The 72,089-nt window shown below is 35.2% G+C and overlaps 1 protein-coding gene and 1 long non-coding RNA gene across 2 annotated transcripts; one reads left to right on the top strand and one right to left on the bottom strand.

The window, feature by feature from the left end:
- Positions 1–8,247: 8,247 nt before the first annotated feature.
- On the bottom strand, positions 8,248–21,194 carry PTGER4 (prostaglandin E receptor 4). Its single transcript, XM_003759925.4, has 3 exons — positions 20,457–21,194; positions 18,947–19,818; positions 8,248–10,117 (listed from the first exon to the last, which is right to left on the bottom strand). The coding sequence occupies exons 2-3, from the start codon at positions 19,808–19,810 to the stop codon at positions 9,527–9,529; spliced, it is 1,455 nt and encodes a 484-aa protein (XP_003759973.1). The 5' UTR covers positions 19,811–19,818; positions 20,457–21,194; the 3' UTR covers positions 8,248–9,526.
- Positions 21,195–54,293: 33,099 nt separating this feature from the next.
- Positions 54,294–57,222, top strand: LOC111719574. Its single transcript, XR_002769666.2, has 3 exons — positions 54,294–54,433; positions 54,581–54,652; positions 56,846–57,222. It is a non-coding gene; the product is annotated as an uncharacterized LOC111719574 (long non-coding RNA).
- Positions 57,223–72,089: the final 14,867 nt, after the last annotated feature.

The following is a 72,089-nucleotide window of genomic DNA, read 5'->3' as shown; positions in this document are numbered from 1 at the left end:
ATCACATAATCTTGCTCTTACTGTGCTTAATCTTCCTGGTTCTGCTTGTTTTACTCCGCTTCATTTTGGGTCAATATTTCTAGGCATTTCTAAAATCAGCTTGTTCATCATTTTTTAATAGAACAATAATATTCCATTACTTTCATATACCATAACTTCTTTAGCCATTCCCTAATTGATGGGCATTTACTCATTTTCTAATTCTTTGCTACCACAAAAAGAGCAGTTACAAACTTTTTTTTTTTTTTTTTTGCTGACGTGGATCCTTTTCTCTCCTTTACATCATATTACTTTAAATTATTGTTACATAAATTAATCTGCTTCAGCCATAGCAATTTTTGAATTCTGTTTATTGAGTCATGAGGGTTTTCAATCTCCGCTGGTAGAAAGAATAACAGATTCTTGAGATACTGACCACTACTGAAGAAGAATTCACTATCTCAAAGCAACTCATTCCATTTTGAGACAATTCTTAGTGATCAGGAAGATTTTTCTATACATTCATCCCTAAATCTGTTTTGCCCATGGCTTCTAGTTCTGCACTTTGGGGCAAAGCTGAAAAAAATCTGTTATCTCTTCTCAGTGATACTTTTTAAAATATTTGAACACAGTCATTATGTCCTCACCAGTCTCCATTACTTTCAACTGCTCCTTATAGGACATGGTCTCCTGTCCTCTTACCTTGGTAAATTAAGTAGCCTCTGATTGAAGAACTTTAGGAAAGAGCCTACCTAGGGAACCTATTTTACTATTTAATAGCTCTGAATTGTTATGGAGTATTTCTGATAGTATTCAAATTTGCCTCTCTTCACTTTCCAAACTATTATTCCTGGTTGTCCATTAAGGCTAAACAGACAAAGTCTAATTTCTCTTTCTCCTAATAGACTTTCAGATACCTGAAGATATGTTCCTTCTAAGTCTTATCCTCTTTTAACTCTACTTCATACATTCAAATGATTGTTTTATGACTTGAACTCAAGGCTCTCACCATGCTGGTTCCCCTTTTTCTGAAATTCTCCAGCTTATCAGTATCCTTCTAAATGGTGCCAAGAACAAGATTCCAGAAGTGATCTGATTAGGGCTAACTTCTGGAAGGTATGCCTTTCTTAATAAAGCACAAGATCACATTAGAGTAGCTAGATAGGATAGTGGATAGAGTGCTGGGTCTGAAATCAAGAAGACTCAATCTCTGAGTTCAAATGTCACCTCAGACTTTTACTAGCATGTGACCCTGGGCAAATCACTTAACCCTATTTGAAAATTTCTTCATCTGTAAAATGAACTGGAGAAGGAAATGGCAAAAACACTTTAGTATCTTTGATAAGAAACTCCAAATGGTGCCATGAAGAGTGAAACGTAACTGAAATGAAAACAAAGATCATGTTACTTTAAAAAAAAAAAAAATATATATATATATATATATATATATATATTTATTTATTTATTTATTTATTTATTGGCTATTGTCACCTTGTTGACTCATTGTGCTGCACCTGGAGTCTATGAATCCCTCTAAATCTTTTTCAGACAAATTGCTTCAGAACTCAATCTTGATTTGACTAGTTGGGTTTTTTTGAATTCAAGTTTAAGATTTTCCATTTATCTTTATTGTAGTTCATCTTATCAGTTTTGGCTCAGTGTTCTAGTCTATCCGGACCTTTTTGGATTCTGATAGGCATCCAGTATTAGTTCACTCTCCCAACATTGTGTCATCTTCCCATTTGATAAGGAGATCATCTTTGTTTTTATGTAAGTTACTGATAACAATGTTTGAAAAAAGTGAGATACTTTTGGGACACTCCATTGAAGTCCTTACAAGCTGACATCAAACTATTAATGACTGCACTTTGAAGCCTGACCATTCAATGAATTGCACTATCATTTAGTTCACATATTTTTATGGGAATATTATGAAATATTTTATCCTATCCTTTGCTAAAATCTAAGTTAACTATACAATATTTCCCCAGTCTCCATTCTGGTCATTGAACAAAAAGGAAATTCCTAACATCTGTTTTTTTTTTTTTTTTTTTTTTTTTTGATGTCTTATTTTTATATTAGTCACTTCCCATTCTACTAAGGAAAGAATGAATCTTTCCTTTTGATAAATTATGAAAAACAAGCAAAAATATCTAATTCAGACATATATCTAATGATGCATACAAATACTGAGCTATGTCTCATCATTTTTAACTCAAGACCTTTATATTTTTTCCATTCTTCAGAGTTAACTTATTTTGACCAATCTTTTCATTTATATTTATATAAACATATAATTTTTTTATCAGTTAATTAGTATATTATTAGTTACAATTGTTACAACATTTTTCTGAAGTCTTTACATTATCCATTCCTTATTGCACAATAATATTCCTTTACATTCACACAGAGTAACTTTTTTCCCCCTAGTCATTTGATAGGCAATGGATACTTACTTGTTTTCAATTCTTTGCTACTCCGAAGAATACTGCTGTAATGATTTTGACATTTATTGGACTTCTGTTTCTATCTTAAAGTTTATGGCTAGGGATAGCATAATTGTATCAAAGACTATGGACAGCATAATAATTTTTCTTGCATATTTCAAAATTGAAATCCAGAATGGTTAAAATGCTTCACAACTTCATCAATAAGGCATCAGTGTACCTGTCTTCCTATAACCTTTTGAACATCAGTTCTCATTTAAAAAAAATCGTTACTGGTTTTCATGGTGTGAGAAAAAATCTCAGTTGTTTTAAGTTGAATTTTTCATATCGGTGTAGTATATTTTCGTTGTTATTTGTGATTTGTGATTGTGAAAATCATTCATAACTTTTTACCACTTGCATATTAAGAATGGGTATAATCTATTCTTTTTTTAAGTAGGTATTCTTTTTTATAATGCTTTTTATTTTCTCTTTCTATAGATTATTTGTAAAAGATGATTTTTGTTTTAAAGTGATTTTTTAAAATTTTATTTTATTTTATTAAAGCATTTTATTTACAAAGCATATGCACGGGTAATTTTTCAACATTGACCCTTGTAAAGCCTTCTGTTCCAAATTATCCCCTCCTTCCCTCCCACTCTCTCCCCAAGATGGCAGGTAGTCCAATACATGTTAAAAATGTTAAAATATATTAAATCCAATATATGTATACATATTTATACAATTATCTTGCACAAGAAAAATCGGATCAAAAAGGGAAAAAAAAACTGAGAAAGAAAACAAAATGCAAGCAAACAATAACAGAAAGAGTGAGAATGCAATGTTGTGGACCACACTCAGGTCTACTGGTCCTTTCTCTGGGTGTAGATGGCTCTCTTCATCACAGAAAAATTGGAACTGGTTTGAATTATCTCCTTGTTGAAGAGAGCCATGTCCATCAGAATTGATTATCATATAGTATTGCTGTTGAAGTATATAATCATCTCCTGGTTCTGCTCATTTCACTCAGCATCAGTTCCTATAAGTCTCTCCAGGCCTTTCTGAAATCATCCTGCTGGTCATTTCTTACACAACAATAATATTCCATGACATTCATATAGCATAATTTATTCAGCCATTTTCCAATTGATAGGCATTCACTCAGTTTCCAGTTTCTTGCCACTACAAAGAGGGCTGCCACAAACATTTTTGCACATATGAGTTCCTTTCCCTTCTTTAAGATCTCTTTGGGATATAAGCCTAGTAATAACACTGCTGGATCAAAGGATATGCACAGTTTGATAACTTTTTGAGCATAATTCTAAATTGCTCTCCAGAATGGCTGGATCCATTTGAAGTTCCACCAATAGTGTATCAGGGTCCCAGTTTTCTCACATCCCCACCAACATTTGTCATTCTTTTCCTGTCATTTTAGCTAATCTGAGAGGTGTATGGTGGTATCTCAGAGTTGTCTTAATTTGCATTTTTCTGATAGTGATTTGGAGCATCTTTTCATGACTACAAATAGTTTCAATTTCATCATCTGAAAATAGTCTGTTCTTATCTTTTGACCATTTATCAGTTGGAGAATGGCTTGAATTCTTACAAATTTGAGTCAATTCTCTATATATTTTAGAAATGAGGCCTTTATCAGATTCTTTGAATGTAAACATGTTTTCCCAGTTTATTGCTTCCCTTCTAATATTGTCTGCATTAGTTTTGTTTATACAAAACCTTTTTAACTTAATATAATCAAAATTAACTATTTTGTGATCAATAATGATCTCTAATTCTTCTTTGGTCACAAATTCCTTCCTCCACAGATCTGAGAGGTAAACTATCCTATGTTCTTCTAATTTGTTTATAATACTAATCTTTATGTCTAAATCATGAACCCATTTTGACCTTATCTTGGTTTATGGTGTTATGGGTGGGTCAATGCCTAGTTTCTGCCATATTAGTTTCCAATTTTCCCAGTAGTTTTTGTCAAATAATGAATTCTTGTCCCAAAAGCTGGGGTCTTTGGGTTTGTCAAACACTAGATTGCTATAGTTACTGTTTTGCTCTGTGAACCTAACCTATTCCACTGATCAATTGCTCTATTTCTTAGCCAGTACCAAATGGTTTTGATGACCACTACTTTATGATATAGTTTTAGATGTGATACAGATAGGCCACTTTAATTTGTAAAGCTTTTTATTTTCAAAACATATACATATATAGTTTTCAACATTTCCCCCTTGCAAAATCTTGTGCTAAAACCTCTTGAGGCAGCTAGGCTGATTTCTGATTCTTTTTTTTAGCACAGTTGCTGTCCTGGAATTGCCAACCTAAGACCACCAGGCCTTATGACACCAGGTGACAGTTGCTAATCCCTGTTTACTTGTTCTGGAGTTTGCCTTAGCTTCATTGCTCTTGGGTTTTCTTGATTCCCCCATAGGGAATCTAGGCTTCCCAAAACTTCAATTCTACCCTTACTTCAAATTCTTGAGGAACAATTCCATTTTGGACTTTAGTACAAGAGGTCTTCCCCATTGGAATATGTAGAGAGGGAATAAAGAGGTACCCATTGTACAACTATGAATCAGTTATACAAAAGGCAATTTTATTTCCAACTAAGGAATAAAAGAAATGCTAAGCAATAAAGAGTTATAGAATGATTTAGGACTGACTGAGAGATTAGTATTCAAATGTTTTGGGGACGTGTGTGTGTGTGTGTGTGTGTGTGTGTGTGTGTGTGTAGGGGGAAGTAGGAGGTGATTGCCAGCTCTCTTTTGAAATCTTAAAAGCTCCTGTATGAAATGAAAGAATCCATAATAGGAGATGGCCTCTTCCCAAACACAAGCTTGCCTAGAATGTCATGTGTTCCTGTAACTGGGTCACATAGAGTCAAAGGAAGATCCCCTACACCTCAATCCTTACCAGTCCTCTGGAGCTCAAAGAGTTCTTGTATATCTTAAAGCTGTCAAGAAGTTATCAGAGAAGTCTGAGAGATTGCTTCCTTAATATATCCATTGTGTTCTGGCTTGTTGAGTTGTGTCTGACCGTGACCCAATTTTGGATTTTTCTTTAGAGTGGTTTGCCATTTCCTTTTCTAGCTTAGTGTACATGAGGAATTGAGACAAATTGAGACAAATGGGCTCAAGTGACTTGACAATATTATACAGCTAATGAGGTCTCAGGACAGATTTGAACTCAGATCCTCCTAATTCCAGACCTAGCTGCCTTGACTTCTGGCTTAGCTGCCAACTAAAGGTTTCATCATGGCTAATAGGAAACATCCATATCTACTCTAAAGTACATTATGAAAATGCTACACTTTAATAATACATTGTATAATTTTGCCTGAAAAAGACAAGCTGGCCTACAATTTGGAGTCTTCATTTTCTCCTTTTTCTGAAAATCAGGACAACTGCCCTTTTTCAATACTTTTTTTATCTGCCTTTTCTAATGCACTTTTAAATATCACTAATAGTTGAGATAATTCTTTAGGACCTGAGGTTGCAGTTCATGTGGGCGCTATGACTTTCATTAAGTGTACCTGTATGTGTATGTATATATATATATATATATATATATGTATATATATATATATATATTTATCTTTTTATTTTACATATCCTTCTCTATTAACTATTTTTGTTCTAACTTTTCCCGTTTTTAAACCATTTTCCATGGCAGACAAAATGGAAGTAAAATAAAAGTTTTCTACCTTCTCTCTGTTGTCAGATATTGTTTTCCTATCCATTCCAACAGTGATCCTATTTTTTTTTTTTTTTTGTTCTTCCCCATTTTCCTAGCTGGACTAAATCCCCATTCACCTTTTAGTCCTTAGTTTTCCTTGCTAACTTAAGTTCAATCTGAGCTTTAATACATTGGATACAATTCTTATAGGGCTGTTTTTTTTTCTTTTTTAATTCACCAAGTAATGCTAACATTTATTTGAGCATTAAAGCTGAAGGTGGAATTAAAGATAATTTATTAGTTTGAATCAGCTTTCTCAAAGATAGAGAATGGCTTAAACTTCACACCCTATTCTGTCTACTACTCTTTACATAGACCAGGGCTTTGGATTTCTAGTTATTATTTTATTTTCACTTATACATGAGTCACTCCAGGAATAGCTAATTAGAACTATTCTTGGATAGCTAAATTTATTAGTTTGAATTAGCTTTCTCAAAGATAGAGAATGGCTTAAACTTCACACCCTATTCTGTCTACTACTCTTTACATAGACCAGGGCTTTGAATTTCTAGTTATTATTTTATTTTCACTTATACATGAGTCATTCCAGGAATAGCTAATTAGAACTATTCTTGGATAGCTACCATTTTCTGTTATCTGAAAGAAAACACTATATGAAACCAGTTTCAGATGTCAAGGGAAAATACCCACCCCCATATGCACAGGTTTATCAAATTCCAAATGTTAATGTACCTGAGTTAGTACTGGGATATATGAGCAAATGAAACTAGATCCTGATGTAATGTAATGGAAAGAACTCTGAATTTTAGATTAGAAAACTTGTATTCAAGCCCTAGTTCTGAATACTTACAAATTATTTGGCCATTGGGATTTTTGTCTATAAAATAAGGGGTAATTTTTTACTACCGGCTTTGCAGAGATGAAGAAAACATTTTGTAAATGTTGACATACTCTATAAATGAATAATTATTTTAAATATCATGAAGTTTTCTGTCTTAAAATTTTTTTCTAAGTAATATGAAACTGCATGTTTTAGATTTTTCAGTGAATTATTTTTGGATAGAAAAGGATGAAGAATTGGTAGTTTGATGTTTTTCCTCACCATTTGATACGCATATTAGCAGTACTTGTTTGTGATGGATACTGTTTCATTTAAGTACAGATAAGTTACACTTTTCAAAAGTAATTAATATTCATATTCCTTGTTAAGATAGTGCTTGAAAACATATCCTTGCAGGCTTTTATTAGATTGACAAAATGTAAAGTTTTAGGAGTTTAAACTCTCATGATATTATTTTTGACTTGAACAGGATTTCTATAAACCTATTCTCATGTTGGTTAATTATTTCATGTTACATGATTTATAAAATTTGGGGCCATATTTTTCTAAGCTTTTGGTTTCTCATTTATTTATAAAATTAAATCATTCAAAAATATTTTTAGGACCTTAGTTATAGGATATAGCTTTCTAAGAGATTTTGGATTCCTACTCTTTGTTAGAGATGACCAATATTTATACAAGGAATAAAGATCAAGAAACATGTTCAATAAATTTGTCTTATTGTACAGAAAGCCATTTATTTTTTTATATATACCAACTCATATCAAACATGGTTAGAGTCATGTTGCTTTTCATTGCTATAAGAGAATTATAGGATTTCAGAGCTGAAAGAGAACTTAGAGATCATCTATTGTAATCATTCATTTTTTTGAGGAAACTGAGGTTCAGGAATTTGAAGGAATGTGACCAAATCCACATAATTGTTAGTGGCAAAACCAGGAATTGAATCCAGGCCTCCTCTTTTCCAGAGTTTTTCCCACTGCACGGATGCTATTTCCAAAGAAGTGGGTTTGTAAATATTCTTGGCAGTATTTTGAAACAAGGAAAGAGCATCATAGATATTTGTATATCCTGACACTTACTGTATAGGACAAAAAACTTTAATTAAGGATCCAAATGGCTTTGAAAGTTGTGACTTGGAATAAGTTGTGAATTGAATGATTCAATTCTAAAGTTCTACAAGCTTTTCAAAATTGTGGAGCGTTCATATCTCACTGAATGTTTTTTTTTTATTTTATTTTATTGTGATCACCAAAGTAATTTCACTAGGCACAACAACTTTTCAAACAATACCAATAACAGGCTCAGAATTTAATTACAATAAAGCAATTCACAAAACACTTTAGGCAACAGAACATGCTTAATATTTCTTTGAAAAAGGCTCCTCCAAATTTCTGTACAAGATTAATGTGTGATACAATAAACTGTTATAAGGAGATCCTGAAAGAACGTTCTTCTACATTCCTTATATAGGTACACTTTCATTACTGCCCTGTGGAAGACCAAATAGTCCAATTTTTCCAAATCTAGCAAATAAGAACTTTCTTAAATGTTGTGATTGTAGCTTTTCCCTCCTGCAACTACTGAAAATATGTACATTTTATTTTCATGAAAAAAGAAATGCAAAATTTGCATTTTTTTTTTTTTTTTACATTGCACATTTCAGTTTGGGCTTTATTCGCTTAAAGACATCCAAATTCATAGCACACTTCTAAAATTGATGTGCTAGTGGAGATTTAAAAGGAAAATATTTACCAGCATATTTAGCTTTCCTAAAAGAATGATTTCCTTTGAAGGAAGAACATTTCTCTTTCTTTTAATATGTATAGTAATAAATATTTTGGAAAGAATCTTTAGCACTTAAAATTTGAAAAGTATAGCCCAATCATTATTTTTTTTCTTTATCCTTCTGATATTACTAAATGCTCTCATTAAAATTTCAGATCTACTGGTTCCATCATCAACAATCAACCAATCACAGCTTGGCCTGAACATAACTCATGAATAATTAATCATACACCTGTAGCATCTATAACATCAGCAGGTAATATTGGGAGGAAAAATATGCCATTATTCCATCATACTTTGTATTAATAATAAAAACCTTCTCACAGAGAAGAAAATACATTAAATACTTTCAATCATGATATATACAGCAATAAAAATTCACATTTTCATGCTTTAGTGAGACACTGAAATTGTCTACCAAATAGTTCTTGTAGTTTATCTGAATGGAAGCCTCTTAGGATCTGAATTATTGATCAGTGCCAAATATTTCAGTTCCTGATGCCAAGGAAACAACAAAGTGTCTACCACCTTGAGAGAGGCAAAGACTGGATTCTTCCAGACATCAAGTCCTGGAAGCAGTCCTATTCAGACACATCACAACCATGGCATTGAGTGTGTCTGAAGTCCAGGAGGCGTGCCTGATTTGCAATCAGGAAACACTGCTCTGGAGTGGGTGGAAAGACAAAAAGGCCCTTCAGAGCCCGACCAGATCCCTCCTTATGTTTCGAGTGCTCTAGACCTTACCTACAAGGTACTGGAAATAGCATGGTTATCTGTCACATACCCACTATATACACTTTTCTGAATAGTTTAATGTTTCATTAGGGAAAGTGACTTGCAGAGAGCCTCCCTTATGTGCGGGGCCTGTTGCTCTACAGTTCCTGTCAGCTTCATTGACTAATATCACACTCTCTGAGTCCTGCTCCTGGGAGGTGTCTGAAGTCTCTGAGCTTCTCATAGTCCTCAGTGAGGTGGTGTCTGATGGGGGCACCCCGGGCCCAACTCCCGGCAACAAATTACGGCCTCCAGAGGCAGCTTCACTGAGCTCAGGCATGTAAAGGAGAGTCTGGGAGGTACTGCTGACCTCTTTCAGTTCCCGGGAAATGAATGATCTCGAGGGGCTGGACATGGCAGATGTCCGGTGGCCAGTACAGTTGAAGTTGCCCCCTGACTGTTCCCTGTGACCCCCTCCAATGCGGCAAAAGAGACATTTGATTTTCTCTATTGCTTTACTGAGCACCGTCTTTCGGAGAAGGATATAGATCCAAGGGTCCAGAATAGGGTTCACCGAAGCAATTCGAATAGCCTGCAGGTCAGGGTTCATGCTGATATTCTTCTCAGGTTCCGGTTGGTACAATTGGTTCACGAAGACACGCACCTAAAACAGATACACCAAAACTTAAATTTGGTCCAGGAAAAAGCATTTTGGAAAACAAACAAACCAACCTTTGCTAATTCATGGCAGATTGTAGCAAGAGGAAAGTGAAGGGTTTTAGCAAAAACTTCAAGAACACTGTAAAATGAGAATGGACCTCACATTATATCACTTTTGCCTTCTAGCTAATAGATTAAGATTCCATCTTTTTTTAGATCACTGTTCAGTGCATAAAAAATTTTGTTGAATTGTTTTAGATACATTTTATCTTTCACTTCTATCATATTAATATACATGTTCAAGGCTTACTTAAGTGCCATGTTATTACCACTATTGAAAATGAAACTCCTGTTTCATTCAAGTCTTCATAGACAAATCTAGAGTTGCCCTTTTTTATATAGTTTAGAAATGGCTGTTCTGTCAAGGAAACTAATTCTTCCAAATACAGGTTTACTGGAATTAATCAGGTAGGCAGCTGCTTACTGAATGATGAAAATTCATACAGATTTAAAAAAAAACTTCTCACATCGAGGCTATCTAATGATCCCAGAACCTAATTTGATTAGAAAGATTTTATATTTCTTTTCTCTAAAGGTGACTGGGCATATTAGAAACATACAATCTGATTACAAATATTTTAAAGAAATCCTTTAATGGAGATAATTTTTTATTATGCATGTTATTTTTTTTTATTTTGAATCCTTTTAGGAAAAAATATAAAAAAAGAAAAATAAAAACTAACTTTTGATTTTTACAAATCTTTTAAATAGTTCATTTAATAATCAATGTTTCAGAAGCCACAGTATGTCAAATACTTATTCAGAACCTATTTATTCATATGTAAAGAATGATTTCAATATATTTATTTTGCTTTTCCCCCAGGTTAAAACATTATATGCAGCAAAGTAGAAGCTGGAAGAGGAGTTGTTAGAGGAAAGTACACTGAAATAGAGGAGTCAACAGTGGATAATGGAGAAAATGGAAAAATGACAAAAAGCAAACATAGGGGTTCAAAAAACCACAATAGTACATTGTATTATTTAACGTAAGGGCAAACATGCCATTATCTTCAGTAGCCAATGAAGCTATTATTGTCAATTCTATGTCTAGAATTGCACAGTAATTTAGCCTTTACTAATAATGACCCTGAATTATAAGGCAAGCATTAAATGATGTTTTATAGCCTCCACTTAGGAGGAGAGAGAAAAGGGACAAATACATTTCTAAAAGATTTGAACAAAGTTATTAAGATAAAAGCACTTTTGACAAAAATAAAAAAATCACTTATTGTTCAATTATTTCAGTGAATGAGATTACCATACATTTTAAAATTTCTTGTTTTTAAATAGTAAATCAGATATCAATTAACCCAAACTATAGCACTTTAGCTTTGTGACAAAAGGCAAATCATTGAAACTTTCAGAGACTGTGTTCTTATGTGTAAAATGAGGATAATGAAACTTGAATGGCCTATCTTACTAGGCTTTTGTGAAGAAAGAGTTAAATATTTAACTGCTTTATATTATTATTATTACTAAAAATAAAATGGTCATAGTGATTTATATAGAGTTAATCTTTGGAAGAGAGATGAACACATATTTTACATACAATGTCAGCCAGTTTGGCGTAATAATTTTAATTCATTTTCTATGTCATGTAGTAACATTTTAGAAAATACTCAGAAATATGTCAGGAGTCTGATCATCACTTTTCTAGGTCTGGTATAGATATTAAAGAGACAAAGAAGCAAAGAAAATAGAAGGCTAGTCTTGGAGAGAAAAGAATCTGGATTTAGGTTCTACTTCTGATATACTCTGGGTAACCCCTTGCTCTCTCAAAATCCATTGGCAGCTTCTGAAACTAGATATACCAATAATCTTTCAATTTTCGTGAATGGAGGGAATTCTTCAACACTCCCCCGCCCCTCCCATTTTCCTCCAAAGATGAAAATATAGGTCCTTATTTATTTATTTGTTCATTTGTTTGTTTTATTAAAGGATAGATGTTACCACGACTTTCCTACAGTAGAGCTTTTGACAGAATACACTAATATCACTTCCAATTTATATATTTACAGGTATCTTCTTTATTTACCTCTCTACTTATTATCTATAAGTAATATAAATTGTTGTTGTTCAGGTATTTTTCAGTCACACTTGACTCTTTGTAATCCCATTTGCAGTTTTTTGGGAAGAGATAAAGGAATGGTTTGCCATTTCCTGTTCCAACTCATTTTACAGATGAGGAAACTAAGGCAAACAGGGTTAGTTGTGACTGGTCCAGGGTCACACAGCTAGTAAGTGCCTGAGGCTGAATTTGAATTTAGGAAGATGTCTTCCTGACTTTAGACCTCACCTATGGTACTACCCAGGTGCCCAAGTAATGCAAATATTGTATTGAATTTTTTTTTCTTTTTTGGCTGGAGCAATTGGGGCGAAGTGACTTGCTCAGAGTCACACAGCTAGGACATATTGTCTGTGGTAGCATTTGAACTCAGGTCCTCCTAACTTCAGGGTCAGTGCTCTATCCACTGCACCATCTAGTTGCCCTTGTCTTGAATTTTTAAAAAAGTAAATGCCATAAATATTGTAAATACAAGTAATGTAAACAGAGTATCTCAATTAAAAAAAAAAGACAACTTTGTCAGTGTTCGGTGCATAATAGTGCGATAAATTTGTAACATAAATTCATCAAGACTGGAGAATTATGGCCACTAGGTGGCAGGGCCACTCCAATGATCTCACTAGAGATGCTAACTAACTTAGTTTTTCAGTTTCTAAACTGGCAATTAAGGATAATCAACGCAACCTCGCTTAAATGTAAATTCTGTGTCTAGTGAAAAGTGTTGACTTTGAAATAGTCAGATGCTGCCTGCCTCCGCCCCTTAACACCCCAACCTCAAGAGACTAGTGAAAGAAGAGAAATTCTTAGAAAATTCGTGAGAGAGATGAAGTTGTTAAAGAACACAGTTCTTTTTTGAAATCCATTGCAGTATCTTGGAGAACTGAGAATGTCACTGAATGTTTAGCACGTTGGTGGTTAGTACTAACTCACAGAGCACAAGCCTTCTTTCACCACTGACTTGGATGGAGAACTACAAGCAAGGAGAGTAGCATCTCTGTGGTTTTGTTTACCTAGTAGTCAAACTATAGTGGTAATGTCTAGAATGAATGCTTGCCCACACAGTGCTAAAAGGCCATGGATGGATGACAGCCATGTTAAGAAGAACACATTTCTATTTTAATCTCTTGTGGTAAAAATATTTAAACCAGTCAAAGTTGAGGAGGATGGACTATTGTTAAACTTTTTAGGTATTTGTTAATGGAACTCTTTCAAAAGTGTTGGTAAAATCTCATGTCCATTTACTTTCCAAGGAGATTTTACTTTAAGATACAGCTTTTTATGGTGTTTTATATAAATACATTATTGTAGCTATTTGATCTGCTTTTCCCAGAGTGTAAAAAGCCTATATCAGAATGAATACATCTGGAGAAGCAATTCAATTATGTGGGAAAATTGAGAGCATTTAAAAAAAATTCCTGTTCAACATGCTCTAAATGTTACACAAAACAAACATGTCCAGGCAGTTTTCATTATGGGGAAGGTACAGTATTGATAAAACAGTCTGAGTCAGAAAAAAAAAATCTTGATATAATGTAGGTTAAAAAATAGAAGACAAAAAACCATCTAATTTCAAGAAATTAATCTGGTTTAGAGTAACTGCTGACTTATATATGTGGTTTCTTCTTGGCAATGGTTAGGAAGTGACTTTATAACTTCTTGAATCTGTGGAAACTTCAGCCTTGCCTTTCCCTGAACCTTGCTGGGGTAATGTGGGGATAAGGCCAGGATGGTCACAAAATACTTCTACCATAGCTTTGCCTCTTTTCCAGGAACCTCTAGAGGTGCTTTTATAAAAGTCTGAAGTTCAATGAAACACAATTTGAAAGTTATAAGGCAAAAATTACAGATTTAGTCCATAATTATTAGGTACCTAGGCGGCACAGTAGATGAAGTGCTGGATCTTGAGTCAGAAAGACATCTTTCTGTGTTCAAATCTAGCCCCAGACACTAACTGTGTGACCCTAGGCAAGTCACCTAACTCTGCCTTAATTTTCTCATTTGTAAAATGAGCTGGAAAAGGAAATGCCAAAATATTCCAATATCTCTGCCAAGAAAACCTAAATGGGGTCATGGAGAGTCGGATGTGGCTGAAAAAACATCTGAACAACTATAGTCCATAATTAGCATCATTTCAACAGAAAGCAAGGAATAGTTTACTGAGAAAGGATGCTGACATTCTAATTAAAATGATTTAATAACCCAGTAAAGAAATTATGTTTTCAAATGCCTGAAAGTGGCCTCTTACTGAGGCTCTGTGGTACCTATTTAACAGGGTTTGTGTGTACTCAGCTAGTTATTTTGTGAGAAGGCTAACATTGGTGCAACTATTATTAAAGTCCCTAAAAAATACTCCTTTTAAAAAAAAATTCTAAACAAAACCCCTCAATACTGAAAGAATGCAGGTTAACATTCTGTAGGTAGCATGTTTTAGGAAGTATTTGTTCACCAGAAAGTTGACAGAAATGTCCCAGTTAGATACATATAGTGGTATAAAAAGACCTTTGGATTAGGACCCAGAGGATCCAGGTTCAAATATTCTTGTCTGACTCTGTCACTAACTGGTAACATATTGCTTGGCTTTTCTAAACATCAATTTTCTTGGTCTTTAAAATGGAGTTAATAAAGCTATAGTGAGGTTGATATGAAGAAGTATAAAATGAAGTGTAAGGGTGGCAAGTGATTCAAAGAGGATGGGAATACGCCCAAGATCTGAGTATGTGGGGAATAGATACAGAGAGCAAAGCCTTTGATGGTGAAGTGACAAAATATTAAAAAGATAAAGAGATAGTACATGGTAAAATCTCTTAGAAAATTCTTCACATGCAATACAAGATATGGTATCATCTGAAAAAATATCTGCCTCTAAGAGTAAAAAATTACTGGAAAGTTATCAAATCATTAGCAAACATGCAACTGTGATAAAGTAATTACTATCATCAATGGACTTTACCAATATGGAAGAAAGTTAAGATGTGAGGGAGAAGGTTAATGATGTTAACTATAGTTTCTAAAAGGTGAACTAACCTATTTAAAGTAAAGCCTATCTAATGCTTCAAGTTATCTAGTGAGGAGATAAGCTTGAGAAATTAAAAAAAAACAAAAACATTTCAGATTCTGCTCTAACAGCATCAAAATCTGTTCTTGTGTTATTTGTTTACTTAAACCTGAATTGTCTAATCTAGCCTGAATTGCCTCCACGGCATTATACTGCTCTCTTTAACCATAAACAAAGAAGTATTCTTTTACCTGGTTTTCATCTGTCTTTATAAACCTCTCCTAATCACATGCTAGCAAATGCTTTATAGAGACAATTGATTTAATAGTAAACAAAAAACAAAGCAAGACAAAATCCCCTATGGCCAGTCATTTTTTAGACTAATTAGGGACATATTAAGCCAGGGTTGTTACTTTTGACTAATTTGCCAATGAACTGTGCTTAAGTTTGGAATAACAAAAGCAAAAAACCCCAAACTCCCCCCCCCCAAAAAAAAACCAAAACCCCAAACACCTTACATTTGGCTGATTGTGCATGGAGATAAAAAAATATAAATTTATATTTTCCAGATCCTTCAGCAAATTGGCTCACATCCTGAAGCATGATTATTTGATTACAGTGATTATCTTTCCTTGGAGAGCTGCAAACATGAACATTCAGAAATTGATCTAGCTATTGCATTTAAGACCCTTTGGTGGCAGTCTTCTCTGACACTTTCTAGAGTATACATTCCTTTTTTTGTTTATCTCAAGAGTAGAGATATTATTTCTTCCAACCTTCCTGGATTTTGAAACTGGATGAATGGATGAAATAATCATAAGTGTATCATTCCCACTATCTGTTTTCTCTTTATGACATTTGTAGAATTCTGTAGATTCAATTAATTTCAACTTGAATTCCTTCAAGAATGTATAAATGGCTAATTTTCTATCGTCTTCTTAAGAGTGTCTCAAAAGGTAGCATTTTTCTGTTTATGGCTTAGTTCAATAAATTTCAATTTGTTATCCAGATAAAAATTCCTTCAAAGACTCAACTGAATGTGGAATAATTTATAGCCATTCTCTGAACAGGAATAGTTCTTTACTCAAGTTTTAGCAGAAGAGATCACAACTGGTAAAGTATCATCATTTTTTTTCTATTACAACTTTTCAAAATTAATTTCAATTAATTTTATTCAAAATAAATTTGACATTTACTTCATAGCATTTTGTTATCCTGATTATCTTGTCACAAATTTTTGAGAATATAAGTAAACTTTTTTTTTTATGATCTATCACCATTATCTGCTTGACTTAAATGGTCTGAAGGCTTTGAACTTCAGACAGACATGACTGACACGATAGGTCCAGTTAACTCATTTCCCAAAATTGAAGCTTAGGCTTAATGATTATTCACTTTTAAATAATCTCTTATCTCAATACACACATTCATAAACTTGTCAAGCAGTACATAATCTTATGCTATAATTTTAGTGTTCAAGATAGTTAATTTTTATTAAATTTTTTATCACTTTTGTTTCATTTTTTAATCATGAATAAAAAAAAACCTTTTAATTTTCATTATTGCCTTTTTAAAGCTTAAAAAAAAATTCAGCCACAGATTCCTTCCAAAGGTGTTTCAGTGCTTATCTTATTCAAATGTCTCATTCACAGACTGATGATTTCTTACTTTCTCTCCTATATATATCTTACTTTTCTCATCCTATATAGGATGGAGGACACTCAAAGTGTACTTTTAGCTTGCTTGTTATGAGTTATTTTTTTTTTCTTGCTGAATTTGTTTCGAATAAGTAGGAGAACTTGATCAAAAATGATTTTGACTTGTAAATTCATAGGATAAACTTTTCACATCTTGGAAGGAGGCATTTTCCCAAGGAAAACTACTGTTCTTTGTAGATATATCCTTTTTTTTTTTAAAAAAAAATTGAATTACATGTTGTTTAACTTCCTAGTTCTTCTACAAAATAGTTGTTCTATAAGAACTATTCACATTATTATTTACTATACTGTGAAGCCAGGAGAAAAGACCAAAGAATTACAGCTCTAGCAACAAGAAACTTGTTACTTCCAAAATCTCATTTTATTTCTTGCCACTGATAAGGAAAGTAAAACATTTATATAGCAAAAGTGACATAACTCTGCAGATTATATTAGACCCTTTCAGCCATATTTTGTGCTTCTGTTTTTATACTCTGGCAAGATGCTATTGTCAGCTGGCTCCCATTCATCCTTAAATTACTGCATTTATATTCACTTTAATTACACTCTATTTAAACAATCAAGATTCCTGTGTGGTTGGTGACAAATAATATTAGCTTTATTATATATTGTCATATATCCCAAACAGTGCAAGGAAGACTTGATTTGTCCAGTGATTGTGAACTGATGGTGAATTTCCAGCTGAAAATAACACCAGATTAAAATTTAGCTATTTTTTTTAAGTATCAATTTTACAGTTTACAAGAGGCCACAATGAGATGGCTTCAAAGTCAAAAGATCTTGGTTCAAATCCTGCTTCTGACACTAAACAAATCTCTCAGTTCTCTCCAAGGTAACTCAGATTGCAAAATGCAGAGAATCTGTAGAGGGAGCTCCTTCACCTGGGAGAGAGTTCCCTATATGAAAGAAACCATAGGTTTATACTTAATATATATCTATTTAGGTGGGTATGGCAAATAATATATAATAAAACCAAACCTATCAAAAATAAAACTATTTTTTACCAAAGCCCAATGGTATTTATTTGGATGTCAGAATCATACTTGGTCTGTAAAGGAAGATATCTTTATATTTATCTATATGAATTATTATAAATGCATGTGAATGATCAGTTTTGTATTAGTGCAGAAATAGATGATTATGAAAATTTAAGGGAATTTTCTTTGAAAGAAAAATGAGGCGTAGTTGGAATAGCACCAGATTGGCAACTGAGACCCAGAATTGTGTGTTGACTCTGTGTTGGACAGAGGTATCTGAGTCTTCGTTTCTTTCTCTGTTGAACTACAGATGATTTAAAAATCTGGTCCCTTTGGAGCTCAAAATTAGTTTTTTAATGATTTTAATTAAAAAGTTCTTTTAAAACCCCATCTTTGTAGACTATGGTCAACCTCAGGTTCTATTTTAACATTGTGGAAAAAGAAAGGGATAAAAAAATAAATAAAACCTGTCTAAGGAAGAGAGCATTCTACTTTATTCTTCCTACATCTGGCAAATTTCTCAAATGGCAAGAAGACACAGGAGATGGACATCTGGCTAAGATAAGGAAAGAAAAAAAATACTATAAAGGAAAAAAAAAAACCATTAGAAAAGCCTTCTCAAATCCTTGTGGGCAGAGTTTGCCATGAAGAGGTGTGAAACCAGCATGCGACTGATTCAAGAGTAGCCTGGAATATATATAAAAGACCTTGGGAGATGCTGAGATGACAAAACAATGGAAATTAGATATTTGCTAAAGGGAAGGAGCAAACGGGGAAACACTAGCAGAGAAAAGTTCAACAGAAATTGTTCCACCTACAGTAGCTAGGTGATAGGGAAAAAGTCCTAGCCTGAATCAGGAAGCCTGGGTTCTAGGCCTGGATCGTTCCCTAACACTTCAGCTTAGGCAGTTTTCATCTCCGAACCAGCTCTCTGATCTGTAAAAGTGAGTAAGCTAGTCTAATTCATCCCTTCCAGTTCGGCGGTTCCTGGATTCTCATAGGATTTTGGCTAACTCACCACGAGAGGAATGGAGCAGATGAGGACCACCAGAGAGGTTGCAATGAGTAAGATGACCATCTGGATCTCCGCACCGGCGATGCGGCGGAAGCTCCTCCGCCTACGAAAATCACTGAGACGAGGGACGCCGGAGCAGGAGGCCAGGCTGGTGGAGGCGGCGGAGACCACGGCAGCGGCAGCGTGGTGGTGGCTGTCGGTGCCCAGCGAGGTGCGGCGCACAAACTGGCGGTGCATGCGGATGAGCGCCACGCAGACCAGCACGTTACAGAGAACGGTAACCAGGATAAGGAAGGAACTGAAGCCGGCATACATGTAGGAGAAGGCGGCGTGAGTGGTCACATTGGTGCGCCAATCTATGAAACACCAGGTACTGGGGAACTGAAGCTTGGAGCTCCCAAGTCCCATGCTGGGCAGGGCGCAGAAGAGCACATTGGAGACATAAACTGCAAAGAGTGTGAGTCCGGCTAGCTTCTTGTCCACGTAATGGCTATAAAAGTAGGCGTGGTTGATGGCCAGGTAGCGTTCGATACTCATGGCGCAGATGATGCTGAGACCCGAGAGGCCGAAAAAGAGGAGGATAAAGGTGCTGTACTCGCACAGCCCAGCGCCCCCGGGCCATTCTCCCTTCACGTAGGTGGCAATAGTAACCGGGCTGACCAGCGAGGTACCGAGCAGGTCGGTGACTGCCAGTCCGCACACCAATGTGTAAAAGGTCGTCTCCTTTTGTTCCTTTCGCGATTTGCACAAAACCACGATAGCTATCAGGTTGCCCACCACGCCGAAGATGAACATCACCGCTGGAATTGTCGCGGGAGGGAGTTTTAATTCTTCCGTGGCAGAGACATTGGTCTCAATGGAGGACATGGCGATGGCTAAAGGGGATGGAGCCCAGGAGGTGGGGGAGTGGGAGGAAGGGAGAGGGAGACAAAGAGAAAAATGAGAGAGAGAGAGAGAGAGAGAGAGAGAGAGAGAGAGAGAGAGAGAGAGAGAGAGATGAGCATTCAGCAGCAATGAATTTTCTCTGGGGCTCAGCTTTCATACATCATATATAATAAGTCTAAGCATATAATTCATGCGGATGATAATCAAGTTTTATCTACATAAAAATCTACGAGCTTAACCAGCATTTGTAACAGCATGAAGGATGTAGGGTTTTGGTTTGTTTTTAAAATGATTCCCTCCTTTTTTTCTTTCAGCATCTTCTCGCGCCCTCCTTCCACCTGCCTCCAACCCCCCTCTCCCCCCAGAAAATTAGGATCCAGGGCAAGGAGAAAAACTGTCTTGCAAAGGACTTGATTTTTTTATTTAATAATATTCATTTTTTTTTAAGTTAAGGGCGCTCTTTGTGTAAGGGGGGGCGGGAATCTTATTTCCCCTTGCTATGTGACCTTGTACTCTTTTACCTCTCCCAATTTAGGGCAGCATCTCGCCTCCTGTCAAAGCTACCCTCTTCCCTCCTCTGTCCCCCTTCTTCCTCCCACCTTAATCCCCTAAATCCCCCAGTTCTCACCTGCGGCGGCGGCGTCACCAGAGGTTCCTCAGAACACTTAATTCCTTTTGAAACACCTTCACTTTCCTTCACAGCCTTTTGTCCCCTTTCTCGTGGAGCTTTGCCAAGCTTCTCTTTCTTAACGTAGGGTTCGAGTCTGCTCTGCCCTCCTGCTGTTGAGGCTAAAAAGGTAAGCTCAGTCTGCCTTTGTTTTAGGAGAATCAAGAAAATCTGGAGGAGAGTGGGATGTACAGAAGGATGTGGGTGAATTAATTTTTCGGGGACTGGATTTCTGAGGGTTTCCCGCAAATAGAGGGCTGCCCCGCCTTTTTAACTCCGTGGGATAGTGAAGGTCCCCGAGGTCTGGCGCTTACGCAGGTAGGCACTGACACTCAAAGATCTTGCCCCACAGGTGGACACAGGTGGTCCCGGGTCTCGCAACGGTCCGGCCGAGGATGCCTATCGAGGCCGGCTGCTGGGGTTGCAAGAATTTCCTGCGTCCTGAGGACCGTTCGGGATCCGCTTTTGTTGGGGCTCAGATCTAGAGCAGTTCATCTTCCTCTGCTCTCCAGGGTATGTGTTATGTCCAGCTCTCTCCGACTCTGTACAAAGTTTTCTCCTCCTCCAAGTTTCCCTAGCGGGGGCGGAGACCAAAGACGCACCTCCCATCTAACTATTGGTCCGAATGGCGGGGAAAAGGAGGGCTCAGTTCCTCCACCTCCGCAGACAGATACGAGGCTCCCCTTCTGTTGAGGGTTTGGGGGTGGGTGACGAGTAGCCGGGGCTTCTGTGGGCGGGATTACATGCTGGGCGGGAACCTGCCTTAGTCTCCCGCCTGCCTCCTCTTCGCTGTTATCAGCAGGCAGCGCTCGTACCCACAGTGTGGCAGCTTTCTGAACCTTGGCCGCCTTGGAAGAAAGGTAGCTTGCACCGCCCGCAGCAGAATCACTGAGCAGAATCACGGCCCGGGGATGTAACCGCCTGGGAGAATCCGGGGAAGCTCCTTTCTCTCTTCCATTCTGAGCGCCTTCTTTGCTTCTTGCCTCTTTTCTCTTTCCCCGGTCAGGGCAGGAGAGAAAGAGAAGCAACTCTGGTAAATGCCTGCTGCTTCTCTTCTATACTCAGTAGGCTATTTTCCAAATCTTTCTACAGATTAAGAAAGGAAGACAACCTTTAGAAATGTTTCTTCTCCTGTAGCCTCAGGGAGTGCAAATCAGGATAACACAGGAAGGTGTGCCCGGGAGGCTAGGGGTGCCAGACTGCTGATGGCAGGGTGTGCTGGCATCCTTACTCCATAAAAGGAGCTGAAGGTACTCAGGCAGTGGCTGGGTGAAGAAGGAGTCGTGGCTGACAGGATGAAAAAGGATGCACTAGATCGGCATCCGGGACCAACCTGACCTCTCTTTACTCTGTGGGCCTACGAAGATTTTTATCCCCTGGCTTGTTTTTCCCCAAGTATAGTTGTGTCTAACCGCGGAGTTGGCTTCTGCTCAGACTCAGGCACTTCCCCATCACAAATGACACAGAATGACATTATGTGGCTGGATTTGGGTCACTAAACCTAAGAGTAATGATCTTTATGTTACTTATTTCTTGGAAAGGAAGATATGGGGAGGGATAACTTGGTTTAAATAGAGCCCACTTGTTAGTTTCTGGGACTAAATTTTCAAATCTCGCCCCCCCCCCCTTATTATGCCCTTCCATATTTAGTTTCTTTTTAGTTCATTTGACTTCTCGAAGAAGAAAGGGGAAACCCATGCTTTTATTGTGTACTTTATATGATACTTTCCTCAGCTCCATATCTAAAAATCAGAACAACAATTTTGGGGTTCTGACTTAGTTAACAAAAATAAGCTGAGGTGGGGAAAGAAACTTTTCCACTTAAACTCCTATAAATCACCCTTTCCATAAAGACTTTTCTTAGTTCCTGTAATTTGTAATGACCTTTGGTTCTGGCTATTCATAACTAGCTATGAGAAACTACAGAAGATACTTCTAAAGGCAGGGCATGGTCAAGAAAAAAATCAAGTATGGCAATGATAAGATCATAGGCCTAGAGTTGGAACAGACTTAAGAGGTGGCTTCCTCTAGTTCCTTGATTTTCTAGGTTAAACTTGCTGGCTCAGAAGGTTTAAGTTTTGCCCAAAATCATACAGAGAGTAATTAACAAGGATGGGATTTGGACCTAGGTCATTTGACTCAAGAGACCGCTCTCCTACTCTGTAGAAATTAATAAAGGACTTGGGTTGTTATAACTTTTTGAATTGAATTTATCTTTATAGTCTGATTTTTCACAAATGATATTGACCAACCAATATTTATAAACATATGAATGCGGCATAATTATTAAATGCCACATAAATGGCAGCATTCTAGGTTGCAAAGTGCTATTTGTTAAATTATATATTTATATAAATTAATGTCCTTGGATAAATTTCTCATGACCTCAAGACTTCATCTGTACTTATCTGTGAATTTGACCAATCTTTCCCAAGTCAGCATTACAGAAGAATTAGCAATAAACAAGAAACTGCTCATTCTACTTCATGTTAATTGCATTACATCATTCTCACTAATCATATTTTCCTTGTGCTCATGGTAGTGGTTAGTAAAACCTTACAATGTAAGTAGGAAATTTCATGGTCACTCTTGTGGTTTATATATATAAATAAAATTTCTCGGTCTTATAATTTTTATACTAGAAAATAACTAAAGAAAATAATGATCCACTACATGATATTGAACCTCAATGTTCATTTTAGATACTGGATGACAGATTAGAATGAAGAAACTGAGTTAAAAGCAATTAAAATGGTAGATTACAGGCTGCTTACGTAGATCACAGATGTAGCTGGAGAAAGCACTTTAGATGGTACTTCCTATGCCAACTGTCTTTTAAAGAGTCAATGATTTTGAAAGGAAGTGAACTAAATTAAAGATCCATCAAACAAGTGTATAATGAAATGAGTCACTACCCACATTTATGAAGTTTAGATTGATAAAAACAACCATTTTGTTAATTTAACCTTCAGCCACAATCCAACAGTTCAGTTTAGCTAGATGGTACAGCAGATGGGTGGCAGCTAGATGGTGCAGTGGATTGAGTATTGGAAGTATTCAGGAAGGCCTGGGAACAAATCCCATCTCAGACACTTGCTGTAGTTGAGTGGCCCTCGGCAAATCATGGCCTCTTTGAGCCTCAGTTTCCTCATCTGTAAAGTGGAGATAATAATAGCTCCTACTTCCCTGGGTTTTTTGAAGATAATGTTTGCAAAGCATATAAATATTGGCTATTTTAATGCAAGACAATGATTCAAGAAGTCCATTTTTTTTTGTTGTTGTTTTTTAGCAGTCAGAAAGCAAGAGCGGTGACGTTTTCTTTGACTACCAGAGGGATTTTTGTATATTCTGCAGTCAAAAATATACATTTACAAAGTGTGTGTGTGTGTGTGTGTGTGTGTGCGCGCACGCACACAGGCATATGCATACACATACACTAGTAATTGAATTGGGGAATGATTATTTGGAAGATAGTTTCAAATATCAATCTTTGAAACATCTAGTTAATTTTAATATATGCATGTGATTTTTTTCTTCCTCGAAGCCTCAATTATTACATTACATTTTTCTTTCTCTTTGCTAAGTGTTGACACAGCTGCACACATGGAGTCCTGCCTGAAGTCAATATTCCATTATCAAAGGAAAATGACTATGGGGGACATAAGTAGGAGTGCTCTTAATTAGTAGCAGGATCATAGTTCCTTGGCAGTGCCAGTCAGGGAAGTTTAAGTATTATGCCAAAAGACCAGTTTATTTGATGACTTAGTTGATCTTTTTATTACTCTAGGGTAAACAGAAAGGGGAGAATTGCTCTCTCTTTTTGCCTGCAAGCAAAGGCTGCCAGTGTCTATAGATGCACCCAATTCCAACATCCTGGTTCCATCTTCTCTTGGGACCAAAGAAGGATGAATGAGTTTTTTTTTTTTTTTTTTTCAAAAGGGGAGGAATCTGGAAAGAGCCAAGGCAAGAAGGAGAAGAGAGAGTGAGGAGGAAAGAAGAAACATGCTAAGCAATGAGATAAAAGAGCCCTGGGTAAAGTGAATCTGATTTGGTCTGGACCTAAGGCTAGCAACATTCAGAGTGCTCCTGCTAAGATCTGAGTGCTAATCATTTTTGAATTACAACTCGGCCCAAATTGTTCTCACAGTTTCATTATAGCTCATTACTACAACCATAATAATAGGGGAAAGACTTCTTGAGCAGATAGCATATATATATATATATATATATATATATATATATATATATATGTATATATATCTCATACTTGGCCAGTTAGTTCAATAAATGAGATACAATATGATAGTAAGGAAAACAAATGGAATCAAGAGGAAGAGAAAATTTATGGTTATGGACCTGATCTCTTCCTCTCTGTCTCTGTCTATGTCTTTACTTCTGTCTCGCTGTTGCTCTATCTCTGTCTGTCTCTGTCTCTCTTGGATTGCTTTGAATTGTTTTCATTTTCCAGGATTTCTTTTCTGTGCAGAGTCTGGGGAAAAATATAACGCATATTAGAACAGCTATTTTGGACTCATATTTCTTTTTTTTTATTATAGCTTTTTATTTACAGAGCATATGCATAGGTAATTTTTCCAACATTGACCTTTGTATAACCTTTTATTGCAAAATTTCCCCTACTTCTGCCCACTTCCTCCTTTATCTGGCAGGTAGTCCAATGTATGTTAAATATGTTGAAATACATGTTAAGTCCAATATGTGTATACATATTTATATAGTTATCTGGTTGCACAAGAAAAATCAGATCAAGAAGGAAGAAAAAGAAAAACTGAGGGAAAAAAACCAAAATACAAGCAAATAACAACAGAGAGAGTGAGAATGCTACATTGTGTTCCACACTCTGTTCCCATGGTCCTCTCTCTGAATGTAGATGGCTCTCTTCATCACTGCACAAGTGGAACTGGTTTGAATCATCTCAGTGTTGAAGAGAGCCATGTCCATCAGAATTGATCATCATATAGTCTTGTTGTTGCCATATATAATCTTCTGGTTCTGCTCCTTTCACTTAGCAAAAGTTCATGTAAGTCTCTCCAGGCCTCTCTGAAATCATCCTGCTGATCATTTCTTACAGAGCAATAATATTCCATAATATAGATATATGAATTTATTTATTTACATTTATTTTTATAAATATATTTATATTTATATATTTATAAATATATGTGTATATATTTATAAATATAATTTATTCAGCTATTCTCCAATTGATGGGCATTCACTCAGTTTCCAGTTTCTTGCCACTACAAAAAGGGCTTCACAAACATTTTGGCACATGTGGATCCCTTTTCCTCTTTTAAGATCTCTTTGGAATATAATCCCAGTAGTAACACTGCTGGATCAAAGGGTATGCACAGTTTGAAACTCTTTAAGCATGTTTCCAACTTGCTCTCCAGAATGGTTGGATTTGTTCACAGCTCCACCAACAATGTATTAGTTGAACTCATATTTCTTTGAAAATAACTAAGAAATCCCTATTGCTTCAGAAATAAATAAATAAAAAAAACATTGTCTTGTTATTTTAAAGCCCTCAATAATCTGGCCTCTACTAACCTTTTGAGTCTTATTTCCTCTTAATCCTCTTTATGAACTATTTTAGTCAAATGGTCCTACTAGTTGTTATTTGCCTGTTATATGTGACATGTCTCTGTGCCTTTGCCTAAATGACTTCCCCTTTCTAGAACAAACTCCCACTGCATTCACCAAATAGTAGTCTTAGTTTCCTCAAAGTACAGTTCTGAGAACACTTTTTTATTTCCCTCGTCACCTTTCTATTTTGTGACCTCCTAGTCACTAGTCAAAAATTTCTTTGTTTTAACTTTGTGTGTTCTTTGTATATACTTATTTGTGAATGTGAATGTCTCCTTCTTAGGAGAGTGTAGATTCATTGAGGGCAGGCATAGTTCTATTTTGGCTTTTATATTTCTAACTCTTAGGACAAGTCCTTGTCCATGGTAAGCTCTTAATGTTTGTTGAATTAAATTTAGTTCAATAATAATTACCATGGAGTTTTATGTAGAATTATCCCAGAAAGTGATGTTTACCCAATAATGAATGATTTTTATAAAGGAAATAGGCAAGAATAGGAAGACCTGAACTCAAATCCAGCTTTAGACACTTAGTAGTTGTGTAATTCTGGGCAAGTTACTTAATTTCAGTTAAATATTTATTCCAGGGTTGTGAGAATAAAATGAGATGATTTGGTAAAGCACTTTAAATCCATATATATGCTAGCTTTTATTATTGAGCACTAGTGTGCCAGTTGCTGAGGGATTAGATGGGCAGTTACTTCAGTGTCAACTGTAAGTAGGGGGAGAGGTTTAAGAATGAAAGTGAGAAAAATGTTCTCTTAAATTTACTTATATAGGTACAGATAGTTTTTCTGTAGTACAATATAGTAACCCTGAGGGCAGGGACTTTTATTTTTATGTCTTCTCTACCTAGAACTGTGTCTTTTCACATAGTAGGCAAGCTTAACATGTTCACCAAATTAGAATAGGCTTAAAATATTGACTTTTCCTCTTCTGATTGAAGTAAGGGAGAGAAAGAAGGTGACTGTAATTCTGTTATCACAGCTATAGCCTCCCTCTTCCTACTTCTTTAGGTTGCCCCAACAAATATGGCTTTGCTAATAGCTTTCTCAAGATATTGTAACTGATCCTTGCCAGTGACTGATTCACAGAGATAAAAAACCTGCAGCCTCTGATTGATAGGAAGTACAACATAGGTTATTCAGGAACCTTAGCCCCGGACAAGTTAGAAAGCAGTCAATCTACTGATAATGTGGTTGTCTAAAATGGCGTCTGGTTCAACTTTTACTTATTTATTTTAATAAAATTCTCATCAGGTTGAATAATGATCAAAAGAACCAATGAGAATATGAGTGGGGGCAGCTAGGTGGTGCAGTGGTTAGAGCAAAAGATCTGAAGTTAGGAGGACCTGAATTCAAATCTGACCTCAAACACTTAACACTTCCTAGCTGTGGGAGTGACCGTGCAAGTCACTTAACCCCAATTACCTCAGTAGAAAGAGAGAGAGAGAGAGAGAGAGACAAAGAGAGAAAGAGAGAGAGAGACAAAGAGAGAAAGAGAGAGAGAGAGAGAGAGAAAGAGAGAGAGAGAGAGAGAGAGAGAGAGAAAGAGAGAGAGAGAAAGACAAAGAGAGGAAGAGAGAGAGAGACAAAGAGAGAAAGAGAGAGAGAGAGAGAGAGAGAGAGAGAGAGAGAGAGAGAGAGAATATAAGAATGAACAATAACAGCAAATTCCTGCTTTTACCTCAGAACTGCGAAAAGTCTGCTTGGGCCAGGAAGGGAAGCGACAGTTCAAGGTAACCTCCAAAACCAACCAGAGCCTGTCAAGGACACCCATAGCCTGTAAAAACTCTTTGTCCTGAGGGACTGAGTAGATGACTCCCTTGAGAAAGTCCAGGGTTGGTGGAAAGCCCCAAGTTGGAGATTGTGGAAGTGTTCAGATAGGAACACCCCAGAACTTCTGAGATATTAGGTAGAACTTTGAGCCTCAAAAATCCAGAAAAGCTGAATTCTTAGGAAGTAGGGTTCAGTGTGGGAGAGAATCAGAGCAAGAACAAGCAAACTGCTCTGGGAAGTTTGACCCTTTCCCACTCCCCCAATCCCAATACAGGAACAGTGGCCTCTCAAAGCACCAAATCCCTTCAGATAACACCTACCACAAGGGCCCCATCTGTCTTCATGGATCATCTTTCTTCACTCCTATTAGTATTAATCAATAGCATCCCCTTCTACCACTAAAAAGTTTCCCTCTTACCCCTTCTAATCCCTACACCCCTCCCCTTTAACGAGCATTCATTAACTATCTGTGTCTGACAATGTGCTAAATTCTAGGATAAAAACCCAGAGAATGAAGAAGTTCTTACTCTCAATATTTTTCCTATATGTCTCTATATAAACATATAAAGAATATGGAGTGCAGTGTCCTTGTATTAGTGCTTCTCTCCAGTTTCTTATTTTCAAAGAATCTATTCATGGTATTGATGTCTATACTTGATATGCTGAAGAAAAATGGGGCAATTAGGGACAAGATCCTGAGGGAACATAGACACTAGGTAAATCTATGTAGGTAAAGTAGAGAAAAATGACCGTTTAATAAGAGATCTCTGACTTAAGGAAACCAGCAGGGTGAAGAATGTGGTCACCCCTGGAATAAGAGTTTAAAGAACATACAGGGTGTGAAAGGGAAGAGAACTGTTTCTCTTAAATGCAACCACTATAATCACTCATTTGAAATCAAAGCAAGGATTTAGCCTTAGGCCTGGTCCCTATAGTGGAATATATCATCTTTTTCTTCTAGCTTAATGGATATTGATCCCAAACTCAAGCTTTAAAGTTTATGTGGTTAGATTTCACTGCAATTGAAGGAGAGTTGAAGATCTAAAGGTCTTTTAGAGGTTAATTCCTTCAAAATAAACCATCAAATGAGCTGCTTTGGTTTATGGGAAGGGAATTCTACCATCATTTAAAAAAAATTCCTGAAGGGTTTAATCTCCAAAAGAACTAAGATTTGTTTCATCTTAAATCAACAAATAGCTTTGTTATAATTTTTTTTTGGGGGGAGACTAACTTATTCCATCTGAATTTAATTTTTTTTATAGTCTTTGTTTGAGTACACAAAAAGAACTATAAAATTCTGCTTAAACAGATTTGCAAAGATATTTCTCTGAGTTATTTATGCATTGGGAAATTAAGTCCAATTACGACTTTTCTAAGGTGATAGATCTCAAATTGATCCTTTTTTCCTGAGCACTGCCTGCATACAAAAAAACCCATTAATTTTAGTCACATAATAAACAATTCTGGAAGACTTATTAGATGAAACAGCAACTTGCATATTATAGAATTATCAGAGAATCATGAGCTTAGAGTTAGAAGGTGTTGTAGAGATCATCTCATTTATAGATGGGAAAACTGTAACTCAGGGAAACCCAATGTTACATAGAGTAATAAGGGGCAGAATCAGGATTTCTTAGCAATTCGCATTAATATCCAATTTACTATTCCCACTACTTTAGTAATTTTAAAATATGTGCATTGCATTTTAGCTAATATTTTATTGATCTACTTTTAAAAAATATCAGTCATTTTCTAATGGTTTTTTCCAGTAATACATTTCTATGAATGTGAATTAATTAAAATTAATTAATTATGATGCTAGTTGAGTTAATACTTTAATAGCAATGAATTCTCACATAAGTATAACCTGTGGTCCAGAACCAAAGCTATGGATTTACATAATAGGTTTAATCTTAGGGACTTCTCCTCAAGTAATTCTCTAGGGTTTCATCTGAAATATCAGAATTTATCTTGTTTTGTCTTTCTTCAGTACATTTAGTTTATCCTACCTCCTAATGGAAACCCTAAGTCAGCTGTTTCAGAGGTGCTAATAGGACTAGGATGCCAATGGGAATTCCAAAATCCTTTAAGTTTCTGAGGCTTTACAAGGTTCTCTTCTTGGCTGGGGGTTATGGTGGAGAAGTCAAGATGTTATCTCTCAAAGCATTTTCTCTTCAAGAGGTTGGCTGGTGTAACTTTCTTATCTATACTGCCAGATGCCCAATTGCCCAGTTTCAAATTCTCTTTATGGTTTTTAAAAGCTCCACAGAACATGATCAAGTTTCTCAATAATCTGAGCAGACATCCTGTGCAGTTTAAATGACTTTGATTGATTGATTTAAAGGAAAAATCCAGTCCATATTCATACCTCTCATTGATATATTCAAGTTGAGATGTGTTCTCACTTGATAAAAGTAATTTCAATGATGGTTTGACAACCTTTCGTTCCCACATAAGCACTTGATCTAATAGAACATTCTTTATCTAGCCCAACAAAAATATAAAGGATGCACACATTCTATTAAAGTCCATAAAACCATATAAAAGTCAAAATAACCCTCTTCCATTAATCCTGCCTCCACTTGTTCAGTCCAGTCAATTCTTTATGATCCTACTTGGGGTCTTCTTGGAAGAGATATTAGAGTGGTTTGCTATTTCCTTCTCCAACTTATTTTATAGATGAGAAAATCAAGGCAAACAGGGCTATAAGTGACTTGGCCAGGGTCATACATCAAGTGTCTGTGGTCAAAATTGAACTCAGGTCTTCCTGATTCTAGGTTTGGCATTCCATCCATTGTGCCAGCTAGTTGCTATAGAAAATCTTACGGTCTTTTTTTCCCCCTGAGGCAATTGGGGTTAAGTGACTTGCCCAGGGTTACATAGCTAGGAAGTGTCAAGTGTCTGAGGTCACATTTGAACTCAGGTCCTCCTGACTTCAGAGCTGGTGCTCTATCTACTGTGCCACTTAGCTGCCCCCCCAAAGTCTTTTGAACATAGCATTCTCCCTATGTGATCCGCCCATCCTCTTTAGCCCCCATTGGAGGAAAGAGTTCAGGTATTAGAAAATCAATTATGACACTCATCTGATGAACTATTTATTTCTCCAAATTTATAGGATTATTTTATATAGGACTTCTATTGGAAAAAAAGAGAACTTTTCATTGCTAGAGAATTAAATAACTAGTTTTTCTGTTGAACCTCATTTCTTGGGGACCTATATATTTCCCCCAAATTAGGTGATCTCCTTTCCTGAAAAGGGTAAATGACTTGGAGTCAATGTAGAGTTGATTCCCATTCCTTCTGACTTAAAGTCTAAATTCTCACAATACTAGTGAAAGATGAAGTTCAGGTTTGTTCTTACACATTATAGTCCTGTCTCTTGCTCTTCCTTGTGTCTGGCCTTTACTTGGTTTAAGAACTTTTCCTCTGTGTCTAAGCTAGTCATCCAGGTAATATGTGAAAACAAGTGGTTACCCAGAGTATAGGGGAGCACATGACTTTCAAAGAACTGAGTTTGGGTATTTCAAGAACATTTCCTCTGTTTTCTTTCCTAGCTCTTGTCCTTTTTCACTTGTATTCTTTTTTTTTTTAGTAAACAAGACCCATGGTTAAGCTCAGCTGTATAAAATGCCTTGGAATCAACAAATATCTGTTAATGTGTTCTTCAATGTAATACTTTTGCATTGAAGTGACCAGAAAGGACAAAGCAAGAAACTTACACCTTACCATAGAGTTAACTTCAAGGTAATTACAGGAAGAATTTTCCTGCTTTCTCTTTTTATATTTTTTTCTTTCTTGAGGTATTGGAAATATTGTCTTGTCTAAGAGGGATTAGGTTCATGTTGTGGAAATATTACTAATGAATGGAAGTTATTGCTAGAAGGCATATATGGATCTGTGTTGGGAAAATATTCTTACCAAATAGTGATTTGTATCGTAGCTTAGAATGTAGTAAGTTCTTCGCAAATGATATTGAAACAAAAGCTAAAATTAGTTACTTTGGAGGGCTATTATAGAAAGAGTTCATGTTTCAGGTATAGCGGGGCCAAGAGGATCCCTAGGTTCCCCTTAAACTTAAGTTTTTCTGAATTACCAAAGTTTATAAAGAGTCATGTTTAAAAGCCCATTGCATGCAGGAATACATATAAACACAAATGCATACACATATGTTTGTTCTCTTTCTATTTGGAGGAAAAGTATATGACATCTAGCACATATTGTGTCTTTAGATGATTTGTATTTAAATGGTGAGTTCCCAATTTTAATGGACATTATGAGTCAGTATACTTCTACAGACTTGGGAATGGGCATTTTCTTAAAAACATGGAAATTTTGAAATCAGTAATTCTGATGCAGGAAATCCAAGTTAATAATTCTCTCTTGGAGTGTATGCTATATATGCATTAGAGGTGAGAATTACCTAATTTCTTGAGTCCCTTTCAACCCTTTAGTTTATATAAAGTAGCAAAATTTATAGAAAAGACAAAAAGAAAACTACCTTTCAGAATCTGGAAACAATTACAAAAGGAAAAAAAAATCTAGGTCATGGGGCGTGATCATTCTAAAAACTTTCTAAGAATAAAGTATCAAGCAATGTATACTGAACTCTGGCAAGACAATTCAGGAGCATCTGGAATGCATTTTAACAGCATAATAAATATCTTCCTGTTGTATGCTTGCCATGGAGAGAAAAGAATCACACATACTATAGAAACCAGCATTTCTGTTGAACTGGACATGAACTCTGAAATAAAGTAAAAACATTTTAATTCCTGCTTTCAAGGATCTCGTGGTCTAATGGGGAATACATGCCAACAACTATATGCAAACAGGATATATACAACTTAAAATGAAAATAATCAGCAGAGGAAAGGCATTAAGATTTTTTCATTATTTTTTTTATTAAAGCTTTTTATTTTATCTATCTATCTATATAAAATTTCTCAACAATGACCCTTGCAAAACCTTGTGTTCCAAATTTTTTCCCCTTCCCTCCAATCCCTCCCCCAGATGGCAAGTAATTCAATACTTGGACTTTGTTAAGTCCAATATATGTATACATATTTTATGCGATTATTGTGCTGCACAAGAAAAATCAGATCACAAAGGAAAAAAATGAGAAAGAAAACAAAATGCAAGCAAATTATGTTGTGATCCATACTTAGTTCCCACAGTTTTCTCTCTTTAGGTGTAAATGGCTCTCTCTATCACAAAATCATTGGAACTGGCCTAAATCATTTAATTGTTGAAAAGAGTCATGTCCATTAGAACTGATCTTTATGTAATCTTCTTGTTGCCATGTACAATGATCTCCTGGTTCTGCTCACTTTGCTTAGTACCAGTTTGTGTAAGTCTCTCCAGGACTCTCTGAAATCATCCTGTTGATTGTTTGTTTGTTTCTTTTTTTCCCCCCCCCCGAGGCAATTGGGGTTAAGTGACTTGTCCAGGGTCCCACAGCTAGGAAGTGTTAAGTATCTGAGGTCAGATTTGAACTCAGATCCTCCTGACTTCAGGGCTGGTGCTCTATCCACTATACCAACTAGCTGCCCCGATTGTTTCTTATAGAATAATAATACATAACATTCATATACCATAACTTATTCAGCCATTCCTCAACTGATGGGCATCCACTCAGTTTCCAGTTTCTTGCCATTGCAAAAAGGGCTGCCACAAACATTTTTGCACATGTGGGTTCCTTTTCCTCCTTTAAGATTTTTTTGGGATGCAAGCCCAGTAGAAACACTGCTGAGTCAAAGGGTATGCACAGTTTGATAACTCTTTGGGTGTAGTTCCAAATTGCTCTCCAAAATGGTTGTCAGTCACAACTCCACCAATAATGTGTTAGTGTCCCAGTTCCCTCCAACATTCATCATTATCTTTTCCTGTCATTTTAGCCAATCTGACAGGTGTGTAGTGATATCTCAGAGTTGTCTTAATTTGCATTTCTCTGATCAAGAGTGATTTGGAGCACCTTTTCATATGACTAGAAATGGTTTCAATTTCTTCATCTGAAAATTGTCTATTCATATCCTTTGAGATATTTATCAATTGGAGAATGGCTTGAATTCTTATAAATCTGAGTCACTTCTCTATATATTTTAGAAATGAGGCCTTTATCAGAACCCTTAAATGTAAAAATTTTCCCCAGCTTATTGCTTCCCTTCTAATCTTGTCTGCCTTGGTTTTGTTTGTACAATTTTTTAAAAACTTAATATAATCAAAATTGTGTTCAAGAATGTACTCCGGTTCTTCTTTGGTCACAAATTTGGAAGGCACTAAGATTAAGGAAGAATAGGAAAGATTTCCTACAACAGGTAAGACTTTTAGCTATGACTTAAAGAAGCCAAGGAAGCTAGATAGCAGAGATGAAAAGAGAGGAGAGAAAAAGTTAATTTTTGAAGAAACCAATCCTGTGTATGGGAATTTTTTTTTTTTTGCATAAGGCCTGAAAATAAAATATAGATTAAAGGAGAGTTTTAATTACCATCCCATTGCCAATATAATTGTACCTCAAATTTTGCACGTACATTTTACTTTTTTTTCTAGGGTGAAACTTTTAAAAATGTTTTAGGGACTCCACATTAAAGAAAAATTTGCTGATAACTTTTGTTTTTGTTTTCTGAATATATCCTTTTCTCCTCTAACTCAGTGCAACATTTCTTGTAATAAAAAATGATAAAAATTGAAAGAAAAAAGGTAATTCAGCAGAACTATCCAACTGATTCTGATAGTATGGGGCATAATGGGTGAAAATGTCATACAGTTATAATCCTGCACATCGGCAAAGAAGGGAGAGATGGATTTTCTTATCTGTACAAGTTGTTTATTGTAAATACACATCATTCAGACTTTTGTTGTTACTGTTGTAGCTGACATATCATTACATATAGCATAATTACTTTCACCATTCCACAAATGATGGACAGTGAGTGAATCAACTTTTTCTAGAACAACCCTGGGAGGTAAGTACTATTTTTACTCCTATTTTACATTTGAGGAGAATAAAATAGAAGATACTAAGTATCTGAGGCCTGATGCTAAGTTTTTCAGGTCTTCCTGACTCTAGGCCCAGCACTTTAGGACACGATATCAAACTCAAAAAGAAGTGGGGATCACTAATCCGTACACAAAGAGCAACTAGGTGGTACATGAAGAGAGTGCCAGATCTGGTCAAGAAACTCAACTTTCTGTGTTCAACTTTGGCCTCAGAACAGCTGGATGATCCTAGGAAAATCACTTAATCCTGCTGAACCTTCATAAATAAAATGAGCTGGAGAAGGAAATGGTGAACTGCTCAAGTATCTTTGCCAAGAAAACCCCAAATATGGTCACAGAGTCAGACACAACTGAAAACAGTCGAACAAAACTGTACATAAGGAAGGAGTCATTCTATAGACCAGATATAGACTTAGTTTTAAAATGTAATATTACCTATATTTTATTTTGTTAAATATTTCCCAATTACATTTTGATTTGATTCAGGCTGTACTCAAGGGTGTTGGATGCTGCATGGTGGCCCATAACCTGTGTATGCAACAATTCCAGGACTTTCTTTAAACATCTAATTTCCCCTCAAAACCCCCTTAATTTATATAAGTGTGTTAAAACCCACTGATATTTTCAGGCTTATTAACAGAAATCTATTATTTCTTTGTTGTATCAAGTTTCTAGTTCTAGTGAAATTTGAGGCACAGTAATGTCCATCAGGATTATATAGCATTAGAGCAAGTCTTGTTGGCGTCAGTTTTTCTTGAATGAGTAATTATTTCAGTTTAATTCAATTCAACAACATTTAATATTAACAGTTGACTTGCATGTATCCCTTTGAGATTTTCAAAATGCTTTATTTATATTACCCTTGTGTCAGAATCATTGTGCTAGGTATCAAGGATGATAAGAAATTTAGATCAGACAAGAATCTTATTCTTGTGATATTTACACTTAAATACAAATCTTGTAAGTCTGAGTTTATATAGCATTTCTTATATACAGTAGGTAGGCAAGCAGGCAGGGTATTATATAGGAAGGAATCAGAAAATTTGGATTGCCTTCAATTTTTTAGATAATTTAAGCATGCATAGAAGATGAGTGGGCAAGTATTATCATTTGTACTTCTTCTCTTCATGAACAAATCTCTTTTTGGAGGACTAATGGTAGTGTTCAGTACTGGGATATGTTGAGGTACCTGACCTTATACTCTTTGCACATCTGTGCTAGTCTTGGGTTGTTAGGTTAGGCACTTTACCTCTTTAAGATTCAATTTCTTCATATGTCAAATGAATCAGATAATATTTGTGTTACCAATCTCAGGGTTGTTGTGAAGACATAATGGTATGTCTATATAGTACTTTGTAAATATTAAATGTCACAGGAATATGTATTATTGTTATTATTCCTCATATATGTTGATCTTAAATTTTAAAAAATAACAAAACTTATATATTCTCCCTTTTACCTTTCCTGAAAACAAACAGAACCCCCCCAAAAAACTTTATGAATATGACTTGATTATGCACAGTCAAGAAAAACATTCCTACACTGGACATGTTCAAATCGCAAATCTTATTCTAATGTGCCCTGAGTCCATCACTTCTCTATAAGGAGGTAGATAGTATTTCATCCCAGATCATCTGGAATCATGGTTCTCATATATTTTGAATTGTTTCAGTAGTCTTCCAGCTCTTCTATGTCTTTCTTAAATGGTGGCAGCATGAACTCTTTACATTTCTAAGTTTTGTTCAAAGCTGGTCCAATGATTTCAGTTTCATTGATTTACTTTTTTTCCAGTACCATTTTTTATAACCCTCAATAGTTTAGTTGGCTTTTCTGGTTACAATCTCATGTTGAACTATTTCCCCCAAGGAATGAAAAACCTGGTGTCTACCCTGTATCAGTTGTATTATTCTTTGAATCTAAGTCATTTATTTCCCTTTGATATGACTGGGTATGGTTGATCAAAAATGAAATTCTTTAAGAGTAAGGATTCTTTTGCTTCAATCTTTATTCAGACTATCAGTTCTTCTTCTGGAGATGAATAACAATTTTTTTTAAAATCATGAGTTCTTTTGGGACTGTCTTGTATCATTGTGTTGCTGAAAAAGAGCTAAATCTATTATGTTGTCCTGGGTTTTCTCACTTCACTTTGCAGCAGTTCATATATCTTTCCTGTTTTTTCAGGTTTTTCTGAAATGTCTGCTCATTATTTCTTATAGCACAATAATACTGTTACAATCATTATACCGCAACTTGTTCAGTCATTTCCCAACTGAAGGCCACCCCCTAATTTCTAATTCTTTGCCACTACCAAAAAAACCTGCTATAAATATTTGTGTACAAATAGATCCTTTTCTTTCTTTAAAAAAAAAATCTCTTCATGATTCAGACCTGTAGTGGTATTGATGGATCAAAGAGTATGTGTACAATTTTATAGTCCCTTGAGTATAGTTTCAAATTGTTTTCCAGAATGGATGATCAATTTATAATTCTACCCAATTATCTCACATTCCCTCCAACACTTGTTATTTTCTTTTTCTGTCATTTTAGATAACCTGATAGGTAGTGCCTCAGAGTTTTTTTAATTTGCATTATAGAATAAGGATTCTCAATCTTTTTTGGTGTCATGGACCCCTTTGACGGTCTAATGAAGCCTATGAACCCATTTCCAGAATTGTTTTTTAAATGTACAAAATCAAATACATAGAATTACAAGGGAAATCAATTATATTGTAATATGGTTAACAAAATAAATAGGGGGAAGAGGAGAAAGCAAGCATTTATATAGTATTTACTATGTGTTAGGCTTTATATCAAGAGCCTTTATTTTTCTTTTGCAAATATCTCATTTGATCCTCACAACATCATTTGAGATCGGTGTTATTATTAACCTCATTTTATCATTGAGAAAACTGAGATAAAAAGAAGTTAAATGGCTTGCCCAAATTCACATAGCTAGTGAATGAGTAAAGCTAAATTTGAACTCAAGTCATTTTGACTCTAGGACCAGTATTCTATCTACTGTATCACTAACTAGTTCTCTTTCTCTCCTCTCTGTCCTTCCCTATCCTCCCTTTTTCTCCCCCTTCCTTTATATATTTCAGACAAGAATAATGTTCATTTGATATCTCCTCTCTCCCCAATCTGTTCCTCTATGCTTTTCTCACACTCCAGTCATGAGAAATAACAAACTTCACTTCATCTCTTCCTTTTTACATTAGAATATTCCTTTAATACTTGCTTCAATTTCTTTTCTTAAAACTCTCAGAACCAAATCATTTTCCCTTCCTCAAAATCTTATCTTTTTCTTAACTCCCAAATTGCCATTTGGAGACATTAATGATCTGAAGAGATACTTGTTTTTACTTCCCCTATTTGAATGTTAGCCTGTCATCATCATACAGCGCTTTTTAATTGTCCAAATATATTTATCTTTTCATGTTTTCCTTGAGTGTTATGTTTGCATTTTCAAGTTACTACTCAGCTCTGGTCTTTTCATCAGGAATGATCAGAAGTCTTCTTTTCCGTTAAAGATCCAATTTTTCCCTATGAGATTATACTCACCTTTTCAGGATAGATTATTCTTGATTATAAGCCTTTACCAAACTCTCCTCTCATTTGGAGAGGTTTCATGTAATTCTGACTTTAGTTCCTTGGTAATTGGAATCTGATTTCTGGCTCTAAATTTTTTTTTCTTTGATATGGAAATTCTGGATTTTGGCTGTGACATTCTGGGGAACAAAAGTAAAAAGACTGAAAAACAGGAATAAAATGTAGAATATTTGATATCTAAAATAGTCAATTTTCAAAACAAATCAAGAAGTAATGATTTAAGAAGAGCATCATGGGGGTTAAGTAGATTGCTGGATCTGGAGTCAGGAAGAACTGAGTTCAAATCTAGCCTCAGATATTTACTTTCTGTATGACCTTGATCAGATGAATCCTTAAACCTCATTTCCTCCACTGTAAAATATAATACTAGAATCTACTTCCTACTCATTGTGAGGATCAAATGAAATAAGATTTGTTAAAGTGTTTACCACAATGCCTGGCACTTTAGTAGGTTCTATATAAATGTTAACTGCTATTAATTATTATTATCATTAGATTCCCTGAGTTTTTAAAAAGCTTAGATAACATATTTGAAGGAATCATAAATTCCTTCATCCAGGAATTTATTAACTGTCCAGATGTATAAGAACTAAAAGAAAAAAAATAAAATCAAAAGATCTACCCATCATCTCCCCAAATGAAACAAATTTCCCAAGGAAAAGTTCCCTGAATATCCTTTATTTTTTTTTATTTTTTATTTTTTTATTTTTTTCTTTTTTTATATAACTTTTTATTGACAGGACATATTCCTGGGTAATTTTTTTACAACATTATCCCTTGCACTCACTTCTGTTCTGACTTTTCCCTTCCTTCCCTCTACCTCCTCCCCTAAATGGCAAGCAGTCTTTTTTTTTTTTTTTTTTTAATTTAATAGCCTTTAATTTACAGGATATATACATGGGTAACTTTACAGCATTAACAATTGCCAAACCTCTTGTTCCAATTTTTCACCTCTTACCCCCCCCCCCCCCCCCCCTAAATGGCAGGATGACCAGTAGATGTTAAATATATTAAAATATAACTTAGATACACAATAAGTATACATGACCAAAACATTATTTTGCTGTACAAAAAGAATCAGACTCTGAATTATTGTACAATTAGCTTGTGAAGGAAATCAAAGATGCAGGTGTGCATAAATATAGGGACTGGGAATTCAATGTAATGGTTTTAGTCATCTCCCAGAGTTCTTTTTCTGGGTATAGCTAGTTCAGTTCATTACTGCTCCATTAGAAATGATTTGGTTGATCTCGTTGCTGAGGATGGCCTGATCCATCAGGACTGGTCATCATCTAGTATTGTTGTTGAAGTATATAATGATCTCCTGGTCCTGCTCATTTCACTTAGCATCAGTTCGTGTAAGTCTCTCCAGGCCTTTCTGAAATCATCCTGTTGGTCATTTCTTACAGAACAGTAATATTCCATAATTTTCATATACCACAATTTATTCAGCCATTCTCCAACTGATGGACATCCATTCAGTTTCAGTTTCTAGCCACTACAAAAGGGCTGCCACAAACATTCGTGCACATACAGGTCCCTTTCCCTTCTTTATAATCTCTTTGGGATATAATCCCAGTAGTAACACTGCTGGATCAAAGGGTATGCACAGTTTGATAACTTTTTGAGCATAGTTCCAAACTACTCTCCAAAATGGTTGGATTCGTTCACAACTCCACCAACAATGAATCAATGTCCCAGTTTTCCCACATCCCTCCAACAATCATCATTATTTTTTCCTGTCATCTTAGCCAATCTGACAGGTGTGTAGTGGTATCTTAGAGTTGTCTTAATTTGCATTTCTCTGATTAATAATGACTTGGAGCATCTTTTCATATGACTAGAAATAGTTTCAATCTGAATATCCTTTATATAGTTTTCTTTGGGTACATTTGCTATGTCTTTAGATTGTAAGCTCCTTGAGGGCAAGGACTATCTTTTGCCTCTTTTTGTATCCCTAGCACTTAGCACAATAGGTTTTTAAATAAATGTTTATTTATTGATTGAGACAATCTTTCACTTTTCCAGCTATCATTATTGAGAAGGGAGTCCTGATGACAGCAAGATGGTATAGGGAAAAAACCTAAAACTAGAGTTAGAAAGACCTGAATCTGAATTCTATTTCAGACACTTCTATATTGTGTGATCTGGTCAAGTTACTTAACTTTCTTCATTCATAGTTTTCTCATGTATAGCATGAAGGGTTATCCTTTAAAGGGTTTTAAGGTCCCTTCCAGCTCTGAACATATGGTTCTTATGCAGTTGGTTTCTTGTTGGCTTTATCAAACACTCAGCTACTATGTTCAATTACTTCTAGATCTTGTTTTACTTGATTCATCTGTTCCATTGATCAAAGATTCTGGTTGTTTTTTTTTTTTTTTTTTTACAAGTACCAGTGTTGATGACTGTTCCTTTGTAGTGACGTTTGAAATCTGGCAATGCTAGCCACCCATCCTCTTTTTTCATCATTCTCTTTGTGATTCTTGACCTTTTGTTCTTCCAGATGAATTTTGTTATTATTTTGTCTGGTTCTATAAAATAATCCATTGGTAGTTTGACTGCTTTGGCACTAAATTTGTAAATTAGCTAGGTAGTTTTGTCATTTTTATTATTTTAGCACAGCCCAACCATGAGTCATGAATATCTCTCCACATGAATATCATGTGACAGTTCCAAATAAAACTGTAATAAAATTAGCACTTAACATTTGGTGGCTATCACTGACCATAAGGATCATAGGTCTGTGACATCAGGTCATAGAAGTACATAAGATATAGAGCTGAAAAATGACAGGATCATAGATCTACATCTGGAAGACACTGTAGAGGTCAGCTAGTTTGACCTCTTCATTTGCAAATGAGCAAACTCAGACCCAGAGAGGTCAAGTTAGTCATCCCTTGTCACAAAGCCAGTAATTAGTGGACAGCCGGAATTATTTTGGGGTCCCATCTGGAAATCCTAAAAATAATAAAACAAATCTGTACAGAAAGCTGGTGAGTTGCAAACAACTTAGTAAAAAAAAGAGATTTCTGATGACTAGTTAAAAATTATTTATATTCCCTCAGAATTCTCAATATTTTTTATAATGTATTTTATTGGCAAGTGTCTGTCACCTTTCTTTAGGTGACTGGCCTCTTAAGAATCACAGGAATGAATAACATTCTCCCAATCTTACTCTTGACTCACTGCAAAAAATATTCTAAGTATCAGAATGAGGACACAATGAGGTTATTGTATTCAATGTCTGCACTTGTATTTGTAGGTTTTACAAGAACATTTTTGTGCTGATGATATTTTCCCCCTGAAATGTAAAGTATAGAATCATGTCTAAATCAAAAATATTCATTTGTTCTCAACAGTAGGTGTACTTAAAAATAAGTGTCCTTAAACAATAAGTATAATTTTTTGCTCCATAGTTTTTTTTTTAAAACTTTGCTTTGTGCTAGAAGTATTCTATCAATTAATCAATTATCAAGTATTCACAAAGCACCTACTATGTGCCGGGCACTGTGCTAGACACTGAAGGTCTAGCGATAGTTTCATTAAAAACCTTCATTTTAATAAGCAAGACAATAAATCCCTATCAAAATACATATAACATAAATATAAAATAAATAAATATGAATATTCATTCAGTGAACACTTATCAAGAACTCACTATGTGCTAAGCACATAGTGCTAAATGCTACAGAGTAGTTTGATACAAGTAATTTGGGCAAGAGGGCATGGACACTTGGGAGAACCAGGAATGATTTCATGCAGAAGATGGTGTTTGAGTTGTATCTTCAAGAAAGAGAAAGACTGACTCTGTGTGTGCTAGGTATGGCCAATGCATAGACATGGAGACTGGACATGGAATGCCATGAATGGGGAGCTTCTGAGAAGGGGCTAGTTTGGCTGGATTAAAAAACACACTCTTTTATGTCCAATTAAACGATATAAAGGGGTAATGTCCAATGACATCAGAACAAGAGGCTGAAACCTGTTTTGTGTTGAGTTTTAAAAAACAAAATAGAGGAATTTTTATTTGATCCTTGAAGTCATAACAAGATACTGGAGCTCACTGAGTAAGGGGTTAGATATGTATTTAAGGAATATGTCTAGACTCCTTGGACTAATAATAACTCACTTTCTTTGATGTACTGAAAGCCAAAAAGGTGCTGTGTGAACAAATTGGTTTGGACAACTTTGTCCTACACAGTTCCTCCAGTATCTGCAGAAGATAGTTTATTTTTATCAGTATTAAATATAGTATACTGACATATTTTAGATATTTAAAGCTCAAGTATTTAGTGGTATTATTTATATTTATCCAGTTTTGCTATTCATTTGCAATGTGACCTTTGCAAAAATACTTAACATCTCTGAGCCTCAGATTGAATGATTTCTGAAGTCATTTGCACCTTTGAAATCCTCCTAAAACCCACATATTTCCAAGCATACTATATTTGGGAATTAAAGAGATGAGACCCCAGATCAAATTCTTTTTTCTGAAAATAAATAACATTAATTGTAAACAGTTTATGTAGGAGGCCATGACTCCATTATCATGAAGTATGATGAGTCTATACTGTGAGAGCCATGGCATCAGGGTAACTTTCTGATCAATACTTGACTTCCACTTGATTGCCACCAGCTAGGATACCTTGAAAACCTATTCTGTTCCTCAAACAATAATTCTGTTACCTTACAACTGATGAGATCCTTTTCAATGAAACGGTGTTGCTCAAGCCCTTTCTTCAATCCCTCAATCAACAAGTAAGTTTTAAATGCTGAACAAGAGTTTGTATTTAAGTCTTGAGGCATTAGGGAGCCACTGAAGTTTATGGAGAGATGAGTGACTGTCAGATCTTTGTTTTAGTAATATCATTTTGGCCACTGCATGGAGGACTGTACCTAGATAAGAGATCTTGCCCTGGAGATCTGAACTCTTTCATTTCTGGAATTTCACCCTAGGAATCCACTGTTCTAATTGGTGAGTACCTCATGTGACCCAATATATTTAGATTTTTTCCAGTCTTGTTTCACTTTACTCCTCACTTATCTTGAAAGCTGAGGTCCCTCTAGGCCCTTTCAATCTCTGCTTTCCAGTTCTTGAACCAAAATAAAAAGAACACAGTCATTTGCTTTTGGAAATAATGTGTCAATCTAGTCCATATTGCCATCTACTCACCATCTCTATATCTTCCCAAACCAAAATACCCCTTACTGGCCACTACTTCCTTTATGTGTTTTCTTTCTGCTGCTCCTCCCTCCTTCTCCCAATTAGAACATAATATTCTTTAGTTCAGGGACTGTCTTCACTTTTGAATTTGTATACACACCATTTGGTACATTTCTTGGCATATTATAAATATTTTATAACTGCTTTTTCTTTCATTTGTTCATTCATTCATTCATTCAAGACTTGAGGTAGGATGACTAATTAAAAGTCATTTAATTAATTAAAATTACAACCTAATTAAAAGGTTTTTACAATTGTCCAGGTGCAAAGTGATCAAAGGTCATTTCTAATTGTTAGAAAATGTTACCAGTCTGAAAGAAAGACGTCCTAAAGTCATGGATAGATACCTAGAACTAAGAACTGAGCCATTAACCAGGTGAACCAGGTTAAAAACGACAAATCAATCCCTACCATAGCCTCCATTATCTGGACATGGCAGACATACGTCAAAAAATATTATTTTTACATTTATACATTTTATTGCCCTTTACCCTTTTCCTTTTTAGGCTTGACCTCATGATATTTGATATAGGGGTGGTATTGTTTGCCTAATAAAACAGGAAATTTCAGGTTCAAAATTGATTTATTGATTGCAACAGTTTGAAACTGGGTCTAGTTTTTGAAAAGCATACCTGTGACTTATTTGTTTTGGCAGTCTCAAAAGTATTTTATCTGTATTGTTTAGGTAATTAGGTAAAACATTAAAACTTGGGCAGATATTACATGATCATATATGTTTCAAATGAACCAGATGAAATTATGCTAAATGATCTCTGCTCAACTTGTGAATTTATAATTAGGCAATTGCAACACTTCTAAAAGTTGAGAATTTAATTTTCTAGTCAAAGAAAGAACTGAATATATCCTCTCTTGGGCTATTTTCTCCAATAGTGAACACCAGGGATGGTAGAATTCACTGAGCTGGGGAAAACAAGTTTTCTAGGGACAGTGATTAAGAAATAAATAATATTTTAATGATAATAACCCAATGTCTGGCTGTAGGGAATGAATGCTTTTAAATAGGTCCAGAATTACTGTCCAATCTCCTTATTTTCTAGTTTTAATTTTTTAGAAGGTATTCTATAATTTGGCTTCTAGCCTGGGTACTCATTCAAGGGGACAACACTGTGGAGAGGGGACCTGTCATCTTTTCCACTAAAAAATGTCAATTGTAGACCATTTACTATCGCTGAGGTGGTCAAACCAGCTTGGCTGAAATAACATGGAACTCTGAGGGACAGACAGACGGTAGCAAATACCAACCTGGTCAATCCGTTGTCACCTTATTGATACCCACTTCTCCTTAGATCTTGAGGAAGATAACCTTTATACATTATATCCAAAGTCTCCCAAACTACTGATTCTGCTTCCAGACCAGAACCGTTAGACACGATTCAAGGGAGCCAGCTGTATGGAGAAAGGTCCTGCCATGACCTCCATCACCAAAACCAACCTCTGACCAACTGCTCTGATGGACCAGGAAGCTGGTGAACCCTTCAGACCACTAGCCTAGCTTCAGACAATCCTTGTAGATTTTTGACTTCATTAACTGTCTCTTCTGGAAGTGAGTTTCTGCCACTAAGAAGTCATTTCTACTATAGAGCCAGAAAAGAATGCTCTCATCAAAGTCCTTTGCATTGTCAAGCAGTTCAGCATTAGATATGGATGTGATTTCATCAGAGGAAATGACTTTGAAAAGATGCATCATCTCTCTTGTCATCATTCTCTAAGGACCCTTCCATCTGCCTTGAATTTTTTTTTTAAACCTCTTCTCTTCCCTACTTATTTAGTCTATCATTTTTTTTAAAAATGGAGGCAATAAACTCTTTTATTCCATACAGTTTCATTTATGATTTCTTGAAATAGAGCTCTAGACAAACAGACTTTGATAAAGCTCATTGGGATTCTGATAGAGTTACTAGACCATGCTTTAAACCCAAAGCACTTTGGCTCTCACTGATTAGCCAATAATAAATCCAACTCAAGCTCTACTTGGACATTGTTTAGGTTTTTATGGCTTAGAGTGAATGTAAATAGCAATTGTTTTGATTCTGCTCAGAAATCCTGAGGGTCTTCCCCTTCCAGATTTCTTTTTTTTTTTTTGAGTATTCAGAGAAAGTAATTTCCCCTCCCTCATTTCTTATCTAGCCTTAAATCACTAAATGGGTATTGCCTCAGACAAACTGAAATCTGGGAAAGACTTTAGCTTAAAAAGGTCTAGGTCACTGCATCTGGAGTCATCTCCTCTCATCCTGACCTATGTCTTGCCACTGGATTCAGATGACTCTGGGGGAGAAATTGAGGCTGATGATTTTGCATGGTCCTGCTTCTTTTAAATCCAATTCACTTGCAAATGAAAATATCATCTTCTGGATGTCATTGGTCTTCTTCAAGAAAGAAGGGCAAACAACAAAATGACACCTCCTAAATATATTCTTTCCCTTTTTTATAATGTGAAGTCCTTGAAAATTGAGAGTGTCTTTTTGTTCCCCATTTATATCTCCATCTCTCAGCAGTGCTTCCTGGTACACAGTAAGCATTTAATAAATGGCTTTACTTCCTTCCCTCCTTCTTCATATATTCATTCATTCATTTTGATCATTGTGAAGCTACATTAGATTTAAGACATCAAAGTGAAATTTTCCATTGTTCCATTGACTTGTCAGCAAATAGATAGCTACCCACATTGATTAAATTCATCATTTCATTGCTGGATCTATATTTCACTTTGTACTGTGCTGATGAAATTGAGTTTCTATATGGATAGATGAAAACAGTAATTTGGGTAATTTAAGGGAAAACAAAACCCTTAAAACTGTGGCATGGTGTTATTTTCTATCTTATTTTTCATTTTACTTTATTGTCACTATAACTGGAGCTTATATATGTGAATATTGCCCATAGAAATTTTTAGCTAGTCACAACATTTACATTCAATTTCTTCAATATCTTTCTTACAATTTCCCGTATTTCTGGGCTCAGAGAGTAAATGCATTTTTATGAAAATGTTCTCAGAGTTCCTCATAAATAAAAATTCCCATGAAAATTATAATAGCAAAGCAATTTAGTAAATTTTCTTAAGACTTATTAGTCAAAGCCAGACCTAATTTATTTTATTCGGGGGAGGGGAAGAGCAAGTCGCTTATTTGCATGGTTTTGTAAAGACATTGGCTCAGTGAGCACACATCAGATCTATTATTTGGAAACAATCAAATTATAGTACAACGATTCTGAAAGAACATGATTTTTGTTCTAATAAACTGATTAATGTAATACATATTGCTTCCTGTATATTTTCTCCTGAACTCAGCTTCTACTGCAGATTTCAGGGGAAGACCCAGACTTCGCCTTTTATTGTTAGGATTCAGGAATAAGGCTTACTACCTTTGCACTAATTAAACACGTACAATACAGAACTAGCGATAATTTCATGCCCCTTTACCTTCTGCAATCATTTCATTTATCCTTTATGATAAATTGCCCAGCCTTTGGCCTATGATTAACCCCCTGTAGAAGGCAGATTATTGCTTTATGAAAGAGAGGGAGAAAGATAACAATATTTAATTTTAAACTGGCAGAGTTGCCACATTATGTCTGCTACCAGCACATTCAGAAGACTTATCCATATAATGCTTAAGTAATTCTGGGCTTCTTTATTTTGATTTTATTGGAAACAGCCTCAACAAATGCTGATGTACTATGCCATGCTGCCAGATGCCCAGGTTATAAAATTGGACCCAGGACTCTGACTCCGGAAATGAAGGCAGCAGACCTTATTTTTATTTTTTATAAAGGGAATGATTCTTTTGGAACATCACTAGCAAAATAAAATGTCTTCTATTGAGCCAGATAATTCAGAGTAATGCTATCAGGAATGTCTCCTCAAATTTTTTCCACCTAGAATACCTCCCTTCCTGTGACTCATCTAATGTTTCTATTTTCCAATCTCTTTTCTCACCCTTATCACCTTTTAAAAAGTCTTAAAATGTCTATGCTGTTGTACATATATGTATTCATTTTTGAAATGATTAGTTTCTTAGCTGATGAGTCTTTTAAAATTGGTCCCTAAATAATCAAACATGGAATTAACATACATATATTAAGCAGCCAATTAATCAGTTAAAGAGTATTTAAGTACTTACTTTGTACTAGGCAGTGTGCTAAATTTTGGGGATATATATGTATATATATATCCATAGATATTTAATAGGGGATATAAAAGTTAATAATTAGATAATCACAGGAATGTAATGAGTAGATAAAGAGTAAAGAGAGGAAGGTAATTATATCTGGGAATATGTGTGTATATCACAAAGGCATCCTGAGAAGGTAAAAATTTGAATTGAATCTTGAAGGAAATCAAAGAAACTAAGAGGAGGAAAGACATTTTAAGTATGAGGAAACCCAGTGCAAATGTACAGATGAAAAATGAAGTGTCAAGCGTGAGGAACAGCAAGTACTTCAGTGTAGCTAAATTATAGTGTAGGGGGATGGCAAGTGTAAGTTAAGAATGGAAAGATAAGAAGGGCTGGGTTGTGAAGAGATTTCAACACCAGCCAGAGGAGTCTATTGGTATTAGGGATCCTCTATCTTTTATAGATGGGCAGTTAGGTGGTACAGTGGATAAGGTGCTGGATCTAGAGGCTTGAACTAATTTGCCTCAGTCCAAAGCTGACTTCAGATAATTAGTAGCTGTGTAACTCTGGGTAAGTCACTTAAACCTGTTTGCCTCAGTTTCCTCATCTGTAAAGTGAGCTGGAGAAGGAAAAAGTAAACCACTCCAGTATCTTTGTCAAGAAAAACCAAATGGAGTCACAAAGAGTTAGACACAACTAAAAATCACTGAAATAACATTTTATAGAGCTGGGAGTTGACGTGGCCAGATTTATGTTTTAGAAAAAATACTATGGAAGTTAAATAAAAGATGGATTGAAGTAGGGAGTCTCGAGACAGGGAATTTATTGCAATAGTTCAGATGAGAGATGATAAAGGTCTGAACTTGGATATTGTTTGTGTGAGTGGAGAGAAAGGAACATAAAAGTGATGTCTGAAGAGAGGAATGACATGGTTTTGTCTCGGAAAATATATAAATGTTTGAATCATACAGAATTAAAACATACATCATTCTTATTGGAAAAATGTTAGCTCAAGGAGAAATAGATGAATCATTCACCAAAATGAGAATTAGCTCAAGTAAATAGCAACTCCTCATTAATAATTTAGATTTAACATACATCACAGTTACGAGTAGCTAAATAGAATAAGACGTAAGGTTTGGGCCTGTAGTCAGGAAGACCTGAATTCAATTCTGACCTCAGACACTATTTGTGTGAACCTGGGCAAGTTACTTAACTGTGTATTAGGGACCCGCTATAGTTTATAGATGAGCAGCTAGGTGATGCATGAATTGGGCTTGAAGTCAGGAAGCCTCCTTTTCCTCAGTTTAAAGGTGGCCTCAGACACTACTTGTGTGATTCTGGGAAAGTCACTTAAGCTTATTTGTCCCAGTTTCCTCATCTGTAAAATGAGTTGGAGAAGGAAATGGCAAACTACTTTAGTACCTTTGCCACGAAAACCCCAAATGGGCTTATGGAGAGTGAGACCTAAATGAAAACAAGTGAACAATATCACAGGCAGAGAAAATTCATGCATAACAAGGAGGTTCTGAGAGGGAGATTACACATAGACACATTTATATACAGACTATTGGGAGCAAATATGGAAACTGCAACCTGCAATAAATATCTCATTAGGAGTTTCCTGTCCTATGTGTGTTTTAAGAGAAAACTGCAAAGAGGACAACAAACAGATGAAAAAGGAACCTATTTCTTTACATATTTTCATCATGCATGATAGTCACCATATTCAGATTCTAATATCACAGTACTCCATATGTTGAATTGGAAAGTAGAGCTATTACTAAAAAAAAAATAAAATTACAAAGACTTGCTGCAACTAAACAGGCAGGCGAAAAGCACATTTGTGCCCAGTGGTAGAACAGTTTTGAAGATATTGAGTGATCCATCCTCAAGACATCTGAAGGCAGAGAAGATACTGAACTTTTGAGAAGCATGAATGCTATTAATATCCACCAAATAGTGAATGAGAAAGAGGAAGGACATAAATAACTCCTATCCTGTAGACCTACTTTCTCATCTCTATAAAACTTTGATGAAAATATTTATAAATGCTTGATGAAAATATGAGAAAGCTTATTGCTTTTTACCTATACAAAGGCATTTGATTCTATGGGGCCAAATAGAGCTTTAAGGTCTCTTTTCCAACAGGCTATCTTTCATTTATCTATTAGAGATACTTTTTTGTTCTATGTTCCTTTGATTGTGAAGATGAAGTGATGCATTAAACAAGGAGACAATATGCTCGTCCAGAAGGTGTTTGTTATTGTCAGTCATGAAAGATGTCTAATGCAGAATATCTATGAAAGAATGAATCCTTATAGATGGAGAGGTCCCATAGATGCACCTTTTTACAGATGATATTGTACTCATTGCATCAAGTCCTGGAACACTGCAGAACCTTTAAATGAGATCCATAACAATTCAAAAAGACGTGAAAAGCAAGTTAATAAAGAGCTCTTATTTTTTCAGGCTCAGATATGTGGTTGAATGAACAAACCAGAGAACAGATCCTTTATTATGTTTTTCTTAAAAGGATCCAATGGTTGTTTAGTCAATTGCACCCAGTTTTGAATAGGAGAAAAAGAGCAAGTTCAATTCATTTATGAAATTGTATAGTACTTTCAATTATCCAAAACTTCTCTTAGGAACAAAAATCAATATTTTTTTAAGACCAGTAGTATGCCGAATCATTTAATACCATAATCACTAAAGAATACAATCTACAGAGCAAATGGAGAGACAAATAATGGAGGTAAATTGGTTGTATTTCTATCAATGAATTTTGTATGATAAGTGATATAAACTATAATATCAAAGAAATGTTTGAACTAAAAATAAGGAAAACCAACAATAAGAAAGAGGGTCAACAGAGGCATAACTCGTATGCTGAATTGATATCATCTAATATTAAAAAGTCTCAACACACTAAGTGTTCATCCTTTGTGCAAGATTTACAAGCACAAATAGGAAAAAGTCTCATGGGATGAGAAGATGTGAATTTACCTATCTGTATCTTAAGAGGCAGTAATGGCATTAAGGGAATTATTGATCCAATAAGGTACTGATGCACTTTAGATATGTTAATTCGTTAATAAAGCAATAAAGATACATTACCTTTTCAACTATATCTCAGAAACAAGGAATAGATGCTTTTGTATTTTCACAGGATTGAGTCCAGAGGAGATATATAATAAGATGTTTTTGATTTGTAGAAGGCAAAGAACATAAGAAATTGAAGTATAAGAAGTGACTTTTTTGTGAAACTGGAAAATGGAAAACAAATTGTGTGGGAAATATTTTGGCAACATACAAACATCTCTTTAGATGCTTAATAAATACCTGTTTATTTATTGTCTCTACAGTTGTAAAGTGAGGTGAAAAACTGAGATAATTCTCCACAGAACTCAGTCCCCAAATAATTTTGCTTGAATAAAATGTCTACAAAATCAAGGTCAGAATTATTTCAGTTTATTTTCTCAAACTAATTAGATAATTAACTCAGATTCTTCATTTCCTTTTGACTGTGTAGAAGCCCATTTCAGAAAATATATAAGCAATATCCCTCATCATTTCTCAGTTTTGTAATTAAAACCCTCTCTATCTCCCTCAGGATGGAAATACAGTGGCTATTGTGGACCAGTTATACTCTGAAAGGGAATAGAAGCTTTGACCTCCTTTGTCTCTAATCTGTGCTTGTTTGCTTCTCCTTAGGCAGCCTGAAAATACCTAGCTTTTAGAGCATCACCATCTTGGTGTCTAGAGTTCTAAACATGCTTAGGCCTCCTAAAGCTCAACACTTCCTAACTCAAGTGATCCACTAGCCTTAGCCTTCCCAGGAATCTGTAATTTGTCACTGTAGTATTTCCTCCAATGATAAAGATCATAATCTTTCTATAATTTAGTAAATGTTTTAAGATAGTTGCTGTGGCTAAAGATAATCTTTCCTTGAAGTAATATGGAGAATAGCCTCTAAAATTAGTGAAGCAAGTTCTTACAGTTCTATCACTGGACCTAAAGTCTTCCTAGTCTTGTAGAACCTGCATGCTACCTGAACACTATGATGAGACATTGGAGTAGGACTTTATGGGAGGAAATATGCATTTAAATAATATCTATTACATATCAGGTCCTGTACTGAGTGCTTTAGAAATATTATCTTGTTTGATTTAGAGGAGGGAAACAAACAAAAAAAAAAGATAACTCTTCCTACTTTAAAAAAGAAGTTCAATTAAGAGGGACTATAAGTAAGTGTACTTAATTATTATTCTACAGATATTTCATTAAAATGATGTGAAGTATAGTGGGACTAGAATACTATGGATGCTCCAATAGTCTCTATCACTTTATGGCAATTCATTCAGTTTCCCGACCTTATTATGTTCCTGGATCTGAAAGATCACAATTGTTCTGAATTATTTAGTTGTGTTCCTTAATTAGAAATCTAGCTGTCATGACTGGCCAATTCCCCCATTACAAAAGGAAGCTGATTTCTAAAGGGTTTGATAATACTCTTATTCCCTTAAAGAGCCTCTCTGAGGAAGAGAAGGTACAGCACAATCTTCAAAATTACATTTAATTCTATTCAGTTAAACAAACTTTCATTATTTGTATATTGTTCTCAAGGTACTATCTTATACTAGTTCATTAGGCATATAAAAATACAAATATACAAAGAAAAAAGGCTCTCAAAGAGCTGACATTTTACTGGGAGGAATGAGAAGAGGAAGGTCAGTCAGGCAACTAGAATTTAATTAAGCTCCTACTATCTGCTGGGCATTGGGTTAAGAGCTGGGAATACAAAGAAAAGCAAAAGATTCCTGTGCTTCAGTAGTTCACAGGGTAAGAAGGGAGACAATATGCCATTAGCTATGTACAAACAAGATAAGATAGGACAAATTAGAGCTGGTTTTAGAGAAGACACTGAGATTAAGTAGATTTTTTTCCCTAAAGATGGGACTTTAGCTGTTACTTGAAGGAAGCTAGGGAAGCTAGGAGGTGGGCTGAGGTAGGAGAGTGCTCTAGGCTGCAGGTATGAAGATAAGTAAATAATAGGTCATTTGAGGAAAGAGAAAGACCTATCAAGGAGGAGAGGGGAAATTAAAGAAAGCCTTCACAGAAATAATTACTGAACTGAATCTTGAGGAAGGATAAGGATTTTTAAAAGGCAGGCTAAGGAGGAATATATTCCAAGCATAGGAAATGGTTTGTGCCAATGTAAAGAGAGATGGAAAATTAACTGTCCAGGATTCTGTGTTAGATGGACTATGAAGTGTGTGTTGGGGAATAATGTGAAATGATGCAAAAAAGGAGTTTAGAACTAGATTGCAGAAGGCCTTTAATGTCTGGTGGAAGAGTTTGTATTTTTATCTTACTGAAAACAAGGAGTCATGGAAGTATTTTTGTTTTGTATCAGAGGACAGTTTTAAATCTGTTTTAAGAGTTTAATTTTGACAGCAGTGTGGATAATGGATTAAAGAGGAGGGAGATTGGAAAAAAGATTGACCAATTAGGAAGCTATTAAGATAATTTAGGCAGGAGGTGGTAGGTGGCTATATGAATAGAATGAAGGGGGACAGATTTGTGGTCTCATTTTTACAGATGAAAGAAATTAAATCTTGCTTCCATTCAGCATGTTGTTTAACTGAGATAGCATGCACTATAGTTCAGAAAATTTCTTTTGTTGTTTAGTCATTTCTGGTGTGTCCAGTTCTTTTTTTAAATAACAGCTTTTTATTTTCAAAATGTATGCAAAGATAGTTTTCAACATTCATTCTTGAAAAATCTTGTGTTTCAAATTTTTCTCCTTCTCTTCCCCCCATTCCGTCCCCTAGAAAGCAAGTAATCTAATATATGACAAACACGTACAATTCTTCTATACATATTTCCACAATTATCATGCTGCAGAAGAAAAATCAAATCAAAAAGGGAAAAATGAGAAAGAAAAGAAATGTAAGCAAACAACAATAAAAAAGGCAAAAACACTATGTTGTGATCCATATTTCAGTCCTCACTGTCCTCTCTCAGGCTGCAGATGGCTCTCTCCATCACAAGTCTATTGGAATTGCCCTGAAATCATCTCATTGAAAAGAATCATGTCCATCAGAATTAATCATCATATAATCTTGTTGCTGTGTACAATGTTCTCTTGGTTCTACTCATTTCACTTAGCATCAATCCATGTAAGTCTCTTACGATCTTTCTGAACTCATTCTGCTGATCATTTCTTACAGAACAATAATATTATATAATATTCATATATCATAACTTATCCAGTCCTTCTCTAACTGATGGGCATCTACTCAGTTTCCCGTTTCTTGCCACTACAAAAGGACTGCTACCAACATTTTTTTGTGCTAAACTTTTTAACATATCTGAGAGGTACTAGCTATTATTATTTCCCTTTTATAGTTGATGCACAAAGATGTCAAGTAATTTACTAGAATCCCTCAACTATCCGAGACTGGAGTTTGATTTTTAGGTCTTTCTGTCTCCAGGCCAGATGCTCTATGCAGCTGCCTTAAAGAAAGCAGGAAAGTGGCTGGATGTTAAAGCAAGAGTCGAAAGCAGAAAGTCTTTCAAGGGAATGCAGGTGGGAAGCAACTGTCTCATTTTTGTTTTTTTATCCCTAGTATTTAGCAATTTAACATGTCTATCATATGGTATGTGCTTAATAAATGTTTGTTTGATTAAATTAAATAATATACCCCCCCTACCCTTTTACTGTATTTGGAAGCAGGATATCTGAATTTCAATTTTGGCTCAGCTACTGTCTCATTGGATGAACATGGATACCTTTCAAGATTTCAAGGTGATTAAGTAATTCTCCCACAACCAGTTAATATCAGTGCAGTAAAATCTTGATAATCAAAATGACTGTGAATGGGCTATTCTGGTGAATTTAATTTCCTGGTTCAGAGGATCATAGTATTTTTGAATTGAAAGATCATACAGGCCAACCTTCCTCCTTATTTCACACTTGAGAGAGCTGAGTTCCAGAGAATATGAGTGACAGAGTTTACATCTGTCAAATGCAAAGGCTAGACCAGATTATCACTGAAGTGCTAAATGTCACTAAATATATTCTATTCCTCCAAGACATGCTGACATCCTTGAAGATAGCACCTATACATTTCTTCCTATAACATTCAGGCAGATTTTTTCATTCATCCTTCTTCAGATTTCTGACAAAATACTTTGGTAGTAATCTGTCCCTTTCTATATTCTAGGATGATTTCTTACAGGATGTCATTGGTATTAGTTTGTTGAGAAAATACTTTCTTGTTTTGTAGCTATAGGAACTAGGTTCATTAGTGAATTTTTAGACAAATAGAAGGGTTAATATTTTTAATTATCTACTGGAAAAGAGACATTAAGAAAAGCAGATTAGATTTGAAGGTCAAATTTAGGTACTTTACATGCAGTTAGAAAACATTATAACCCTTTGGGCAGATTTCAAAACTATTAAGTATGTATTGAATATTTCTAGGCAAGTCACATTTTTCCAGGAGCTGTGGCAGACAGAATATATAAGACATTGTCCCTAACCCTGAGGTGTTTATAATTTGTAGAGGGCTGCATATAGTGGGGGGACTCTGGGTAAGATATAAGACCCTTCAGCCCAGAGGGAACCTGCTGACAATGTCTGGTTTGACTCCTCATCTCCCTTTGCTACTCTCACCCTTCCTGAGAAGTCAAGGAGGGCGTGACCACCTATGTTCTACTTGAAGTAAGGGATACTTACAGTAAAGAAAGGTCAGAGAATGCAACTGCCTCTGTCAGTCTCCTTGTATCATCATCATCCTCTCACGTGAAGAGCTCCATTCTACAGGTCTGAGTTAGACCTCCAATAGCCACTGGTAGGTGACTCCTGTATCACAATAATAATCTAATCTAGATAAGGTGATAGAAGTGGCATTCATGAAAATGTTTACTGGCAAACTGTGTAATACAACTATTTTGATATAAGAATTTGAAGAAGGAATTATATATATAGGAATAATTGGGAGGTTTCATGGAGGAGTCAGGGTTTGATCTGAGCCTTAAGAGATGAAAAGGATTTAATAAGTTTAAGGCAGGGAGGAATGAACAAAGTCATGGAGATGGAAAATATGTATAGACTATATGGAGAATGCAGAGCGTAGGCTTACCTGATAGAAACAATGGTACGTACTGAGGAATTAGTGAGAAATAAGACTGGGTGGGTAGAATAGGGCCAGAAATGAAACGTATTTGAAAGTCAAGTAGAAGTGTTCACATTGGATGCAGTGAAAGTTGTACCAACAAATGAAAGTAGTAATCTAGATAGGGAACCAGAAAGAATATTGAATCTGGAATGAAAAGATCTAAGTTCAAACACTAGCTTTCTATTTACTGGGTGATCCTAGGAGAGTTGTTTTTACCTTTCTGACCCTCAGCTTCTCTATCTGTATAGTTTGGGTTTGGTCAGAGAAATCCCTCCCTTTTCTCATTAGCTATGTATGAATTCACTCTGTGGAACATGCCTAGAATTGGAGTCCCACTCCTGGTCAGCACATAGAGAACTAGCTCTAGACCCAGCTTTAAGTATGTTCCATGACAAATACTCAACCAGAATTAATGACAGAGTCTTCCCATTGCCCTAACAGTTTTGTCAAAATTAGCTAATTCACAGCTAGTTTTATTTTCTTTAAGGAAGATAAATATTATTTTCTAAGATATTAAGGAAACAATTTGGTAGCATAAAGCACAATTGAAATATTCTAACTTAACTGAATACTTAAATGAAATCTTGGTGGAAGACTTGGGGTTAATGATAAATTGCTGAAGACTCTATAAATGATCTTGAAATGAACAAAATCAGCAAGCTAAAATAGGTACATGCAATGAAGCATTATTGCTACTACCTATCAGAAATTGGGAGTTAAGTACTTAAGCTTCTCTAGTCTCATGCATAAATGATAAACCATATGATATGTTTTCTTAAGTGCAGCTGTCATTGTTGCTGATTCATTTTCCCTCCAAGTTTTCCAGATATTTTTAAGAGGAAGAGAGTAAAAACCACAATCAACAAAGGCATCCCTGACCGATATAAATATGTGGCAACAATTACTGTCAACGTGGAAGTAGCTGGAGCTTGGTTGCTGTAATTCTTCCAGAAAAGAGGACTTCTGTGAGTGGAATACAAATAGATTTATTTTAGATGTCTACCCACAAACTTTACAATTAAAAAATGTTTACAAATGAGGCAAATGAATTCTGTAGTTATAACTGATATATACTGAGCTGGGTTGCTTGTTGACTTCAGACTGAGATATGTCAAATAGAGTGACAGATTACACATTTGTATGTCAAGGTTTCAATAGGTTTATTGGACTTACTAGTGGTATTCTTGAAAATTTTAGTTGCCCCCCCCCAATTCAGAAATTTCAGAAAAGTTCCTGAACCTTGAGAGTTGAAAAAAACTATTTGTTGTTAAATGGGTCCCTCCTTTCTTTCTTCTCTTTCTTCCCCTCTTTCTCCTTTGTGGCCACTGAGCTTATAGTTGAAGGAAGGGAAAATGAGAAGGAACAAAGAGCACTGGCAAAATGTACATTTCTTCCCTTAGTTTTGGCAGATAGCCAGCTCTGAGGAAGGGAAAGAAGACAAGATGAAGTGGGGAGATATTAATTGGTAATTATGTGCCAGCTTTCTAGTGTAATGTAGAGGCTAGTGATATTACATTTTACTGAGAAGGAGAAAGGAGGTCTACATCAGAGGTTATCTATTTGCTGAGTACTCAACATTTTCCCCTTTCAGGCTGAAGCCACACACACAATTAATGATCAATAAGTTATGAAATTGAGTTAGAAAATAGCTACCTCAAAGCTCAAGCACTTACTACTCTGAAGTAGGAATCTTTTTCTTATTATTGCAATATCAAAAATAGTTATAGGATATAGGAAGATTTAATTAATGGAATGAGTGACTTAACTGAGCCTGGGCATCTGAATTTCTTAATGTAATTATGCTCCTTCTCTCCTTCCCCTCACAATAAGACATATAGGGAAAATTGGTGCATTTTTTTTTTTTGCAGATGATTGTGCATTCAATGCAGCTTCTGAAACTGATATTCAGCAAAGCATGTATCTATTGTCTGCTGCTTATGCTAATTTTGACTTTACAATTAACATCAAGAAAATACAGATCATCAACCAGCTAGTGATCCATTCAAATGTGGAACCATTGGTTTTAGCAAATGGAGAAAATTTGAACACTGTGGATAAATTCTTTTACCTTGGAAGGAAACTTTCCAGGGATGTACAAATTGGCAATGAGGCTGATAAATGCATTGCCAGAGCTAGCTCAGTGTTTGGGAGGCTCCACAGGAAAGGATGGAAGAAAAGAGGAATTAGATTGATTACCAAACTGAAGGTCTACAGAGCTGCTGTGCTGTACCGTGTACCTGAATTGCTTCCCTTTGAACTGTTTTAGGAATATTCTGAAAATCCCTTGGCAGGTGTTCTCATGGACCATTTGTGCTTGACCTGTGGTAGAGCATTCCAAGCTCCTATTGTTCTGATCAGTCACAATCGGGCCATAGTGAAATCATTTTGGTCCTATTCGAGAACAAAAGACAATAACAATTCATAGGAAATATATAGTCACATCCTGAAGCCTCATTCAGAGTCTATTCCTAAGTATCGTAAGTCCAATAAAGTTACTGATTTAATAACAATGATGACTGATTTCAGATTAGAAAGAGGATGCTATTAGAGTCAGGATGCCTGATAGTAGTGAGAAAAATCACCTAATAATTAAAGAAAACAGAACAATTAAAAGCAGTCAAAAAACTCAAAAAGCACAGTGTTCTAAGGCCTTTTAATATAGGGACAAACCATTTTTTTCATCTTAATAACTCAGGAGGAATCTGTTTTTAGATTTTTTACTCATGGTGTTCCAGCCTAGTATTATTGTCTAGCACTTTACAGCATGTACAAAGGTTGATGCTCATAATGATCTAGTAATTGATAAAAGTTATTAATAATGTTTCATGTCATTGGTTTGAATGTAATATAATTTAGAAAGAATTATATAAATAGTTGTGGCTATTTAGTTAAATGACTTGCCCAGGATCACATATTTAGTAAGTGTCTGAGCCAGAATTTGAACTCAGGAAAATTATTTCTGGCTTTAGGTCTGGCACTCTATTTACTCCACCACCTTGCTAGTTATATAATAAAGTAAAACTCTTACTTTGTCATATAAAGAGGTGGCTTTAATTATTTGTAAAATGTGTATAAATTGAATGTTTCCTTTTTTGACAATCCCAGAGTGTTACTGAACATTGCTGTGTTTACTGAGTAGTTTCCTATCCATTTAAGGAGTATTCAAAACAGTGACAGATTTTATGAAAAGCAGCTAAAATATAAAAAAACACCAAAGTCTGTAATTTGCATAGATAAATATAATATATAAACATGTTTAACATATATTAGATTATTTGCTGTTTAGAGAAGGAGGGTGGAGGGAAGGGAGGTAGAAAAATTTGAAAAATAGGGTTTTGCAAGAATGAATGTTGAAACTATCTTTGCATGTATTTTGAAAATTAAAAAAAGATTATTTTTTTAAAAAGAGATAATATATAATCAGGGATTAGTTGCATAGTAACATAAGACTACACAGGCAGGTGTTTGCTGTTTTATGCCTGGTTAACTACATTTCTCTTTTGGTCTTCTCTGTTCTCTCTCTTTTCCTCAGAACAGGTTATCTACTAAAGATAAGGGGAGGCATGTGCACTTTGGCAATGCTTTTTCTAATTTCTGTCTTTTCTGTTTGTTAAACTTTTAACTAAAGGGCCACAAGGGGAGAGAGAAGAGCAAAGAGGAGAGGAGAGGAGAAGAGAGGAGAAGGGAAGGGAGGAAATGCTAATTTAATAGTCTTCAATCAACTAATCACCAGATATTTGTTAAATACCTACTTTGTGCCAGGTATTATGCTGGGTGCTATGAGGAATATAAAAATAAAATAATTTATGTTCTTAAGGAATATGAATAGAATAGATATAAGTTTAATATGAGATAAGCATGAGAAATTTAAGCAATGATAATAGAGCTCTTCTACATCATCCCTAAAGTTCTTACAATTCCCAAAATCCTTAATCCTTTCCTTTTTAAAATTTTAATCTTATTTTTTAAATGAATAGAAATCTACCTTCCCTTTTGCCATCCTTCCCTCCAGTCCTCAAAAAAAGAAAAGAATCTTTGTTTTTTTTTTTTTTTAATTTAATAGCCTTTTATTTACAGGATATATGCATGGGTAACTTTACAGCATTAACAATTGCCAAACCTCTTGTTCCAATTTTTCACCTCTTACCCTCTCCCTCCCTCCCCTACATGGCAGGATGACCAGTAGATGTTAAATACATTAGAATATAAATTAGATACACAATAAGTATACATGACCAAACCGTTATTTTGCTGTACAAAAAGAATCAGACTCTGAAATATTGTACAATTAGCTTGTGAAGGAAATCAAAAATGCAGGTGTGCATAAATATAGGGATTGGGAATTCAATGTAATGGTTTTTAGTCATCTCCCAGAGTTCTTTTTCTGGGCATAGCTAGTTCAGTTCATTACTGCTCCATTAGAAATGATTTGGTTGATCTCGTTGCTGAGGATGGCCTGGTCCATCAGAACTGGTCATCATATAGTATTGTTGTTGAAGTATATAATGATCTCCTGGTCCTGCTCATTTCACTCAGCATCAGTTCGTGTAAGTCTCTCCAGGCCTTTCTGAAATCATCCTGTTGGTCATTTCTTACAGAACAGTAATATTCCATAATTTTCATATACCACAATTTATTCAGCCATTCTCCAACTGATGGACATCCATTCAGTTTCCAGTTTCTAGCCACTACAAAAAGGGCTGCCACAAACATTCGTGCACATACAGGTCCCTTTCCCTTTTATAATCTCTTTGGGATATAATCCCAGTAGTAACACTGCTGGATCAAAGGGTATGCACAGTTTGATAACTTTTTGAGCATAGTTCCAAACTACTCTCCAAAATGGTTGGATTCGTTCACAACTCCACTAACAATGCATCAATGTCCCAGTTTTCCCGCATCCCCTCCAACAATCATCATTATTTTTTCCTGTCATTTTAGCCAATCTGACAGGTGTGTAGTGGTATCTTAGAGTTGTCTTAATTTGCATTTCTCTGATTATTAATGACTTGGAGCATCTAGAAAAGAATCTTTGTAAAAAATATATTTTCAAGTAAATATACAATCCATTCATTGGATACGTCCAAAAACATGTCTTATTTTGCAATTTGAATCCCCCTCTCTGTCAGGAGATTATCTGCTTCATCAGTGATCCCCTGGAGTCATGGATGATCATTGAGTTGATTATAGATTTCTTCCCAGAGTTTCCAAAATAATTGCATCCATCTACAACTCCATCAACAATGCATCAATGTACCTGTTTTTGCAAAGGCCCTTCAACATTTGTCATTTTTCTTTTCTTTAATTTTTGCCAATCTGACAGGTATGAGGTAGAACCTCAGAACTGCTTTAATTTTAATTTCTCCAGTTATTATTGATTTGGTAGCTCACTAGAAGCAAACATAGGGGAGAGAATAAATAATCTAGAGGACACGGGGTTAGATCCTGGTAGTATGATAGTACTACCAATTATCCACATGATTCTAGGCAAGCCATAACTTCTGGGCCTCAGTGTTTCTCCCCCTCACCCTCTCCTATGATATAAAGGGAATGAATTTGATAACTTCTTAGATCATTTCTGGTTCTGAATCCTAAGATATTTGTGTATTCCTGGCATTCTAAGCTGAAGTTCTGAATGCATTTTCCCACAAAAACATTATTATAACTGGCAGTCAGATGCTATAATTCTTTGAGTTCCCTTTTTCAGATACAAATAAGATATAATTATTTTATATTTACATTTTAGTTCTGGGAATTTTCTCTGGCTTAAACCAATGCTTCCAATATTCTCCCTTTTCAACTCCACCTATTATTTCTTGACTTCTTTTAAATCTCAATTAAAACCCCATCTTTCATATATACATATATAAATACATACATATATATATATATAAACACATTATACACCATGTATACATACATATATAATTTTATTTCCCCCAATTACATGTTAAAACAATTTTTATACTTTTTTAAAGTTTTGAATTCCAAATTCTATTCCTTCTTCCTTCCTTCATCTGAGATGGTAAACAATTAGATATAGGTTATACATGTGCATTTGTGTAAAGAATTTCCATATTAACAATTTTTTACAAGAAGACTCAAATTACAAAAAAAAAGGAATGAAAGTTATAAGTAGCAGGCTTCAATCTATATTCAGATGATATCAGTTCTTTCACTGGAGTTGGATGGTATACTTAATCATTAACCCTTTAGGATTGTTTTGAATCATTGTATTGCTGAGAATAGCTAAGTCATTCACAGTTCTTCATTATACAATATTGATGTTACTGAGTGTGACATTCTCCTGGTTCTGCTCACTTCACTTTGAGTCTGTCCATGTAGGTCTTTCCAGGTTTTTGTGAAATCAACCTGCTTGTCCTTTCTTATAGCTCAATAATACTCCATCACAATCATATACCACAGCTTGTTTAGCCATTCCCCACTTGATTAATATCCCTTTGCTTTCTAATTCTTAGCCACCATAAAAAAGCTGCTAGATGGACATTTTTGTACAAATAGATCCTTTTTTTGGATGTCTTTGGAGAGGACCTAGATAAAGCAGTGATATTGTTGGATCAAAGAGTATGCATCATTTTGTAATCCTTTGGGCATAGTTCCAAATTGCTCTCCAAAATGGTTGGATCAGTTCATAATTCCATCAGCAGTGCTTTAATGTCCCAGTTTTCCCACATTCCTTCCAACATTTATAATTTTCCTTTTTTTTGGTAATAGCCAGTCTGATAGATGTGAGGGGTAGTTCAAAATTGTAAAATTCAATTTTTTTAAAGGAAGTCTGTCCCAACCCTTTTTATTCTAGTACCTTTCCTTTGTTAATAATTTCCTACTTATCCTATTTATTTATTTAGTATTTGTTTGTATTTGTTCGCATGTTGTTTCTCCCGTTAGGCCAGATTCTTGAGGGTAGGGATTATTTTATTTATTATTTATTTTTTGATTTTTTTTCATTTTCCTTTTTTTTTTTGGCTTTATATCCCTGTCTGGCACATAGTAAGTGCTTAATAAAGTACTTATTAGTTAGATGGATTTTTAAATTTTGTTTTGTTTGGTTTGGTTTGGGAGTTGAACCATAATTTGTAAAGTCTACCACTTGATAACATTTTTTAACTTGGACTGCTTTAACTGCTTTTTTCCCCCTGATAATTTCAGAGAATATCAGGAGAATGAGTTGGAGTTAGAGTTTGCTCATAGGAGAGTTTTATGAATTTGTCAGTTCCAGAGTTCCTGAGTTCCAAAGCTCATTTTCTGTCTTGGAAGTACCTGGGCAGGCAAGGGTTGAGCAGTACCCTTCTTGGTCTCTGATTGCTCACTCTCTTTTTTCCTGACACTTTGAGAAGTTACAAAACATGTTATTGTTGCTATTCTGCTGGGCAGTTGGAATCAGGGCTCAAGAGATTTCTGGGAGCTATAATTGATGAAAAAAGCAATTATTAACCTCCCTCTTCCTTTTCCCTCTTCCCCCTTTTGGGGAAGGAAACTTTAACTGCCTAACTCCTCAGAGATTTGCCTCTTTCTCCTTCAAATAAGGGGGAAGAAACTGAAATCAGGAGAAGCTGATTTATGTTCTGCAGTTGGCAGCATGAGTCATTGGCTGCCAATGAATTATTCCTCTCTTCTTTTATTGCTTTTTTATTCCTTTTTTGTGAAAGGAAGTCTATTGGCCGCAAATCTTTGTTGGCCATGAATTCTTGTTGTGTTATTAACACTATCATGATTTAGATCTGGATAGAGAGAAGAAAAAAAAAATTCCAATTCATTCTAAGTCACAGGAGATTGTAACTATGTGTAGAAGTCACAAGCCTAATGGTGTTTTGTTGAGATAATACTCTTTAGTTAACTTAAATTCTAGAAGTACAGAGTGAGATTAATAATATAAATGTAAATTGACCATTACATGTAATATAGATAAGCTCTTAAGGTAAAAGCACTTAACCCTGAAGGAAAAGAAGAAGATTCTGTTTTATTTTTTTTATTTTTTATTTTTTTTGTTTGTTTGTTTTAACATTTCTTAACCCCTTTGGTTTTATCTGAATGGGAATCAAGTCTTACCCGAGAACCAACTTAAACATGCCCAAATAGATTTACATGGTGGATAACTCTATTCTAGTCCTCCATATGGTATCTTCTATTAAATTTTATACATGGGTGGGATTCATGAGATGTAATAGTAGAACTACAGGATTAGAACCTGTGGTAATAGCCATCCTTTTGGAGGCTCAATCTGTGAATTATTGTGCAGATTGGAGGAAGTAGCCTAGAGGGTGTGTTGAATGAATGCAAAAATTTTTTTCTTTTTAAATGATCAACATTACCATGATTTAGCCTCACTGATTTTTTCTCTCCCAGCTAGTAAACTTGAATTTAGAATCAGCTATGTAAATGGCCTTAGATAAATCTGAGTTCTATATGATTTCTATATTGATCTCTTGAGGCTTCCTCAACTTCTGTTCTTGTTACTTGCTTTTTTGGGGAATAGCAACACTCAGAGGTTTAGATATGTATATGAGGAGGAGGTAGAAATGACATGATTATATGTGTTTAGGATATTTGGTGTGCAAAAAGGCTTTTGTGAGGAATTTTCTTGATTTAGCTCCAGAATTGTTATCAACATCCAACTTGAGTTTCCTGTTGAGTGGGTTGAGGGCGATCATGAGTATGTTAGAGAAGATTCTCTCTCATTCTTCGCAGTGGTTCTCAAAGTATGGTCTAGAGAATCCTGGAGATCTCTGAAACCCTTTTAGAGGGTCTACAAATTCAAAAATAGTTTTTATTTCCAATATGGTAAATGTCTATAAATATAATCCAGATAAAAATGCTTTGGAGAGATCCTCAATAATTTTTAATAGGATAAAGATACTGAAAACAAAAGTTTTGAGAATCACTGTTCTAGGGAGACCATAAGTTCCTGGGTCTGCTTTAACATCAAATCCATTCCATTGGGAGCCTTGCTGTTACATTCAGTAATTCTCCATCCACCTGGATATCTTTCATTGAATGGTGGTTGGTTTGCCCTGGGGGACTAAGGAAATGGTGTATCTTTTGCTATTACATATTACCATACATGACATTTTAATGAAAAATTATTTTTGAAAACAAAAAATAGAAGCATGACTTTTTTCATATTTTTGCAAATCTCTAACGTCTGGCTTAACAGAAGACAGCTGGATTTTCCTATCTGCTTTTGCACATACTCCATTGTGATATGTTGTTTTGGTTAAAGTACATAGAAAAAAAATCTGGCCTCACACAGATTCATAGTTGGAAAATGGAGTATCTTAATAGGCAAATAGTACCTTAATATTGTTCTGAAAACATATTTGACTTTGTGAACTCCCTGAAAAGGTTTGGGGGATCTCCATGGGTCTGTAAAAAACACTTTGAGAATTGCTGCTTTAGGCTGGCATCTCTGGAGTTACGTGGGATGAAAAACTTTTTAAAAATCTTACCATTTGTAACTTTCTTAAAACAATGCTTGGAATTTCCCTAGCATCTGTTTCTGATAAACTTAAAGGGATTAATGGATATAATCTAATTATCCTTATACTATACTTTGAAATTCAGCCAGGCATACTGGATAGAGAACTCTGTTCGGCTCTTGTCTATGTATGACACATACTAGCTGTTTGACCATAAATGAATCACTTAACCTCTTAAGGCCCCAGGCAGCTTTCTGAGACCATAAATTATAGGTCAAAGGCATTGGTAAAGAAAGTTTCCATATCCTTGAAGTTTTCTCACGTTGACAAAATCACAGGCTTAGATTTCTTCTCTCTCCCTGCCCCCCAATTCTCATGGTAGATAAAGTGAAACTATTATTCTATTAATAATGAAGAATGTTTGATTGAGGTGAGATATTTCTTCTGTCACACCTTGAATTTGTGGCTAAAACCTAGGGCTTCCTCCTTTCCATTCAATTACTCATTTACTGATTCAGTTATACTTATGGTCAGAATTTTCTGAGGCAAGACTGATCAAGCACTTTGGGTTAGTTGGCCCAAGGCATCTTTCCCACTACTCTTGAATGTCAACATTGGCTATATTATACAAGAACAGTTTTCAAGAGTCTATACTTATATTTATAAGGGTTAGAATTCATCATTTTCATGGTTTTCCATCCTTTCTAACTTTCTAAATAACCACAATATGGTTGCAATCTAGGAAAGTGATGTTCTATAATGGCTAGCACATTTAATCCGTTCAAAAATATTTGTGAATAAGGCACATTTAATCTGTTCAAAAGTATTTATGAATGACGAGGAAGGTAAAGAGGTGGTTTTGTGTTTATTCATGTCGAACTCTTTGGGACTCCACTTTCTTAGCAAAGATGCTGCCATTTCCTTGTCCAGCTCATTTTATAGATGAGGAAACTGAGGCAAAGATAAGTGACTTGCCCAGGTTATTTGCCCAGCTAGTAAGTGTCTGAGGCTGAATTTGAATTTAGGTTTTTTAGACTTTAGGCCTGATTCTTTATCAATTGTGCCACCTAGCTGCCCCTAGAGGGATGGAGAGGATGCCAGTAAATGTAAGATGTAGTCTCTTTCCAGAAGCATATAATCTAGTAGAAAATACTAATGATAAGAAATAGGCATTATTCAGTTCTGATAGCAGATTTTTCTTGGTACATGCTATCAATTATCAAGTATTAGTCTAGTTTAGAAGGAAATAATTACAACCACAGCTCTTATTTATCTAGAGCTTCAAGTTTTGCATTCTCTTACAATAATCCTATAAAATCTTATCCTTTTATAATCCCTATTTTACAGATCAAGAAACCGAACCTCACACACTGAGATTAAATCGACTTAACCAGAGTCACATAGTGTCTGGGGATAGACATGAACTCAGTTTTTCTTGACTCAAGGACCTCTTTGGGAAAACTGAATTATATATACAAAAATTTTTATAACAGGTCTTTTTGTGGTGGCAGAGAATTAGAAACTGGGAAGATGTTTATCAATTGGGAAATAGTTGAACAAATTGTGATATATGATTGTGATTAAATACTGTGGTACTAGAAGAGATGACAAGCAGAATAACTTCAGAAAAACCTGGGAAGAGTTACAGAAACTGTTACAAAGTGATACAAAGATAAGAACCAGAAGAACATTGTACATAGTAATAGCAGTTTTGTAATGATAATCAACTGTGAATGATTATACACTCTGATCAATATAATGATCCAAGAAAGGCTCATGATGAAAAAACACACTTCTAAGCAGAGAACTGATGAGCTCAGTGCAGATTAAAGTACAATTTATTTCACTTTATTTTTTATTTATTTATTTTTTTTGCAACATGACTAATATGGAAATGTCTTCATGATTTTACATGTATAATTGATATCATATTGCTTGCTTTCTAAATGGATTGAAGTAGAGAGGAGGGAGGGAGAGAATTCAAAACTCAAAATCTTAAAAAAGCAAATATTAATAAATAATAAACTTTTAAAAAGGAAATTAAAAAACTGAGCCCTAGAGATGTTAAGTGATCTAGGATCACATAGCAAGTGAGCATCAGAGTTGGGATTTGAAGGCAGTAATGTTGTACTCTATTAAATGGCAGGATTTCTTTTCTAGCTTGCTAAATAAATACTTCTTTGTATTCCAAACTGTTTCCTTCTCTTGAAACCCTTCCCCAATTCTTGAGTTTGTAAGAACCTGTCTTGTTTGGATCTCACAGTAATATTTTGCTTTCCTCTAATTTATTTGTCTTGTGATACTGTGTATTCTAGCTTATTTGTGTAGATGACTTATTCCTTTGCTAGACTGTAAGCTTCTTGAAAGCAGAAACAATCTCTTATCCAAAATTTTTGGCTCCCCCAGCGCCTAGCACTGCTTATCTAAATGTTTTTTTAAAATATTAAATTATATTTTATTTATATTCATTTGTTTATTTTATTGTTTATTATTTAAATATTATATTATTATATTTATTTTGTTACTATTGTTCAGTTGTTTTTCACTTGTGTCCAACTCTACGTGACTCCATTTGGGATTTTCTTGGTTGACTCCATTTGGGATTTTCTTGGGAAAGATATTGGAGTGGTTTGCCATTTCCTTCTCCAGTTCATTTTCAGAGGAGGAAATTGAGGCAAACAGAGTTAAATGATATGCCCAGAGGCATACATCGAGTAAGTGTTTGAAGCCATAGTAGAACTCAGAATAATGAGTCTTCCTGATTTCAGACTCAACTTCTATCTCCTGTGCCATCTATCTGTCTCTTATGTTCAGTTTAGTAGCCTTCATTTCTATCTGAGTTTGATACCACTATCCTAGAGAGCTGGGCCTGGTATCAGGAAACCCTGAGTTCAAATTAGATCTCAGATACTTAGTAGTATGTGATTCCAAGTAAATCATGTAACCTTTCCTCAAATGTAAAATGGGAGCTATAATAGCACCTACTTCCCAGGGTTGTTTTGAGGATCAAATGAGATAATATTTGTAAAATGTTTAATATTTTGCTTAGCCCATAATAGACAGATAGTGATAATATGAATAAGCTGTGCTGGTATAGGCTATATGAAACAGAACTTTTGGTCAAATTTATTACTTCCTTATTTTATTTATAAATTATATAACAGACTGTAGAGGCTTCTGCCCAGCTCTAAATGGATTTGCAGTGACATAACCTGGATCATTAGACATTTTGATATCTTGCCAGTACCTCATTTCATAGGTTTTTAAAAGCAGATGACTCAAGAACCTTTGAAGTGATAGCCTAGAGATATTTAGGCTGAGTCTATACCTGCAAAATAAAGTAGGTAATGAAGGCAATCATCTAGTTCAAGAAAAAACTCTCTTGTTTTCCCGCAACATACTTGATAACTGCCTTTAATTCCAATTTATTTTGAGTATGTGGCCCCAGATTTATCAGAACTCCTACAGGGACAGTAAAGTATAGCATCCCTTTCAGGGGCTATTTCCCCAAATAGTCGTTGCATTGGTGGGCTGAGCCTCCACTCTCAGGCTCTGAGGCATAACCTGGAGAGACTGAATTTCTGGGACTGGAGTCAGGTCCTGGTTTATAATAGGTGAGCTTTCATCTTAGCTGCTTTCAAGGGAGTACCCAGAGTTTATCTTCTGTCTCTCTGAAGTTTCCGGCTCTAGGTCTCCTGAATGTATTCTTTTCCTCTATACAATCTAAGTTCTTTGAGGTCAAGGTCTTTCTTTATTACTGCTATTCAGTAGTTTTCAGGCCTGTCTGATTCTTCATGACCCCATTTGAGGTTTTCTTGGCAGGGATACCAGAGTGGTTTGCTATTTCTTTCTCCAGGTCATTTTATAGATGAGGAAACTGAGGGAAACAGGATTAAATGATTTGCCCAGGATCACACAGCCAGGAAGTATCTGAAGATGGAATTGAACTCAGAAATATGAGTTTTCCTGACTGCAGATCCAGTATTCTCTCCATTGTACTTTATAAAAAATATGTTATATGTTATAACAGAATTGTTATAAATATAACAAACATATATACACATATATTTAGACTATAGTCCCCATTAAGAAACTTAGTATAGTTTTATCTTTTAAATATACTTGAATGAGTACAAAAAATTTGTGCTTTGCTTAGAAAATCAAACTAATGAATGAACATTTCAACCAAGAGTAACTACTGCTAGCATTTAGTTGTTTAAGACTGTCTACAGTAAGCAGAAAGTTTTCAAGTAAAGTGATGAGAGAAAAACACAAGGTATATTGGCAGAATGGAAAATGTAGGACGGTTTTCTACTTGGCTTGAAATTATAAGGTCAATACATTTAAAGAATAGAAGAACCTAGATGTACTTTTTTGTTTGACAAAATGTTATAGATTATTTTTCAAGTTAATGTGATCTGGTTAAACTCAAATCCAGATTTTGGCAAAAAAATACCACTACCTGTGACTTTTCAAAGAATTGCAAAAGAAACCTATATTTCCAGAAAAGAACAGCATCTTCTATTGCTGTTTCCAGATAAGATCATAGAATCATAGATAAGACTTGAGAGATAAGATCATAGAATCATAGATTTTATGTTGCATGGAACCTCAGCTGTCTTCCAGTCCTCTCAATAGGTGGTTGGAGAAGCATTTCTCTCATAACATATGACCATTTGTAATACTCATATTATTCTAGACACTGTTTGATCTATGGAGTTTGAACCTCCTCCCTTTTCTTAAGTATGGGAAGACGTCAACTGACAAAAGAAAATGTCCTTCAACCCTTGAACTAGATCAGTATTGGCACAAATTTATGACACATGAAGTTATAGTAAGTTTGAACTTTGGCCAAATTCTGTACTCAAATGATTCCAATTAACTTGTTTATTTGGAAGTTGCTAAGCAACTGCTTAAATGGAATCCAGTTTTTCTCTAAAGGATTGTCTCTTTAGGTTTACCTATTTTTTAATTTTTATTTTTTTATGATGGAAGCTTATTGCATATCTCTGAGAAGAGAAATATAAAACAACCTAAATTTTTTTTCAGTTTCCTTATTCAGTTATAAAATTACATGGGTTTGTTTAACTAGCTTGTTTACACAGGTAGGTGAAAAAATGGATACAATTCAAGACAGTTTTGAATCTGACCTTAAATACTTATTAGCTGTGTGATCCAGGACAAGTCATTAAATTCTGTGCCTCAATAACTTTTTTATCTATAAATGAGTATAGTAACAGCATCTACTTCATAGTGTTGTTGTGGAGATTGAATGAATATATATGTATATATACATGTATATGTATATAGCACACATATGTATATAACTTTTCAAACCTTAAAGTGCTATTTAAATGCTAGCTGGTAATGATAGTCATAAATTTATATTTTTTGCTCCTCAAATTTTTAATATTGGCAGGTCTTGATGAGTGCTAATAACAAATCTTGTGAAATGGTCACACTATTCAAATTTGTATTGTATATTTTCAATGGTCTGGAACCAATGATCATGTTTAACATAATTATAATTTTGAATAGTTCCAATTCATATTCATTAGTATAAGAATGGGCATATCCTTAAGGCAGGAAGATCATCCAGAAAGCTAACAGTCCAATTATGAGATGATGACAGCCTATATTAAGTCAGTTGCAATGTCAAAAGAAAATGCATATATAGGAGACATGTTATTAAGGTAATTTTTTATTAAAACTTTTTATTTCAAAAATATATACATGCATAATTTTCAGCATTCACCCTTACAAAATCTTGTATTCTAAGTTTTTTCCTTTCCCTTCTCCCCATTCCCTCCCCTAGACGGCAAGTAATCCAATATATGTTAAACATATGCAATTCTTCTATACATATTTCTACAATTATCGTGCTGGACAATAAAGATCAAAAAGGAAAAAATGAGAAAGGAAATAAAATGCAAGCAAACAACAACAAAAAGAGTGATTGTGTTGTGATAAGTGTTGTGATCCACACTTAGTTCCCACAGTCCTCTCTCTGGTTGCAGATGTCTCTATCACAATATCATTGGAAGTGGACTGAATCATCTCATTGTTGATGAGAGCCATGTCCATCAGAATTAATCATCATATAATCTTGCTGTTGCCATGTATAATGATCTCCAGGTTTTGCTCATTTCACTTAGCATCAATCTCTCTAGGATTCTCTAAAATCATTTATGAAGGTAAATTTAACAAGACTTAGTTAGTAAGATACCTAGGTTGCAAGTCTAGATGACCGGGAGGATAGTGATACTCATGAGAGTAACAGGGAAGTCCAGAAGAAAAGAAGATTTTTTTGGGGGGAGACATATAGTAAGTTCTGTTTTGAACATATTGCCTATGGGACATCTGGTTTGAGATATTCCATAGGAAACAAGAATCTAGAGGTTAGTATGAGATAAATAGATATAAGAATCTTAAGTATAGCATTGTGAATACTAAATGAAATAATGAATAGGGAGAAGAGAAGAGGGTCAAGACCTAGTTCTAGGGAATATTTAGTTTTAATAAGTATGAGCTAAATTAAGATCCAGAAAAGGAAAATGAGGAGTGATCTGAGAGGTAAAAGGAGAACCAGGATAGAATTTCACAGAAAGTCAGAAAAGAAGATATC

This window comes from Sarcophilus harrisii, chromosome 1 (assembly GCF_902635505.1).
Source record: "Sarcophilus harrisii chromosome 1, mSarHar1.11, whole genome shotgun sequence".
Taxonomy (NCBI): domain Eukaryota; kingdom Metazoa; phylum Chordata; class Mammalia; order Dasyuromorphia; family Dasyuridae; genus Sarcophilus; species Sarcophilus harrisii.
This window is presented reverse-complemented; position numbering and strand designations above follow the sequence as displayed.

Excerpts from the sequence above, each read along its gene's own strand:
- PTGER4 (XM_003759925.4), bottom strand. The coding sequence starts at position 19,810 with ATGTCCTCCATTGAGACCAATGTCTCTGCCACGGAAGAATTAAAACTC. Across the intron at positions 10,118-18,946 it reads TCTGCTCCATTCCTCTCGTG|GTGCGTGTCTTCGTGAACCA; the intron begins GTGAGTTAGCCA and ends TATCTGTTTTAG.